This window comes from Zingiber officinale, chromosome 4A, assembly GCF_018446385.1.
Source record: "Zingiber officinale cultivar Zhangliang chromosome 4A, Zo_v1.1, whole genome shotgun sequence".
Classification (NCBI taxonomy): Eukaryota; Viridiplantae; Streptophyta; class Magnoliopsida; order Zingiberales; family Zingiberaceae; genus Zingiber; species Zingiber officinale.
The window spans coordinates 131,623,823-131,694,599 of NC_055992.1; the positions used below are offsets into that span (position 1 = coordinate 131,623,823).

General features: G+C 41.3%; 8 protein-coding genes across 10 annotated transcripts in view; 6 read left to right on the forward strand and 2 right to left on the reverse strand.

Annotated features, from left to right (window-relative positions):
* LOC121971259 (50S ribosomal protein L19-1, chloroplastic-like) overlaps positions 1–1,037 on the forward strand; it is a 3,709-nt gene extending 2,672 nt beyond the window's left edge. The window contains exons 4-5 of one of the 3 annotated variants that reach the window (XR_006109095.1): positions 523–694; positions 766–1,037. Coding sequence is in view for 1 of the 3 variants with exons in the window: in XM_042522435.1 (XP_042378369.1) it covers positions 523–631 (109 nt within the window). In the remaining 2 variants the exon portion in view is untranslated. Of the gene's footprint in view, positions 1–522 lie in introns of all 3 variants that reach the window. The other 2 variants (XR_006109094.1, XM_042522435.1) reach the window with 2 other exon arrangements.
* A 1,902-nt stretch (positions 1,038–2,939) lies between these two features.
* Positions 2,940–5,961, forward strand: LOC121971260 (vesicle-associated protein 2-1-like). Its single transcript, XM_042522436.1, has 8 exons — positions 2,940–3,201; positions 3,274–3,344; positions 3,483–3,564; positions 3,634–3,749; positions 3,821–3,952; positions 4,046–4,072; positions 4,526–4,594; positions 5,166–5,961. Exons 1-8 carry the CDS (start codon positions 3,147–3,149, stop codon positions 5,298–5,300), a joined length of 687 nt encoding a protein of 228 aa, XP_042378370.1. The 5' UTR covers positions 2,940–3,146; the 3' UTR covers positions 5,301–5,961.
* Positions 5,824–7,274, reverse strand: LOC121971261 (nucleoside diphosphate kinase B). The gene is made up of 4 exons (XM_042522437.1): positions 7,118–7,274; positions 6,909–6,957; positions 6,576–6,807; positions 5,824–6,139 (listed from the first exon to the last, which is right to left on the reverse strand). The coding sequence occupies exons 1-4, from the start codon at positions 7,166–7,168 to the stop codon at positions 6,025–6,027; spliced, it is 447 nt and encodes a 148-aa protein (XP_042378371.1). The 5' UTR covers positions 7,169–7,274; the 3' UTR covers positions 5,824–6,024.
* A 15,244-nt stretch (positions 7,275–22,518) lies between these two features.
* LOC121971262 (GATA transcription factor 26-like) lies at positions 22,519–27,976 on the forward strand. The gene is made up of 8 exons (XM_042522438.1): positions 22,519–22,968; positions 24,589–24,945; positions 25,425–25,851; positions 25,962–26,034; positions 26,366–26,469; positions 26,551–26,737; positions 26,819–26,936; positions 27,383–27,976. The coding sequence occupies exons 1-8, from the start codon at positions 22,929–22,931 to the stop codon at positions 27,760–27,762; spliced, it is 1,686 nt and encodes a 561-aa protein (XP_042378372.1). The 5' UTR covers positions 22,519–22,928; the 3' UTR covers positions 27,763–27,976.
* Positions 27,977–30,438: 2,462 nt separating this feature from the next.
* On the forward strand, positions 30,439–31,421 carry LOC121973682. The gene has a single exon (XM_042525069.1). The coding sequence runs from the start codon at positions 30,506–30,508 to the stop codon at positions 31,085–31,087; it is 582 nt and encodes a 193-aa protein (XP_042381003.1). The 5' UTR covers positions 30,439–30,505; the 3' UTR covers positions 31,088–31,421.
* Positions 31,422–38,111: 6,690 nt separating this feature from the next.
* LOC121973683 (FCS-Like Zinc finger 3-like) lies at positions 38,112–38,840 on the reverse strand. The gene is made up of 2 exons (XM_042525070.1): positions 38,550–38,840; positions 38,112–38,467 (listed from the first exon to the last, which is right to left on the reverse strand). The coding sequence occupies exons 1-2, from the start codon at positions 38,786–38,788 to the stop codon at positions 38,290–38,292; spliced, it is 417 nt and encodes a 138-aa protein (XP_042381004.1). The 5' UTR covers positions 38,789–38,840; the 3' UTR covers positions 38,112–38,289.
* A 6,854-nt stretch (positions 38,841–45,694) lies between these two features.
* On the forward strand, positions 45,695–46,252 carry LOC121972798 (pectinesterase inhibitor-like). The gene has a single exon (XM_042524428.1). It carries the CDS (start codon positions 45,695–45,697, stop codon positions 46,250–46,252), a length of 558 nt encoding a protein of 185 aa, XP_042380362.1.
* Positions 46,253–47,031: 779 nt separating this feature from the next.
* LOC121973685 (putative invertase inhibitor) lies at positions 47,032–47,941 on the forward strand. Its single transcript, XM_042525071.1, has 2 exons — positions 47,032–47,484; positions 47,564–47,941. The coding sequence occupies exons 1-2, from the start codon at positions 47,218–47,220 to the stop codon at positions 47,819–47,821; spliced, it is 525 nt and encodes a 174-aa protein (XP_042381005.1). The 5' UTR covers positions 47,032–47,217; the 3' UTR covers positions 47,822–47,941.
* Positions 47,942–70,777: the final 22,836 nt, after the last annotated feature.

A 70,777-nucleotide genomic window follows, 5' to 3' on the forward strand; every position in this document is an offset into this window, starting at 1 on the left:
AATTTTTCTTATCAAGAAAAGCTCCGCGCTTCAGTTACTTCTTGTTATATCATACTTTAAAATTGTTGTTTCTTTGCCATTACCCAACCCCATATAGTTCTGATAAATAAGATAGTAATGTGTATGCTCGAGTTGTTTCTTTGTCATTGGCTCACCCGAAGAATTAAGGTCATCGCGTTTCTCAGAGTTTAATCATACTCAACCACCCTTTGCTCCTTTTAATTTATGCTAATGAATTGTGATTTCTCTTGCCCACTTTCATTATAATTGTACTCCAACATGTAACCATATATTCCTCCAACTGTCAGCGATTGGCTACTGGGATCTTTTACTGCTCTTTGTGTCGAACCCTAGAAAAATCTATCTAGCCTCAATCTGTATATTTAAAATCTATTCTTATAACTCCATTATAATCTTTAGCTTGGTCATCAAGGAAACTGAATGGTGTTTTATTTGGAATTCTTCAAATTATATCTTGGAAGCAACTCAGACAAGTGGAATTAATTGTTGCTCATGTTGCAGGTACTCACCTAACATTAAGGAGATAAAAGTTGTAAGCCATAGGAAGGTACGCAGGGCGAGGCTGTACTACTTGAGGGACAAGCTTCCTCGGCTCTCAACCTTCAAGTGACTAATTGCCTTCAAAATTGTATTGCCATCACTCAGCAAATTCTCATATCTGCCTCTGGACCAGGTAAACAGTATTAATCCCGGACAAAAATTACATCTATATTATATTATTTATTTATTCTGATGTGGAACTAGAGTTTTTGTGACGTTAGATGCTGCTGCATCACTGGATTGCATAGGCTTTTTGGCACAAATGGATGATGTGAGAAACTTGAGCTTGATGAGACATTGTTGTGATGAACTCATTTTTTCTAGCTCAGTTCATGTTGTTATTAAAAAAATGTGGTGTTGATTATTATTTTAATCGATGGTGATTGAGATATTATTGGTATTTCTGGAAAAATAGCAACATTTGTAAGAATGTATAATATCAAAGCTTTTTTAGATTTATATGTTGATGTATAATATTTAACGGGGGCAAATGCATGCTTATCTTTTAAATTTACAATTCCAAAAGTTAGTATTGCTCGTGGGGCATCCTTCAGCTCCCGCCTCCCAGCGAGCTCTTTGTGGATTACATGGCAAATAAAAATTGGGAGCACTAACGTTTTTTTTTTAAGAAAAAAAAAATAAAATTATTTATGTGGCCAGGAAAAACCTCCCTTATCCACTGTCGGAAATATTTTTATGTTAATGATATTATATTTGAGTAAAATTCATCTTAAATATATTATATTAAAGTAAAAAGTAAAATCATTATTTTATGACCTCTTTAAAGCAGTCCCATATTTTTCTATTACAAGAGATAAATAAAGATATTTGTTTTGACATAATGACCATTTGCATGGAGAGGTCAAGTACCTAACAAGGTATTTTATATTAGTTGGGAATTGATCTCAAAGTTTATTATTTTATATTAGTTGGGAATTGATCTCAAAGTTTATTGGAGCAATTATTCATGTAGATACTAACTGTATTAGCCTGTGGGGGTCATCCTAAACACATTGTAGCAGGTAATTTCTACCTAATGTCAATTTTAAATTCTCCTTAAATACATGATAGCAGCTAACAAGTAATTTTTATATATTGCATTCTGTAAAAGGTGAAATTCGTTATCCAAACGGTCTCTTCACGACTTTTTCACATCATTGAAAGAGAATAAATCAGGAAATCGAAGCTAACCATCATATGAGAAAATAATTTCTTGGTCTTTGTTGGAATTCGACTCTTCCTCAATTATGTAAATATGTTAGGTGATAAGCAACTTGGCTATGTCCTAGGGACTATTTTTACATATTGTATCGCCACCCCAGCTACCTTACACACAGTCAACCTCATGACCATCTGTGAAGAAGTAAATCAGGAAGATGTAGTTGGTCAATGTAGGGAGGGTTTTTTTTCCTCAACTTTATTGGAATTCGAATCTTTATCCTACGATAATAACTCTGCCATGTACTAACCAACTCAATCCTACTCTGGGGTGATTTTTAAAATCTCAGTTAGTCTCATTGATTATTCTTGGGGGTAACTGGTCCCACCACACGAATGTTTTCCACTGACTATCAGGGTAAATCGAGAAGTGCATGCGATGACCAGCCTAGAAGCCCAGCATCCTTTGGTTGCGCCCTTCATTTGGAGGAAAAATTACTATAAATACGTTATAGTTGGGGATTGAACCGAGAGTATTTGAATGATAATTAAGATATTCTACAATAGTACTATAGTCCCGGGATGATTTTTATATATCATAGTGGCAAAAGGCGAATATATTCACCTCCAGCACCCCCGTCAACTCGTCCTAGGGTCAACACGAATGATGTAAATCACGAGCGGCTATTAGTTTTTGGAATAGTGACTAACACATAAGGGAGGTATTTATCTCAGTTTTGCCGAGATTCGAACCCCAGATCTTATGATAGTAATATTTCATGCGCTAACCACTAGATCCATCCAAGGAGATAATTTTATATATCATAGTAGTTATGGATAGTTGTTAAAATAGTATTGGGTGGGTATTTTTAGGATAAAATTATTGGAGGGGCATGTTTTTTATTTTGTTTTTTTTAATGCGTCCTTGTTTGTTTTCATTTTCGCCCTTAATCATTAGCACTAAAAAAAATGGTGTGACATAATTATATTATTATTCTGTAATCGTTATGACCATTATTACGCTGACAAAAACAAGGTGTTGTGATATAATTAAATTATTATTCTGCTAAATAAATTAATTGCATTAATTATTAATTCTTAGGTAATACAATTATTTTTTTCAAAAAAAAATATATATCCGAGGGCATTTTAATTTTTAAAATTACGATTAAAAAAAGTGGCCCGATAAAAACGTGCCTTATATTAAAACCAATGTCACTCCGTCGTCGTCGCCCTGAACTGGGCTCCAAGCCATTCCATTCCTCCTCCCAAATCGATCGCCCGAGACTTCGGCTTCCTTACTCCTGCTAATCTCGTCTCTTACCGAGATTCCTCGCCTTCTTCGACTTCCTTTACATCCCCACCTCCGCCTCCTACTGAGATTTCACCTTTCTTCTTCTGCTACACCTCCAAAGTCCAATCCACCGATGCGCGTCGGCGGCCAAATGATCTCCGTTTACCCGGAAGAGCTCAGCTTCGAAGGTAAGCTAACAGTTTCTGCTTTGTTTTCCTCACCTTTATGTTTCCCTAAATACCAGATTTCGTGATGAATAGTTGAGTTGGAGAAGCCATCGCCCTGCAATATCAAGGTCGTCAACAACACGGAGCATCATGTCGCCTTCAAGGTATTCAAAACAGTTGACTGAGTTTTTCCATTTAAGCTTTTCGGGTGCTGCATCTTCGATGTGGGAGGAAGGGGTTTCGATTTTGTCTCACATTGAGCTCTGTGACAATCGGATCTGATTCTTTGGCTCGATGCATAGGTGAAAACGACGTCTCCTAAGAAGTATTTTGTTCGACCTAATGCAAGCGTGGTACAACCTTGGGACTCATGTACCGTGACAGGTATCTGTGCGATTGGTATTTTGATTGAATGTATTAGGCAAGTTTACTCATTTATGTTTACTTTTGAAGTCACCCTCCAAGCTCAGAAGGAGCTCCCTCCGGATATGCAATGCAAGGATAAATTCCTCATTCAGAGTGCTAAGGTTCCCCCGACTAACGATATCGATGAAATCCCTAAAGACACAGTGAGTTTATAATCTAACATTAAGAATGTGTTTTGTTCTTGGAGTATATAATCTAGTTTCAATTTATGCAGTTCAATAAAGATGGTGAAAAGGTGATAGAGGAACTCAAACTTAGGGTTGTTTATAACCCCCCCTCGCAAAACGGATATGAAAATTTGGAAGAAGAATCTGGTCTTACTTCTTATAAGAGCAGAGCATCTAATGTAAAACTCACCAGTCCCCATGTTTGTTTTCAAATGTTTGCTTGTACTTTCTTTTATTGCTTATGTTATATGATTCATTTCTTTATGCCTCAGGTGTTGAAAAATTCAAGTTCTGATGAGGTGAGCTACATTTGTCAATGTTCCTTGTCCTTATGGCTTGCTACTCCAATAATTATCGACAAATTCAAGTTTCTCAGCTAGTATTCTTGATTCCGTCTAATGAGACTAAATCTTATATAGTCACCTTATTTGCACGTTATTGAATTCCATGAATATATAAATGAAAATTGAGAATGAGACGTCTATGTTGATCTTGGAATAACACATGAATTTTTTTCTTGGAATATTTTTGGATCAACATGTCCTTGTATATTTGTCTAGAGAAAACTAAATTGAATGGGTACCTCACATGGAAATTGTGTCGAGATGTATGATCCAGCTGGTTTATCAGGTAGGATTAAATGAAAGGGAGATCATGTGGCATCTAAGTGGGTATTTATAGCACAATGTTGTGGTAAGTCTCTTTTATTCAAGTTTCATCTAATATATATACTATTGAATGCTCAAATGCAGGCATTGCAACAGTTGAAGGAAGAACGTGATTTTATTGTTCATCAAAATCATCAGTTCAAAAGGGAATTGGTTCGTCATATCCTTTCATTTTTATCACTTCACCTTTTACCAAAATATTTTTTATTTCCTTTCTGTTAAGCACATCCGATACTGCTACTCATCTATAGCTTATAAATGATTTCAGAATTTGTGAAAGTAGATGTAAACTGCTACTCGCCAAGCTAGGCCTGTCTAAAACAGAATCAAAGAATAGAGAAACACTTACCCTAGATATCTCTCTCCAATTGAAGAAGGTGCATAGATGATTCTAGACAAAGATTAATTCAAAAGGTTGCTGCTGGAATTAAATCTCAAAACACCCTAATTTCTGCTTGTAGAACCCCAATTTAAATGAGTTCAGGTTCAGCACTAACCCAATCAAACTGATTCAACTTATAAACCACAACTAATCCCCCTTATGTTCAGTCTTGCCTTTTCTTTTAGTATGTTAGTAAGAAATTTGATTCCTGATGGCTCCTATAGGTTTCTCTCTTTGATTCATAATATTTTTGTATTTGTTTGCCAACATTTTTGGTAATTTATATTTTCAGGAAATGTTGTTTGTAACTTTTTTTTTTTTTTTTGCAATTCATGTTTTCAGGAAATGTTGAACAAACGCCGAAGTCGCAAAACTGATGCTGGTTTTTCCATGACGTTTGCTGCATTTGCCGGCCTCGTCGGCATAACATTTGGGTTCATCCTAAACCTTCTATTCACTGCATCACCAACTTCATGAACTGTTACCAGACCTTGAGAGCTTAATCAAGTTTGCTTATATCCACGACCACCTCACTCTTCTGTTTCATTAACCATGTCTTTTCTCCCTCGTTTGCTGCACTAAAAAAGGTGCGTTGAAATTTCATTAGTTTCGACATTCTCCTGTTCAATTCAGTGGCTTGTGTGTTTGATCTAAACCCGTGGGAAAGAAGGAACCCTAGAAGATCATTGATTTGTATACATTGTGATTTTACTCCGTTCTTAGAATGTGTATCATGTTTCTTGATTTTGATTAAGACTGTACTATAACATTCCAGATTATGTTTGAGGTAAATGCATTTAACTCAAATGATAACGCATGATCCATTTGACATTTAAATAAACAATAATCTCAGCCAAAACAAAATTATAATCCACATTATTTATCATGCAAACTGTAAATTAATTTGACTAGCACGATATTGGCAATCCATGGCAGTTAATTTAAAATAAAACTAGAAAACCGTTTCTTAGCTTTCTCGGTTGGACTTTAAAGAACCTGATTTAACCAAACCATGTATCATAGATTCACCAAACATTAAATAGCACTGAAGATGATAATGCAGTTCGTGGAGATCCACAACTACAGTCATAAAGCACAACATGAAATCTCAAATGACCAAGACACTAGGGTTCTTAGGAAAAGCTGAAACAGGTCATGCCCTTGAATCTTACAAGGTGGGAAGTCCTTCCATCTCTATTCTCTACTCGTAAATCCAGGGGTGGAGGTTGCTCTGCCACTCAGAGATGCCTTCGGGGAACCACAGAGCAATCTCTTTCCTCGCACTCTCGACAGAGTCACTTCCATGAATCACATTCCTGCACGTAGAATTGAAATCATGACCAACTTAACTTTCGGATTCTGCACAATAATTCTCTTAAGGCCAACTTAACTTTTAAAAAACACTAAAACTAGTAGCATCAATCATTAACCACCTTGTTTAGGCCTTTTAGAAAGTTCATTTGGAGTTGCCAGAAAAGTGATGCAAAAGGTTACATGCACATTCGAATCTTTTCGTAAGAATAGCTTTACAGTTGAACCACCAAGTTTAACATTTGCATTGTACTTTCATACTCAAATTATCATATCAATTAATCATATGTATCTTAGGTCAAGTACGTGATTCCTTAGATTGATCATATTTACAGAGATGATAGTTGTAGTGACGTATCGTTATTACGTAACAAACCTCTGTCAGGATTCATATCGAGAAGAAGAAGAAAAAAAGAAGATAGTTGGGAAAGAAATCATCACCTGCCGATGTCAATTGCATAGTCTCCACGAATGGTTCCGGGGGCAGATTCAGCTGGGTTGGTTGCCCCAATGATCTTGCGTCCAGTAACCACAACATTCTTTCCCTCCCACACCATGGCTACCACTGGACCAGAGATGATGTACTCCACCAGGGAACCAAAGAAGGGCTTAGCAGAGAGGTCAGCGTAGTGCTTCTCCGCAAAGGAGCGTTCCACGCTCACCTGCTTCAACCCTGATGAAGCCACAAAATTACCCATAAAAATTTCAGCTTTCTTCTCTACAATATAAAATATAAAGGATCGTAGTTTATATTTATGTTTTTCTTTCTTTTACCTTTCAAGTAGAATCCCTTTTTCTCAAACCTGCTAATGATTTCTCCAATCTGATGGGCAAACGGAGAGCAAACAAAAATCGATTAAAAATTGGGGCTTGGCGAATCCAATAACACATGCCCGGAAAAAAAATACACGATAAAACAATGGAGAAAAGGGAAAATCAAGCGAAAAAAAGATAACGCAAAGGGAAGGGTGAATTTAACATACCAAGCCGCGTTGGACGCCGTCGGGCTTGATCATGATGAAGGTCAGCTCCATCTCTGAACTCGCTTACTTTCTGTCGCCCGCCGACGCCGTGAAAGAGGAGGATGAGAGATGACAAAAGCCAGAGCTTTTATAGAGTGGGAATGGAACTCATCCGGAAACCCTAATCAAAATTAGGATTTGAGCAATTTACCACAGCACCCTCTTTTTAAATGAAAATTACTAACACTTATCAGTTGTTTTAATATATATATATTTTAAGGGGCTGAAATCATATTCATCAATTTTTTTTTAAAATTTATTTTAAGGTATATTATATGGATTTAAGGTTTAAAATTATAAGATTTAAAAATTATATTATAATATATTTGAGTTAATAAAATTTTTTATTTTTAGGATTCAGATTTTCTTTTTAATAATAATGTTTAAAATTAAAAAATTTATATGTTCACGATGTATATTATATGTATTTAGGATTTAAATTTTTAGAATTCAGATTTTTTTTTAGTATTTAAGATTAAAAAAATTAAATGTTAATAGGAATAATATATGTATTTAGGAGGTTTTAAAGAATTTTTTATTTTTAAAAATTAAAAAATTTAAAAAACATAGAGTCGAGGCGCTGAATTCACACAACCAAATTTTTTTCTTTCACGGGTTTACTCGCTGAATTTTACAATTTGTGTAGGCCAAACTGCATACCTGTGCATGGTGCAAATAATAATGCATAAACTGAATAGATAAATTAAATTAAGAAATATAACTTAATTATTTTAAAGAAAAATCCACATTATTATGGTTAGATTCACTTTTAAACTCTTCATCCTTCCCCAATTTTTCAAATATATCTCTTTTATATTATTTAATTATTACCACTTAATGGATAAATAAATGTTCCAAATTTTTTTTATTTCAAATCAAATAGAAGCAAAAATAGAAAAACCTGAAAGGAGTGTAGTCCATTCTTGACCATTAATAGGAGTAAACAAATAATATGTCACCTCATCTCTCTTTCCTTTCTAAGTCAGATGGGAGCTAATCAAACTAAAAATTAAAATTTTAAATATTTAATGTGAACTAAAAAAATTTATCATAGTTGCGCAACGGATTAATTCCCGGCCGAAGTATATCCTAGAAGAAAAAAAATTCTTCCCACCCTTTAGTTAATTTGGCGGTCAATTATAATTTGACGGTCAATTATAATTTGACACCATGATTTACCTCATTTATATAATCTGGGAACGGGCTGTGAATGACGTCTAGGTGAATATAATCACTTTTTACTACAATATTATCATCATGGTTTATAATTTTTTACCGCGAGAATACTGGTCGCTTGGGGTGAGCGATATCAATTTTTCCTCGACGCAGTTGGTATCTACATGAGTATTTACTCCAATAGCTCGTGAGGTCAATTTCTATTAGGTGTAATTCGTTAGGTGTCTGACCTCCCTCATGCAAAAGTCGTTGTGTTAGAGCAAAATGCCCCATGATATACCTGTATTTTGTCATAAGGTCGGCGATACTGGGTCACTTAGGGTGAGTGATATCACCTTTTAGTCAAATATTATCATAATGGTTAGCTCCCACAGGATGTCGCAATTGGTACTGCAAGTATCCTGGGTGAGTTTTGATGTGATCAATCAAATTAAGTTAAGCTCTATGTTTTTGATACCTTGTTTCTAAGTGTGCAGGGACATAGGGACACAAGAAGTCAAGTGGAAGATGCAGTGGACGAGAAGGATGGTACGGGAAACGAGTCAACGGGATCGGTGTCTCTGATGGACGAAAAACTACGGAAGAGTACACTAGTGGAGCGAGAAGGACACGCGCAACACATCCGAGGAACGAGAAGCTGGAGCAGAAGATTGCTCAAGGAAAGAATGTCAGAGTTGGGTTTGGGTGAGCTCAACTATGGATGGTCGAAGAATCACCCAAACAACCGAAGCAATAGTCGGAAAAAGTTAACTCTATGTTGACTTTGTCCTAGCGCCTAAACCAAGTCTAGGTGCCCAGACCAGGTTTGGGCGCTCGAACCAAGTTTGGGCGCTCGAACCAAGTTTGGGCGCTCGGACAAGCCTGGTATTAAACAAGCACATCCTCTTCAAGGCGTTGCAACAAATAACTGTTGGAGTCCACGTCAGCACGCTCCAAGAGCCCCTACTAGTCCAGGCACCCGAGCAAGGATAAATTTTTTTCCTAAAACTGTTGAAGAGCCATTGCGAAGAAGATAGAATGCACCGTTGGGGGGGCACCCATACCCACTCCAAGTGCTTGGAGATGTCACATCAACCAATAGACATTTTTGACTAACAGACTATAAATAAAGCTCTGGTCTTTTTCATTTCAATAGAAAACTCAAAAATGAAACACTTACTTCTATTGTTTACTTCTTTCTATTTTCTGTACTTAATTATTGTAAGAGACTAGTTACTCCGCCAAAAGGAGATTTTTAGTAGAGCTTTCAAAGTTTTGGACTAACAATCTCTCAGGTTTTAACCAACTAAATCATTCTTGCCTCTTGCTATTATATTATGCATTTATTTCTATTTAATTAATTGTCTATCCTTGCTAGTTCAAAAGCAAGAGATTTTTTTTTACTCTTATTTCAGGGCAATTCAACCCCCTCTTGGCGACCGCATCGGAACCAACAAGTACTTGTATGAGGTGTTGCTATAATAGGTCATGGGGTTGATTCCCAACGTATGTGAAATGTATCATAGATCAACTGACCTCCATGCAAAGGGTAACTATGTTGGGCAAAGTCACCGTGATTTACCTCCTTCCAAATTATATGGGTAGTCCTAAAGAGGCCCCAGGATAAGGGTTATCATCTTTTGCTACAATATTATCATCATGGTTGCTAGGGGGGGGGATGTAAGAAATGTATGAGGTATACCAATAGAGGGTGAAAGAGAGACGAATAGGAGGCAACGACATGGTCGCTTCCCCTCAACATAAACACATACATTTCACCCCCTCAATATGAAATTTCGGGCTCCACCCCTGATTGGTTGCCCCCACGGGCTAGCACAGTTGGTACTTGTAGAATCGTAAAGCGCTAGAGGATGGAGAATAACGCTAGTTATTTTTTTCACTTTTTCGTAAAAACAAAGAATACATAGCGAAAAATAAAGAGAGAAAAGCAAATACTAACACAAGTTGGTTTTACTTAGTTGGGAGCTTTCGATGACTCTTACTCTAAGATCCGCACTTAGTGAGTGTTTTCATTAGACAATTCATTATAAGCTTGAATAATTATACAAAATTTAAATACAAATCAAATAAGTAAAATATACCAACAACAAGAAGAGTAGTAGCTTGAGCATTTGTTGTTGAAGCAGCTTTTCAGTGTCGTAAAGATCTTCTTGGAGCAGTGTGTGAGTAAAAAAGTTGGAGCAAATGTTGTACTAAGGCTGCTATTCAAGAGTCCTTTTATAGTCATTAATTTCCAAGTGCATGGACCACCCTTGGGGGCCTGAATTGAGGCATATCCGATCCTACTTCGTCGCTAAATTATCCACCTCGGGCACCTGACCACCTCTGAGCGCCTGGATCATTGACGTGACTTCACCTCAACAAAGCTCTATCCGGTAGCCTCTATCCACTCTCGAGCACCTGAACGTTAACATGTATTAGCCAGTTAAAGTGTGTCAACTCAACTACACGTGTGGCTAGATTTGGCCTAATACAGACACCTGGACCCACTTTGGGCGTTCAAACCTCCAGGTGCTTGGACCCCTTCTGGGACACTTGGACCCTTCAGGGGTGCCTGAAAAATCCCTTTTTCAACCAACTTGCAACTTCGATTTCCTACACAACACGTTAGTCCAACCAATAAAAAAATACACTACAAAATAGAGTTAGCACCTTAAAAACAAGATCAATCTATGACTTAGATCCTGTCTTATTATGATCAAGATTTAGTCATGGTCTCAACTTATATTTTTAAAATAGATCTAAGTTGAACCAACGCCTATAGCCCCACTAGGGCTCATCTTCACTGGATCACTTACCTCCAGTGCTTACCTCACTTAACATTTGCCAACTTATTCGACTCTTGACCCACCGGGTTTTCCTATCAGATACCCCATCTAGAATTCAATCAGTTGTCAGATCCCGCTGATCCAACTAGGATTTTTATTAGATATCAATCTATCTGGTCTTCTCGTGTCAGTTATCAACCTAACTAGATTTCAGTCTGGTGTAAGGTCTCATCAAGTTTTCCAATTCTGCACACTTGGTAAAACAAGTTAGAAAACACAACATCTGACTTTAATCTATTTGTCATTTATCAAAATCTGAGTTTAATCATTGGTACTAACTACACCAACAATACTTTCATGTGATGTTGTTGTAATAGGTCATGAGGTCGATTCATAGTGTATGTGAAATGTATTGCGGGTCACCAAATCCCCATGCAAAAGGTCATTGTGCTAGGCAAAGCCTCCCGTAAGTTACCTCCCTTCCAAATCATATGGGGCAGTCCTGGAGGGACTTTTCGGACGAGGGTTATCACCTTTGCCATAATATTATCTGTAGGACCGATGCGGCCGGGTAGAAGGGGGGGTTGAATAGCCCTGAAAAATCAAACACAACCTTTTCTCGTACGATTAAGCTAACACATAAAAAATAGATTAAACAGAAAATAAAGCATAAAAACGAAGCACCGAATTTGACTTGGTTACAACCGGGGAGGTTGTTAATCCAAGGATGAAGATCGCACTAAGAGCTCCTTCAAGCGGAGAAGCCTCGTTTACAGCAGTGTAAGCACAGAAAGACAGAAGTTAATCTAAACAGTGGAAGCACACAAGTGTTGTTTACAATTTCTGAACTGATGAAGAGCTTCTGGACCAAGGCTATATTTATAGCCTTGGTCGGGGCGCCTGGAAGGGTTCCGGGCGCCCTGGGGGGGATAAAGTTTTATCCCCCAATGTTCAGATCACGTAAATCGCGATCTTGGTCAAAATCAGGGTCCGGGCGCCCCGGTGTAAAAAGTCAACTGCGGTTGACTTTTTGTCCGGGACCACTTCTCCGTTAAGTCCCCGTCTCGGTCCGGGTCTTCTGCTCCGGATCCGCTTGATTGGGTGATCTCTGACATCCGGAATAGGGCTCACCCGAACCCATCTTCCGGTCTTCTCGAGCGTGCTTCCCTCCGGCTTCTCGTCCCTCGGAATTGCCGCGTGTCCCTTCTCGTCCACCAGCGTACTCATCCGCAGACTTCGTCCCTCGATCGCACCCCGTGCCGACCTTCGCGCTAGCTGCGTCTCTTGCACCCTGAGCAATCTTCCGCTCCGGCTTTCGTACCTCGGAACCATCGCGCGCACTTCCTTCTTGTCCGCCGGTGTACTCTTCCGCAGCGCCTCGTCCCTCGGACGCACCGCGTGCCGTCCTTCTCGCTAGCTGCGTCTTCCGCTCGAGTACCTGTGCTCCTAAGCTTCTGCACACTTAGACACGAGGTTAGAAAACAACAGAACCTAACTTAACTTGTTGATCACACCAAAACCAACCTTGGGGTTCCAACATTATCATCATGGTGCTTCAAGGGCGTAGTTAAGTTGGTACCCAAGTGGTAAACTTACATCAATAGGCAAGGGTTTGAGTCGTGGCTTTGACAAATAACCCTCCCACTTAGGGGGTCACTTAATACCTCATTTACCTCCCTTCATTTCACCATGGGGCTGATGATGAGGGGCGCTTGGCATGAGCGTTATCATATTTTTGCATCAATGTTATCATCATGGTGGTCCCCGGGCAATGTGTAGCAACAGGGCACCTTCTTAGTTTCCCAGGTATTTAAGGATCGAGTCCCAATTTCAATGAATTAACGGATATATTTCCTTTAATGGGCGGTTGACCTAAGAATACTAGGCTGATGAGTCATTTGTTGCGAGCACTTTCTGATTTTTCTTAGTGACTAGTGGGAAACTTTCGTGGGGTTAGGGCTGGTCACCCCATGATTAGTCAACGTAAGTTGGATCCTTGGTATCAATTAATAAATAATAATAATAAAATAAATAAAAATATATATTATCATCATGGTGACCCTGGAGCTACGAAGCAACAATTATGTTCTCTAAGCGATTAACTAGACATCTAAGGGTCGAATTCCAGCTGCCACAAACTATAGGGATTTTCCTCCAATGGTATGACAACTCTAAGAACGTTGACCATTTGGATGGGCCTCCACGAGCGCTTCCCATGGACGGTGGGAAACTTCCTTAGGACCAGACTGGTCACCCCTATTATTAATCAGTTCAAAGAGTCGGATACTTGAATTACAAAAAAATAATTATCATCATGGCGTCTCAGAGCGATGGTGCATCTACAAGCTACACATGCACTCGTGTAGCAAGTGCTAGGTTGCACTGGGCTCTAACTCAGCATTTTTAGGTTAATACCTAGTGTTATCCAACAATTTTTAGGGTTTAGGATTTATGTTTAATATATTAAGCCCAATTCACCCTCCAAATGCTGGTGACTGCCAATTGCCACTTCCACTGTCGACATTATTCTCGGGCACAAGTGACTGACTTCTTGTGTTCTCCAATAATAATACAATTAATGATGGGTGGATTCACCTCTTGTAATTTAGCCGAGGGCAGTTGAAGATCTTGGCAACACCATTATGTACATGTAGTTTCCTAAGCATTCATGGTTCAAGTCTCAGCTACGGCATATTGTAGGATATTTTCCTCTAATGGGATGATAAATCTAGGATGTTAGGCTACTGTGTTGTCTGTTATGAGCACATCCAAATTTACCTAATAGCATAGGCCGAGCTAGTCATCACTAGGATTAGTTGCCTCAAAAGGCTGAATACATGGTGTGTGTGTGTGCGTGTGCGCGTGTGATGGTAGCCCCTTGGAACTACATTGCAGTGGTTAGGTCGACCAAAAGGTTAACTAGGTATTTAAGGTTTGAATCTTAAATGTGGTGCAATGTAGGGATTTCTCTTCAGTGAGATGACAAACCTAAGAACATTGACTATTGGGAGGGGTTTCCATGAGCACTTTCTAATTTACCCTGACGATGGGCGGGAAACTTCCATTGAGGTTAGGTCAGTCACCTCCAGGATTAGTTAGTTTAAAGAGTTGGATACCTTGATTGCACACCAAAAAAAAAATATTGGCCCCCAGGTTAGCCCACACGATAAAAGCATTCCAGATGCACACAAAAGACCACAGTTTGATTCTCTATTGGGATATGAGCCAATGCTGAATTTTGATAGAAAACTTGTGCTGAGCGACCTCAGTCCGAAGTATTAATGTGAGTTCAATAGAGTAAACTCCTGAAGGTCATAAATTTTGACTCGAGTATCAAAACAAAACGTTGTTTGACTTGAATAGAAGTTGGTTTAGAGACCTAGATTTATTACCAGGTGAAACCGATAACCAGTAAAATTTTAGATCTAAAAAATATCATTTAGGGTCTTTTCGGAGGCTCCGAACATCTTTTTTACTATTTTAATAATTTTTATATTTTTGATATTTAACGTATTTTTGATGTTTTTATTAATTAATATATTGGGTCTATATAAGCATCATATTTAATATTTTGAAACAATTTTTTATTATTGCTATTTCTAGTCGTTGTCTCCTTCTTGGAACATCGAGTTTTTCCTATTTCTTAGTTCTCTTCGAATCAACAGATTATAGAAGATCACTTATAGTATTCATGCGTAAATTAATGGAATCGATAATTATCCATTATGTTACCCATGAGAAAAAAAATACTAGAAGTTTGTCTTCACAAGTAGAGTAATCATTTTAGTGTTGGAACAACCTTACAAGGACAATGAAGACTACGAAGATTGGCTGTGCTGACGTATTATTGTGAGCGTTTCTGGATGTACCTGTTGGGCGAACCAAGGGAGGGATGTCCACCTCCAGAATTAGTTAAGCAAAGCTTTGACACTTAGATTATTATAAAAAATATATTATGATCATGACTTACTCCCGGTTGGCACACATTGTAAAGGTGTTTCTGATACACATGAGAGACCACGGTTCGATTCTCTACTGGGGCACAAGCCGAGCGGCCTCGATATGAAGTACTCACATGCGGAAAAATACTGGGAGTTTGCTTTCGCAAACAGTGTACTTATTTTAGCATTGGAATGACCTTATAGGGGACGACAAAGACTGCGAAGATCTACTATTGACATATTACTATAAGTGTTTCCGGATGTACTCATTAACCGAGTTAAAGAAAGGACTGCTCATCTCTAGAGTTAAACCCTAAAACTTAGACACCTATATTATTAAAAATATATATTATCATCGCTACACCAAAACAAATGAAATTGAAATTTATAAATAAATCTCATGACCACATATTTTATTCATTATTCCAAAATATTAAAGGTATATATATATTGATCCGGCAGTACGGACGGGGGACCCCCTTTAAGGGAAGTCAATGCCACGTGGAGGTCAAAGGTCAAACGGCCGACCGGAAAAGGGGGGTCGACCGACCGAACGGGGACTAAGCGGAAGCAAAGAACCCGACGGGGAGTCGGGTCTCCGACGCTCATGGTGAACAGGGTCGCCGGGCCGAGCGGGTAGCCCGCTCGGCCGAGGCATAAAGCAGTAATGATGTGAACAGTTTCATCCGAGCACACGACTTGGAATCTCCCGAGCGGATCAGTACCTACATCCGATCGGACGTGATGGGACTGCCGAGCGGCCAGACACTCGGCGCGGGAACAGAAGAGACAAAAGGACAAGGGAAACATCGGGGGACATCTTCTGACAACAAGCGTGTTCGACGACTAACCCATACGCAGAAGCCTATGACGGAAGGTTCTGCTGTCACATCAGAGAGGTACTTATTTTAAACTATACCAGAGCGGTCGTTTGACCTTTGACCTCCTCATGGTGAACAGGGTCGCCGAACCGAGCGGGTAGCCCGCTCGGCCGAGGCATAAAGCAGTAATGCTGTGAACATTTTCATCCGAGCACACGACTTGGAATCTCCCGAGCGGATCAGTGCCTACGTCCGGTCGGACGTGATGGGACTGTCGAGCGGCCAGACACTCGGCGCGGGAATAGAAGAGACAAAAGGACAAGGGAAACATCGGGTGACAACTTCTAACAACAAGCGTGTTCGACGACTAACCCATACGCAGAAGCCTATGACGGAAGGTTCTGCTGTCACATCAGAAAGATACTTATTTTAAACTATACCAGAGCGGAAGCGTGGTGGGCCCATAACCCACAGGTCCGAGGATCGAAACCTCGCTCTGATACCAAATAAATTGTCACGCCCCGGAGGAGTCCCTGTCCGAAGAAATTTCGGCAGCACCTCCCCTGTACGGCGAACAATCTGAAACTTTCTATAATCACTATATACCTCAGCCATATGCGGCTGGAATAATAACAAAAATAAAACAATCACCACGCAGATAATATCAATTTCAGCCTCTGGCTGACACAACCACACAGTTTAACAGTAAACAAATAGAAAAGTAATACGATGACTCGAAAAACAACCCTACTCAACTACACTCGTAAAGCTCAAATCCGACAAACTCACCTCTTCTGCCGTCCAAGCAGGCATGGAGTAAAACATATCCAAATCATACCAAAATCCATCAACGATAAGAATCCATACAATATCCAAGTATCAAACAAACCAAGTCTAAACATAGTCAAAAGAGAAACTAAAACAACAACTCGTGATCAACAGAGGACTAGCACTACGTGCAATGGGGACTAGCGACTGGAACTGCTCCGGACAGCCTCAACTTGAAAATATAACAACAATGGAGGCGGGGTGAGTCCAACACTCAGCAGGTACAACTGATATGCAAAATAAAGTAAATAACAGACAACACAAATCATGCGTACAGTCTCCTGAATACGAGAAGGATAAATGCAACTGAAACAAAAACAGGAGAAAACTGTACTAACCAGGATCAAGGTAAAAAGGTAACAGGGTCGTCAGACCGAAGGTGTCATAATCCTGTATGTATGTCAATCATATGCATTCATACAAATACAGCAAGTAAATGCAGCAAACACAAAAAATAAATGCATCATGCATATGATACCAATGACATGGTCACCCCTGACGCAATCAGCCATCTCACACACAATAGTGAGTCCGAATGGGTAGAGCTGTGACAACCGTGCACTCTGACATCACTGCCCCTGATGAGTGACCGAGTGGACGGGATGCTGTCGGAGTACTCACATACTCCTACCCCGAAATAATAAATGGGGGAGCGCAATGCTCTCATCTCCCGATACACGATGACGGGAAGGACTCTCTGCCGGCTACCACGCTGAGTCACACTACCCATGAGCGGACCAACGGAGCAAAACAAAGTCCAACTGTCTGCCGGCTACAACGCTGCTACACTAAACCAATGGAGCCAAACAGAGCGGAACTGTCTGCCGGCTACCACGCTGAGTCACCAGACCAACGGAGCAAAACAGCTGAACTGCCACACACCTGTCTGATATACCACTAACCCATGAGTGAGGGTGTGTACAGATACATGTAACATGTTTTGCTCATTTCACCGAACTGACACGCATAACACGCGAGATTGCCGAAACCTTCCCCTGATCGCCCACCCCGCTCCCCGGAGGGGCCGTCATCGATCGCCATCGGCTGACAGGCGACAGCGACACCATGAAGTCGGTCGGCGTATATCCAGAGAGGCTCCCGAGCAGTATCATCTTTAGGGGCGCGAGGACAATCCCCTGATGTCTAAAGAACGGCGTAGGTCGTCCGCACGGGAAGAAGAAAATAGAAGCAATACGTCCCGGGGCGAAATCAACATCATTGCTGGGGGTCCGATCGGCGGAGATTCCAATAGGGCCAGAAAGACACACGCAAGGCAGTTGAGGATCCAAGCGGTCAGCTGCAGCCAGGAAAGGGCGAGCGGACCCGAGATCAGCTTCGGGCCCGGGGACCTCCAAGGAGTTGAAGTCCCTCACGATGACGCCCTGATCATCCGAGCGGTAATATCCAATTATACTATTCACCGCATTTTCATTGACACAGGCAGCTCAGTCAACATAATGTTCAAGAAGGTCTTCGACCAGTTGCAAATTGACCAAGCCGAACTACTGTCAATAACGACCCCCCTCTATGGATTCACGGGGAACGAAGTCTTGTCGGTCGGTCAAGTCCGGCTAGCTATTGCGTTGGGAGAGGAGCCGCTTAGAAGGACGAGGAGCACCACCTTCATCGTGGTTGATGCTCCTTCTGCGTACAGCGTTATCTTGGGGCGACCAGCGCTCAGTGAGTTCCGAGCGGCCGTCTCCACCTTCTACCAGAAAATTAAGTTCCCGGTTGAAGATAAAGTTGGAGAAGTGCGAGGAGACCAGCTGGCGGCTCGGCGATGCTACGTCGAAATGGTCCGAGCTGAAGCCAAGTTCGCTCGAAAAGTACTACGAGTCGAGCTTGACTCTTCCCGACCGGAGTCCACCGAAGCTTACTAAGAGGGTGAGGATCGACGAAGGCTAGATAGGCCATGGAACACAAATCATCTCCAGGCGTATCGAGCCGGGTGGGAGGTGCGTTGATATAATTCATTTTATGAATGTTTTGGTCGCCTATGTCCTTATAATGCAGGAAGCAAAGTGATGACGCATTTGCCATTATTCGCCGAACGACCGACTACACGAAGACCCCGTGCAGCTTGGCCGGGGGTATATTATCCAAGCCAAAGGCTCGACGGCGAAGTCCCCGTGCCGTTCGGCCGGGAGTATGTCATCCGAGCTTTAAGCTCATTATTGAAGACCGTCGAGCGACGACGTTAAACGCTAGAGTCGGACCGACGACTATAAACCCTCCGGCCGGAAGACCGTCGAGCGGCGACGTTAAACGCTAGAGTCGGACCGGCGACTATAAACCCTCCGGCCGGAAGACCGTCGAGCGGCGACGTTAAACGCTAGAGTCGGACCGGCGACTATAAACCCTCCGGCCGGAAGACCGTCGAGCGGCGACGTTAAACGCTAGAGTCAGACTGGCGACTATAAACCCTCCGGTTGGAAGACCGTCGAGCGGCGACGTTAAACGCTAGAGTCGCGTCGACGACTATAAACCCTCCGGCCGAAAGACCGTCGAGCTCCGACGTTAAATATCGAGAGTCGGACCGGCGACTATAAACCCTCCGGCCGGAAGACCGTCGAGCTTCAACGTTAAATATCGAGAGTCGGACCGGCGACTATAAACCCCCCGGACGGAAGACCGTCGAGCCCCGACATTAAATATCGAGAGTCGGACCGGCGACTATAAACCCCCCGAACGGAAGACCGTCGAGCTCCGACGTTAAATATCGAGAGTCAGACCGGCGACTATAAACCCCCCGGCCGGAAGACCGTCGAGCTCCGACGTTAAAAATCGAGAGTCGCGCCGGCGACTATAAACCCTCCGGCCGGAAGACCGTCGAGCTCCGATGTTAAAAATCGAGAGTCGCGCCGACGATTATAAACCCTCCGGCCGGAAGACCGTCGAGCTCCGACGTTAAAAATCGAGAGTCCCGCCGGCGACTATAAACTCTCCGGCCGGAAGACCGTCGAGCTCCGACGTTAAAAATCAAGAGTCACGCCGGCGACTATAAACCCTCCAGCCCGAAGAGGACAATAAAGAGGTCAGATTCTTAAGTCGTTTGGCCGATCGGCCAATTAACCAAAAGTACTTCGTGAACATCTGGCGAAAACTTCGAAAAGATACCGAGGAATGTTGGCGTTGACTAGCGTTTTAGCTGCCCCCGTGGGGGGTCGAGCGGAGGGTAGTTGTACATGGACGCCGCTCGGCGCAACTGATGGTCCAGTCAGTCGGACTAATCACCTCCTTCGACTAGACTTGAAGGGGAGGCAAGTGATCCGGTAGTAAGGACGGGGGACCCCCTTTAAGGGAAGTCAACGCCACATGGAGGTCAAAGGTCAAACGACCGACCGGAAAAGGGAGGGTCGACTAAGCGGAAGCAAAGAACCCGACGGGGAGTCGGGTCTCCGACGCTCATGGTGAACAGGGTCGCCGGGCCGAGCGGGTAGCCCGCTCGGCCGAGGCATAAAGCAGTAATGTTGTTAACAGTTTCATCCGAGGACACGACTTGGAATCTCCCGAGCGGATTAGTACCTACGTCCGGTCGGACGTGATGGGACTGCCGAGCGGCCAAATGCTCGGCGCGGGAACAGAAGAGATAAAAGGATAAGGGAAACATCGGGGGACATCTTCTGACAACAAGCGTGTTCGACGACTAACCCATACGCAGAAGCCTATGAAGGAAGGTTTTGCTGTCACATCAGAGAGGTGCTCGGGCTGTAGCAGTATGGTGTCAGGCAAACTCCTCTGACAAGCCCATACTGAGGTATGGTTAGAGGACACGTATTCACCTCGGTATGTGTGCATGAGCCTCTTCACAGCTCTATATAAAGGTCCTCACACTTCGGCGGAGGTACGCAATCACGCAATCTAGGATCTTTGGAGCCACTTCATAATTTCCTCTTGCTTGACTTGAGCGTCGGAGGGTCGTCGCCGGGAACCCCTTTCCGGCCCGACTTCCTTGCAGGTTCGCCGGAGATCCCTACGACCAGCTGGAGATCCACGTCATCAGTTCGGAGAGCGCCACGTGCCCAGCGTCCATTGATTCAACGTTCGGACATGATCATATATCTTTTTATATGTAGGTTTATATGCAAGGGAATATCATAATTTATCTAAAATTCAAAAGATTTTACTAGTCAATATTAACCTAAAAGTCAATTGAATAATATAATCATGATTACAATAGTTTTATCTTTTAAGATGTCATTTAGTGGAATAAAACAACATGATTACACTCATTTTCTATCTCCTAATTATATTAAAGAAAGCAAATTAAAGATTCAGTTTATAGTCAATTGTTAAGTAGTTAGGAGGTGGAAGAAATTTTTTATCAAGAGTATGCATCTATCGAGATTTAATTCTGTCTCATTGTAATAAATCTGTCATCCTCTAACTAACTAGGTACCTCGTAAAGACAAATTTAAATATGTTATTCATGATTCATATCATAGTTCCTAAGATCTTAATCCTATGCAAACTTGATTTAGAGTCACAAGATAAGATTTGTATGATTGGATAGTAGAATATCATATTAAAAATCTTTAAAATTTTATACTTGTATATTTTTTTTAGTGATACATAATTAATAATTAATATATATATATATATATATATATATATATATATATATATATATATATATATATATATATATACATTTATATTAACGAGCGACAATAACCGCAACCTCAATTATATTCTCTTAATTCACAAAATCAAATATCATAAATTTTTTAACAATCAATTTGTAGCACCAGCCAGCCATTCAACCCAACAAAATAATTAGGGGTGTCAATTCGGATGGATCGGGTTGTGTTGGGTCGGATTAAGTTTTTTTTTTTTTAACTCGACCCGAATCTGACCCGAACTCGAGTTCAACCCAAAACACCTCAACCCGAACCTGAACCCGATCAACCCGAACATAATCCATATAACCCGAAAATCCGATTCAAAATGATTTTTTTGGACTATTTTCCCTATAATTCTTCATTTTTATCTCAATACTCCATCATTATCATACCAACATGATATTAATATATATAAAAACATCTGAATTTTTAAAATAAAATTTGATTTAACCCCAAAAACCCTATATTTAAGTCAACTCTGGTCAACCCGGGTCAACCCGAACCCGACCCAACCCGAAACTTTTTTACTCTTCAACCGTCCAACTCAAACCAGACCCGAGCCCGAAAATATCCAACCCGAACATGATTTTTTTCAGATCGACTCAGATTGAATCGTCGAATCGGATTCATTTTTGACACTCCTAAAAATAATTCATATAAATACACATTCAATCAGAATAATCCATATAAATACATATTCAATCAACATATTATAATTTAAAAGCTAACAAAGTAGGCCCTAATAAAAAATAGGTAGAATCATTTATAACATAAGCGTATTAATTCTATAGATTCTAAATAATCCCAATGATTCTACTCTAATTCCACCGTAAAAGACGATTTGAAAATATCCAGCAGCGATTTGATATTTTTGGTTTTGGACAGTAGCATAATACGATTTTACTATTTGAATCGTGATTATGAACTATGATTCGTGTTAATCTCATAATCATTTTAAATAATAAAGCAAGTATTTAAAAAAAAAAGGTTTTAAATACCTAAACGTATACGTGAACGACCCAATGCTTTCCGAACCCAAAAACAAAGGGGAAAAGGTGGTACGAATAAGTAAACGAATAAAATTAGATAATAATAATAATAATAATAATTATTATTATTATTATTAGATGAATGAAACAAACAAAGAGAAGGAAAGGAGAGCCTCCTCTCACCTAGTCATCTCTTCTACTTTTCTCCCCCCATTTAATTTTGATTAGCCAGTGGACTCCTTCCTTCCATTGGATTTGCCCACTCTCCTCATCCGACCTTGCAAAATTCCTCCTTTTTGCCTCTCCATTCCTCCACGCTCTTTCTCTCTCTCTCTCTCCGCCTGTTTCCTCTTCCTTTCCCCCTTTCCTCTCCTTCTTTCTGTGGTCTGCTTGGACTAGAAACAATAATTCTAGAGCTTTTTTTGTTCAAAAGAGGGCTGTTCGTCTTACTGCTTTGTTTTCAGCTCTTTCAAACTGTTGGAACGTAGCAAAGATATTTTTTTCCCCTAATTTTAGCGGAATTCTGCACATAAAAATCAGATCTTTTATTTTATTTTTTTGCTCTTTTCTATTCTGCGTTGATTTCTATTGGTATTATTGGAGGGGAAGAGGGAAGGGGTGAGACAAATGGTAAAGGAAGGACCTTGCCGTCATTGTGGAGTTACAAGTGAGTTCCTTTGCACGTTTATGAGCGGTTCTGGATCTTGGACTTTCTTCCCTTATTTGTTCTTCCATTTGTTGTTAGTTTTCAATTGATTTGCTCTCTTTAAATTAACAAATACTTTTGTGGCCAGTGATATAAATATGTTCCTACGGTTCTTTCCTTATTGTTTTCATTAATTTCTCCGGAACAGCTGGTTGCTTGCCGTCAGATTTCATTGCTGAAACATGCTGAATGCATTATGGAATGCAAAGCAGTTCCTGAATTATTCAGCTGATGTTTGTTTCTTGTGTTGTGTTGCTCAGTTTGCGTAGTCGTCCAGGTCTAAGCTTTACTTAGTTGGATGGGAATCATCATGTGTAATATTATTAATTTAGTCTAATTGAATTGCATTCTCCATTCCATTAGGTTCAGCCTCTAATAATGATTTGAAACCCCCAAGTGGACTGCGAGTAGCTTCTCAGAAACATTATTACCTCTCTAGCAATCCATTAAGATGTAATTTCACAGGCTGCTTTAGAGAAATTCCTGTGATATGCATTTGTATTGGCAAAAGTGGAAGATTTTTGTTGCCTTCTCCCTGTTCCAATTGTCAGTTTAAAAACAAGCATCCACTGCTCGGGACTTGGACTCATTCTTTTTTGCTTCCAACTGCATAATTTGTGCTCCATATCCAGTTAGATGACTGTATTCATTTTGCACTTCTAAAAGGCTCTTTATTCTAGGTTCCAAATTCTGGTGTATCCCAAAATGCAATTTGCATTACATTGTTTTCACTTAACACTAAGCTTTGAGAAAGTGTGATAATGATGAGGGAACTTGTTATTACTTCTTATGAAGAGCTGATATATTTCTTGGTTTACATTGTTGTGTCCTGTCCATTCATCTTCAAATCCTTTTTTGATGTGATATACTAGGAACATGTCTGGACCTGAAGCTTATTTACTTGAGGCTTATTCTCCTGTCATTAAGAATACTTAGCGATGCTAATACTTTATCCTATTTTTATCGCTTTTTGTGATTCTTGTGTATTATTTACAAGCAAGTACTTCTTTCAGGCAAAAAATGATACCAATGATCAACAGTGATTCAATCATTGTTAACTTATCTAGAACTTTGAAGTGATGAACCTCCTTTGTTAATCTCCACTCAAACATAGACAACCTTATTCAGGAGTTCAGTTTCATTTACGACAATTCTACAGAAGACCTTTGATAGGAATGCCATTTATCGTGAGGAAAGAATTATATAGATGGTTTATCATGTCATGCCATCATTTAAATTGAATTGTGATGTTTTAATATCCATGGAACTAATAGACAATATTACATCCTACTGCTTCCAGAAAAGTTTAAATTCTTATACCCTAAGCTTTAGACTTCTCAGTTCCTACTAAAATTTCCCCAGAATTTGCATGTCTTTTCATTGAAAACCATTGTTCTTTTCATTGGTAGCATAATCATGTTATGTTTATCTCAACTTAAATGATTGCTGCTTGTCTTATTTGTTTTACTTGGCTTGAGTTACAGGCAAGTAGATTTCCGCCAGTTATCTCTTTCATTATATAAACTATTATTATTATATTTTTGGGCAATAGTATCATCACTTAACCTTGATGTGGAATAGGTACTCCTCTTTGGAGGAATGGGCCACCTGAAAAGCCAATTTTATGCAATGCATGTGGTTCCAGGTGGAGAACCAAGGGCTCATTGACAAATTATGTGCCTCTGCATGCTCGAGAAGCTTTCGATGCAACTGAAGTAAAAGTCCCCCAAAAGATTACTGTATTCTTCAAAGAGAAGAAACTGCAAAAGAAGAACGAAAGTTGTATATTGGAAGGTGATCGTGCAATGCCGCATTCAGACCAGTATTATCATAAGATTGTTGAGGGTGATACAAGCAATCGATCTAGTTCCGGATCAGCCATTTCAGGTTCAGATAGCTGTGTGCATTTTGGCACAACTGATGCGAGTGAGATAACAGGTTATCATCTTTTTTTATTTTCTTCTTAAATCAAAGATGTTTGGTCATGATCCTTGCTTGTGAAATCATGAATTGACAATCCTATGCTAGCAGCTTAAATTTTTGGGCTAATGATAGATCTTTTCTCTTTGATTCCAAGCTTGTGAAATTCTTATATAAAGATACTTATTTCTAAAATTTAAAAGAAAAAGGCTGAACTTTTGTACATAGATTAGCATCAAGTTTGAAACATTTAAGCTCAATGATTGAAACTAGCCTTCTTAGCACCACTTGTCTCCTCTGCTTTTTAGTAGTGCTTCATGAGGAATAGGTAAATATCAAAATGTTCTAATTTCAATGAGAATTCTGGAACGTTCAAATTTCATCACTTCAATTTTGACCATCAGCATCCAATATCCAGAACATCTTCCTTTTGCTAAGCTCTAACCTGTCACTACTGCTTACAAATTGTTCTTCAATTTTTTTAATCTACTTTTCAGGTTCGGTGCAGTCAAATGTATGGGACTCACTAGTACCTTCTAAGAAGAGAGCATTTTTGGCTTGCCCTAAACCTTCTTCTATTGAAAAACTCACAAAGGATCTATATTCCATTTTGCACGAAGAACAAGCCTCAAACATGTCCAGAACCTCAGAAGATGACAATCTGCTTTATGAAAGTGGAATTCCATTTGATTCTTCTGAGATTGGTTATGGAGGTCTACTCATTAAGCATCCATATCCAAAATCCATTGAGGAAGAATCAGAAGCTAGCTCATTTCCAGTAGAAAAACTTAAAACCATTAAGGAAGGATATTCAAGCTCAATATCCGCACCTGTAAATAGCGATAACAAAGGAACCAGTTGTACTAAATCCAGTGCGGACACAATGAAGTCAGCAGCGCAAGTATATCGAGATACCATCTACAGGTACTATCTTGAGGCTTCATTTATTGGCATGAAAAGATTACTCCAGTAACATACTAATAGATTTAAAATTAGCTTGATTTGGAATTTGAACTTCCATCCATCCTTTGCAGGGACACAATTTCTCATGAACAAATGATCATGTTGCAAGATAGAGATTCTCCCTTGGGTTATGCAGATTTAAGTGTAAGAATCTAATTTTTGTTTACATCAATAGAGTGTAGTTTTGTATGTCAGTTAATGTTATATAATTGTCTTCCGTGTGCCATGTAGAAGAACAGAATAATCTCTTCCCTTATCAGCTTAAGTTTATGGGATAAATGTATTCAATCAAATTTAGCATGGTAGAAGAGCAGGAGAAGGAACCTTTTTTAGTGTTTGAATCTCGTCAAGATCACAAATTCAACATATGAAAATATAACAGCTTGAGCATTTGGATATGTGATCTGTCATTCGAATTTAATAGTCCTGTAATACACAATAACCATGGTTTGTGTTGCTCATTCTTGCTTCATAGGCTTTGATTGACTTTGAGGGTTTCACAAAATATTTGACATTTGAGGAACGACAGAGATTGATGAAATATCTACCATTGATTGACATTGCCAAACCTCCTGAAAGGTTAGTTAGTTGCATCTCTATAGTTGTATTCTTCTAGTCAGAGAAACTTTCTAGCTCTTATGCTGATTGTTTATTTGGCAGTCTCAAGGCAATGTTCTCCAGCTCCCAATTTATGGAGACATTGTCTTACTTCCAACTACTGCTTCAGGACGGAGTTTTTGATCTGTCATTGTCCGAAGCAAATGCTGAGGAGTGTAAAACTTTAAAGAGGCTCGTATTACGAAATTGCAAAAGAATCGAATGGTCAGAATTCTACCAAAAATTAAAGGTACAAAGAACTTGTATACACAAAGCATAAATATATGACATGTGCCAGGTTTTGACTGATAAGTTGCCTCAATTCCTATAGGATGCATCCTCTAAGAAGATCAGAGAAGGAGATGGAACACTGAGCAAACCCACATTTCCTCAGACTTCCAATTTAGCATCCCTGAAAAGGCAGCGGGACAAGCAACATAACTGTTCAGGTTTGTTTCCTGGATTCAATTAAATGAAGGAAAACATGGATATGAGCAAACCACTCATTCTTGCACAGTATGTATTTCGAAGCTTGTGTTACTTTGATCATTCTTCCCCAAATGAAGGTCAAATGTATATTCTCTTGATTATTTATGGCTTCCATGGTTTTCTCAACCACAAGTAGACATATTAAGTGCCCATTTCTGAGAAGAAACAATGGTTGAGGATTTTGGCTAGATAGCCACGGTTAAAGTTGTGTAATCTATGAACATAAATCTAAATCCTATTTTTCATAAGACTAGGTCATAACAGGAAGTGACACGAGGAGTTCAACGAAGAGTTACGATGATTCATGTAGCTTACACAAACTAGTTAAAACCAACACTGAGTTAATCATGATATGCTGATGTAGGTATGTCTCCTAATTCAATTGGTGGTATGCTGTTTCTTTCAGATATCAAAACCCCTGTGAAAAGTACTAAAAGAGTATGCAGGCCTGAGCTGATGAATCCTCCTCCTTCACTATCTGCAAATCAGCTGGAATCTAGTGCCATTTCAAAAGTAACTGATGACGCAAACAAGTTTCTTGACGATGAAGATTGTTGCTTCAGTCCGAGAAGGCTTTTTGCTTCTCTTCCTGATAGAAATTCAATGTTGTTCATCGTCGACAGTACTGAAGACAATCTGCTTCTCAACATGCCATCGTCGAGCGCATCATTTCCTGAAGCACAACTACTGTGCCATCATCCATGGGAGCAGAAGATGAACCGAAATAGTTCGACAAAAGAGGGTGGAGTCAAAGAGCAACCATCTTCGAGTTTCAGTAATAGATAATTAAGGGTTTGATACCATTGTAGTAGCGTAGACAAATAGTTGAAGAGTTCAGTCTATGCTGTAGCACTGACATTATATAGAAACTATGGACTGGCTCGGGCTGGTTTTTCTTCTTGTATGATCAACCATGGTGAAATAATTTGTAAACTAATTGAAAAATAGAAAAGAGTGTAACCTATTGACCTTGGAAATTTTTTCTTACAGGTGATGACAACTCCATATTTAAACTAGAAATATTTTCTTCTTTGTTTTTTATTCTGTGTTTATGGTTTCTTTTTCACTTGCTCGGGTTCCTCTTCTCATTCTTTCTCAACTGCAACGGTGATGGTTGTCCTCTTGCGACTCTACTTTCAAGGTCCTACGGATCAAAACACGTCAGTCGGGGGTCGGAGCTGGAGTTATTAGTGTGGCCCCTCTTACGGTCAAGTTGCTGAAAGGAGGAAGGCTCGCTTGCACGAGAGATCATTGAGAGCCCAAAAAATGAAAGCGGAGAAGATTAGCCTTTGCGTGTGAGAAGAAAACCACACCTTTACTTACCTTCACAAATCCTTATATAGCCGTGGAGGTGGAAGGTGTAGGGCCAATGCACGTGAAAGAGGGGGAATCAATCATGTGATTTTAAAAAATTATCTTTTTCTATTTTGAAACTGAGTACGTAACAGAAAGATAATTAAAAAAATGAGACAAAATAGAAACACAAGCACAAGAGTATTTATTTGATTTGAAGCCTTCAGTGACTCCTACTCCAAGACCCAGGTCCCTCAGACCTATCGATGAACAACCTACTAAATTCTCTTCTGGAACTACCAGAAAAGTAATTCGAATACACAAAACGAAGAAAAGTGTAACAACTCTTATATGTTTCTTTTTGCAAGTATATACACGAAAATGTACAAAATTGTTACAACACTTGGAAGAATTAATTTTGGCTAAGCTCGTGTGTTGGAGTCGGTTTGCAGCAACAATAGGGCATAGTAGAGTCGTAGCAAATGGAAAATGTAATGACAAAATGATCGAAATTGATTATTTGGAAGTTGTGTTTTCTAAGCTTCGAGCACCCTCTATTAAAGCCAACTCGAACCTGATCCAATCCACTGATCTCAGGATCACTTTTCGAGACTTGACTTTTATCGGTCGATCGATCCTCACCATTCGGTCAACCGAACCTCTGATCCACTCTCAGTTTATCTGGTCTCAATTGCTTGCTAGTTATCCACCATTCAGTCGATCGGACCTCACCATTAGGTCGATCGATCCCTCCGGTCGAAATCCAATCCTGAGATGAATTCTGATCTGATCTTTTGGGGTTCGGTCAACTGATCCCTGACATTCAATCGATCAATCAAGTCACCTACAAAATGTTAATTTTCTTGTAACATAGAGTTAGAAAAACAACTATAAATACCTAAATGTAGTATGACTTAGACCCAGTCTAGGTCTAGTCAAATCTCAACCTTAGACTCCTAGGTTGGAGCTGGGCTGGATCAGGGCCTAAGTCTCAATGGGACTCACCCTCACTAGATTAATCTCCTCTAGTGATTTACCTCACTTACTATTTACAATCACTTGACTTGCCTTTTGACCTACCAGGTCTTCCTATTAGTTGTCAGGTCTGTAGACCAAATTAAATTTTAGCTAGCTGTCAGGTCCCGCAGATCTAACTGAACTTCCTATCAGATATTAAGTCATACCTTGACTTATCTAGACTTCATGTCAGTTATCAGGTCCTAAGACCTAACTAGGCTTCATCCTAATGTCAGGTCCTTTAGACGTGTCAATTCTTGTACACTCAGTAAAAAAATTAGACAAACATAACACTAACTTTAAATCATTTATCATTCATCAAAATTTGACTTTGACCATTGATGCTAATTGCACCAACAAAAGGTCCATATAGATTATGCAAGCCCAAGGCCGGTTACATGGATGATCACGCGAGTGAGGTGTCACCCATAGGCCAACCACATGAGCAAGCTGTTGCGACCGGGACAACAATCACTCATCTGTACTACTGTGTTGTCTGGTCCCTTGCTTGAGCTGTGACCTGTCTTGCCAAGGTCAGTTGTATGCCAGGGACTATCGGAGGTAGAACTAGCTTGACTATAAGATTCCTTCTCCTTCTGAAACCACTATGGGTATGAGAAGAACGTTGAGTGAGTGTATGAGATTCTACTAGGATGAAGAGAGCTGCGTAAGTGTTAAATCTAGATGAAACAAAAAATAATAATTATAATTTTGTTCACTCCAAGGTAAATCATGTAATGAGTGGCCTATGGCGGGGTGTTAAAACTTAAAACTATAATATGGATGGCGTGCTTGGAGATATAGAAAGTCAACTGTCAACGTTGGATCCAACAATGGATTTGACCCGATGACTTTGACCTGATCAGCCCAATTTTACGCGTGAATCGGCGGTTCGAACCGGAATATTTCTATATACGCCCCTTTTCTTTTCTTTTTCATTTTACGCAACGTTCTCTTACAGAAATGACCATCTTTGAATGAAAGGACCATTTTGCGCGTGATTAGTAGCTAAGCTGGTTGGATGAAAGGATGTAATTTGAGAATATTGAAACCGAGCGGCATGCTTTTGATAGAAGACAAAGTACCTAACTCGGTTACGAACTCCCACGTTTTTCGGATATTTATGTATAACGGGACAATATAACAGTAGCTGCTATATTATTCGTGTCTGTGCATTGCCCTTGCCTCCGTCTTTTCTTCTCCTCCAGATCGGAGCGCGATGGCGAGCTACGGCGGCGTTCTCCGGCGCTCCGCCTCCGTAGTGCAGCGCGCCCGAGATGGAGTTCGATCCACCCGCAAGGCTCTGGCTCGCTTCGCCAGGCCTCAGTCCTTCGCCGCGCCGCCCGACGCCGAAGCTGCTGCTGTCCGCGCCGTCCGCAACGTCCGATCCTTCCGCTTCCATTATGCGCTTCTATTCTGGATCCTGATCCTCGCCTCCCTCTTCCCCCACCGCCGCCCCACCATGCTCTTCCTCATGGCCGCCTCCAAGCTCGCCCTCTTCTTCGGCGCACTCCTCAAGGTCTTCCCCAATTCTGCCATTGTCCAGCGCATCGTCGATCGAAGAGTTATGGCAGCGCTTGTGATCTTCGTGATCGGGACCGAGATCGTGGTGACGAACGCTGTGCTGGAGTTTCTGCTAGCGGTGGCCGTCGGCGTGCCCTTGGTGCTGCTCCACGCCGTGTTCCGCGTGCGGGACGACTTAACGGCTGTAGTCGAAGAGACAGCGGCGGTTGTAAACGGTGGAGAATTCAGGCAGATCGTGGAGAAGGAGAAAAAGGAAGATCTTGAACTGGGTTCGTGATTCTGTACGATTACCAATCCCTTCCCTCTTTTTCCACACATCATGATTAATGTGTTTACATCCTAGTGCTTAGCTATACTTGTTTCATGTATACTGATACAAAGATTATAGCTTTCCAAGCAAAGTTAACCCATAAAACTGGAGAGAATGCAGCAATGAGTGATGTCCAATCTTGAGAAGAAAAAAAAAGAGAGAACTTTCTCTCAGATGTTTTTTTTTTTATTTTATTGGTATTTTGTGATCTATCGTGTAGGATTTCTTAATTTCTTTAATTATGTAAGCAAAGTTTAAGCTGTGAAATTGGAAAGCATTGAGCAAGCGGTGTTCTTGATTAGAATTTATGCCTAAATTTCTCCTCTTCAGTCAGATTTGAAAAGAAAAACTTTTCCGATTTCCTTCGGATCTGTATTAGGATTAAAACTGATTGCTTTAGATATTAGAGTATTGCTGCAGATGGCCAGTGTTTGTTTCTCATTCAGCTCCAGTTTAATCATGGATGGGAATTAAGATTAACTGACCCTGTTTGTGTAGGTTTGTCTTTGGTTCTAATTCTTTGAGCCTGTAAACTTCAATGGAAAATTGAAATCTACCCTTTGTTTTGAGTTCAAGAGTGCCTAACTGTAATGTAATAATAGTAACCTAATTATGGACAGCCAACACCATGACTAGATCAGTGAAAGCTATTTAGATTGGATCTGATATCAGCAAAGTTTTTTTCTCCAAGTCTGTGAGATTACTTTATTTTTCAAGCTTTGTATCTAGAATCATTGCCTTCAACATGGCTTTAGAATATATTTCTGGTCGAAACTTTTATCTAAAGCAGGTGGAGGATGTTCCAATTATTAATTTGGGTTTCTTAACACATTTTTCTGTGATTTTTTGATTTTTTTTCCCACCCAAAAAGTTAATTGTTAGTTGTGCTTTCCATCTACCAGCCCAATGCTGAAAAATCCAGTTGAACCACTTTTAAGTTTTTCTTGGTAGAATTAATGCCAACATTAGCTGACAGATATAATTGTAAGTATAGAAAAAAGAATGATATGTGCTAACTAAGGATTCTTCATCTACTTATCCAATAAACTCACTAGTGTTGAACTTTTAACAGTATTTTACTGAACCGTATAAATAAGTTTTGATATTATCCAAATTACATACCCAACTTTCATAATATCCAAATTACGTACCATATTATTGTCAATCCGCAAGTGCACGGAAAGTCGCTAAGTAATAAAAAAATATTGATCATCAAGGACTGCTGATCAAGCGCTTGTGACTTCGCAAAGCGAATTATCTAAACGATTGAATTTTTGTTTGAAAGTTCAAGGTGACAAAAAGGTGAATACGCTCACCTCCATCGCTCCCGCCAATCCGTCCTAGGGCCAACACGAAGGAAGTAAATCACGGGCAACTACTAGCATTTGGAATAATGACGAGCACATAAGAGAGACATTTATCTCGGTTTTGTTGAAATTTAAACCTCGGATCTCATGGTGACAACACCTCATGTGCTAGCCATTAGACCATCCCGAGAGGACTTTATTTGAAAGCTCGAGAACTAAAGACTAAGAGAGAGAGAGAGAGAGAGAGAGAAAGCTGGAGAAAGAACAAGAGAGTAAGAAAGTGAGAATAGTTGACTTGGGAAGACAAGTATAGGAGTTCGGTTTCATTTTAATACTCATTGATATACTATGAATAGCTAATCTCTTATCCTCTATATTTATGCTTCATAGGGTGTCTAGCTAAATACTGGTGCTACCTTGCTACAGTCACACCGGAGTATCTATCCCATTGACATTCAATGCTATTAAGTAGAAGAGGTAACATAGAGAGTCTGGTTAAAGGGATACCCTCTATCACCAAGAGTCTCCAGTCATACAGACTAAATTATATAGATCAATTCCTAACACGAAATTGGGGAACCCCATTAAGCACTAATTAGATCATCCCTTATAGAGAATTGACCACCATTCTAAGGCAATGTACAAGATGTCTAGTTAAGGGATACTCTCTATTACTGAGCCCCCCTGGTCATATGATCTCGAGCATTCTCTCTACGTGGCGTTCAATCTATACATTCGTTCAATCAAACAATACATATAAGCAATTAAACTTCACATACACATTTTATCAAACAAGAACAAGACGTGCACATGTCATTGAAATAGGAAATTGACATATCTATGGAGTTTACATTAAATATACATCACAATTACTCCTTATGTCCTAGAACACAATAGATCTACTCCATGAACAAAGAAAAAGGACATGAAGACATGAATGGAAGCAAACTATAACTCAAAACATAAAGAAGAGAGTAGAAAGCTTAGCCAAGATGAAATCGATGTCTTCGGGAACTAATCCTTGTTTGGGAGATGGACGGATGATGGAAACGACCACGAATCATCGAGAAATCATCGGGGTGTGCTCTGGCACTGATCTCTTGGGTCTCCCCAAAAGGAAAACCCTCCTCCCGGGAAAAGGGGAGAAAAGTCCCTTTTTATTGGTAGGGAACACGATCGCTGCCTATCCGCCCACACAGCTATGCTTCAAGGCATGATCGGGGCGTGTATGTCGCGATAAAAATAAGCACGACCATGCCTCGAGAAATGGCCTGATCGTGCCTCAGGGCACGAACTAACTGTGTGAGGCACGGTCAAATCAAGCACAGTCGTGCCTTTAGGCACCGCCTTTCCGTGGGATCTCTGAGAAAACATGGCACGACCTGCCCGTGTGAACTTCTCAAAATAGGGCATGGGTCGGGTCAAAAGACACACCCCTGGCATTGGCTTTGCTGGAAGAAGGCATGATTGTGCCTTTTGTTGGTCCCTTGGAGGCCGGCTAGAGAGGTGAATAACTCTGCAAATAAAAACTGACATTTCTCGAACTTTAAAGCTTTATTAAAATAAACAATTGTATAAAAAGAAATAAGAAGCAACTAAAGACAAAGGCGCAAAAGGAGTTACTTGGTTTACAATTAGAGGATTGCTAATCAAAGTAATTAGAGCTCACTATCAAAGTATTCTTCAAGCAGAAAAGCCTCTTACAACATTGACAACTCAAACAGTAGTAGAACAGACAAAAGAATTGTTTACAAGTGTTAATTTCTAACTACTGGGATTAGAGCTATATTTATAGCCCTGATCGGGGTGCCTGGAAGGGTTCCTAGCGCTTGGGAGATAAAATTTTATCCTCGTCGCAATGAATCGCGCCACGTCGCGTTTCTATAAAGTTTTTGGTTTGAGCCTCCGGAAGAGTTCCGAGCGCCTAGACCGGGTTGAATTGCCATCTGCAAAGTCGTGGTGCCCCTGGGCTGTCTCGGGGGTTCGAGCGCCCATACCAAAAAGTCAACATTTTGTTGACTTTTGGTCTCGATCTTCCGCTCTGGTTCCTCTCGCATTGGTCCGAGTCTTCCGCTTCGGTTCCACTTGCTTGGGTGTTTTCGGCCATTCGGAATAACGCTCACCCGAACCCATTTTTCGGCTTTCTTGAGCAACCTTCCACTTCGGCTTCTCGTACCTCGAAAATGTCACGAACCTCCTTGTCCGTCTGTGTACTCTTTCGCAACACCTCATTTCTTGGACGCGCCAAGCTCATCAGCTCGATCTCATGTTGTCTTTCTTGCTAGCTGCGTCTTTCGCTCGACTTCCTGTGCTCCTAAGTTCCTGCACACTTAGACACAGGGGTTAAACCACAATAGAACTTAACTTAACTTGGTTGATCATATTAAAATTACCTCAGGGTACTTACACCTTTTGGATACAGTCTAGGCGTGGGAAAATCTGGATCAGGCTTTGGAAGACACGGTTGTGCCAAGGGGCACAGTCTTCTTAGCTAATTTTTCTTCGAAGTTGCTTCAAAGTTCGATTTTGCTTTATTTTAGCTCTAAATCATGCCTTGTCAAGGAAAACAGGCACAGAGCAGATATCTGGACAAAAAGAGTAATCATGCGGATAAAATTGGTGCGAAACGTAAATCATAATCGAGAAATACAAGTGAATGTGTGTTAATCAATATCTAAAAATAAATATAATCTGCGTGCATCATATATTCCCAAAATACCCCTCCTCTTTCTTAATAGGTCCATTAGTTAGTTTCCGACTAAACTGATTGATAGACTTAAAGAATTCCAAATTACTTCAAACGAAAATTAATGTACTCCTGAAAATCTTTTTAATATATTTATGTCATCGGATCTAAATTCGATAGCCTAAATTTAGAATAATGAATTTTTAAACATACAAAAATTTGATAAAATTTATCACAAATTTATTATTAAGGCCTAGGATAATTATACTCATCAACACTACCATTGAATTCCTAAAACTCATTCAAAAAATATCAAACTTTTTAAATTTTTGAATGGTGTAGGTTCATCAACTAGTTTCGTAAGTTTTGAATTTTCGAATGAACCTAGAGAATTCCAAATCACTTCAAATAAAAATCAATATACTTTTGAAACCCTTCTTAATATATCTATTATTGATATTTGAATTCAATAGCATATAAATTGACCAATGAATTTTTCATTTGATAGATAAAAAATTTAGAGATGGGCTCTCAATTTAATTCATTATTTTAAATTTATGTTATAAATATATTTTAGAGGTTTCGAGAGTATATTAGTTTTGATTTAAAGGAAGTTTTTTTTTTTTTTAAGATCTATCAACGTAGTTAATGGACATATAACAAAAGAGGAGGGATATTTCTAAATCATTTGGATAATATGGAAAACTTGCTTACACGGTAAGTAAAATGCCGAACTTTCAAAGATAGTGATAGTGCCTCTAGCTCAATTAGGATAAGTAAATGGCTTTATTTTATCATCCTTAGCTTTGTCTTAATATGAATGAGAAGGATAGATGCTCCTTCATCAAAAAATGGAATGAACTAGGCATGAGATTTGGTCAAAAACACTTAAGAGAGCTAATGGATTATCTGTTGATTTATGATCTTAAGAATGAACTAGGCATCAAAAATTTCTTAAGGCTGTGCCTCTTGTTAAAGACCCTCTGCAGTCCTAAAACTTATCAAAATACTCGACTACAACTATTAACTATTTATAATATTTGTTATTAATTTATGAATAAAAAAAATCATGTCAAATTCGGCCATGCCAAATGCCAAGTATGGTCGTTTGTTGGGCCGGAACAGTTCAATTTAGTTTCATCTGGGCCCGTGGGCTGCCATGCATTGAGTGGGTCCAATTTTTTTTTATTAATTCATAATATAATTAAAGTTGAAAAAGTAGGTATCCTGTTTTTTTTTATAATTTTATTTCAATTCAAATATTTGGTTTTTCGAATGAATTAATCTGAAAATGACTGATCTGACAGTCAAATGTTCTGGTTGGGAATTGATCCGGATGTTTCTTCGTCCCATTATTACCTTTTTCACTTGCGTTCGGGGAAGGGCACTGCTGCCCTCTTTCAGTGTTTCACATGGATGCATGTTGAATAATTAGAAGACTAATCATAAATAATTGGGAATTAAGATAGAAATTAATTACGTAAGAAAAAAATCTCAAAATAATATTTAGAAAGAAAGATAAATTTTATTAAAATTAATATTTTACGCAAGGTTTAAACAAAAATGGGCAAAGTCCAACATAAAAGAAAATTAAGTCAAAATTCTAAATGAATATGGGACTTTCATGATTTTTATGGGAGAATATAACATTTTCAAATTGTTTTCATATTTTGAAATCCACTTTGCATTCTCCATGATGATTAGTTGGAAAAATTTAGATATTTTATTTGCATTTTCATGAATTGTTTTTTTCTGTAATTGTTTGGTATCGTGTTGGATATTTTCGCAAACACCAGCTAGAAAATAAATCTTAAGGGTTTAATTAATGCATATCATTTTAGAAATACAATTAATCATTAATATATAAGATGATTTTTAAAAATTAATTATAAAAATATATATGAAAGGATATAATTGACTCCAAAAGAACAATATGGACATAAAATATGATAAAATAAATAAATAAATAATATATATATATATATATATATATATATATATATATATATATATATATATATATATATATATATATATATATATATATATATATATATATATATATATATATATATATATATATATATATTCTAACATGTTAGATTCTAGTCATTTAATCTAATCTAATTTTGATGTGTTTTTTTTTACTTAAAAGAGTGTTTTTAATTTGGAAATTTTATGTGTGTTCATTGCTTCACTTAAAAAATGTTTTATTAACATTGGTTTGCTAAGTGCTAACAAATAAAGTGGAAGTTAATTAATTAAGCACTTTTTTTTGGAAACTAATGAAGCACTTTTTTGCACTCTTCAAACTTTGATGTTGAAATTAATGCGTCAAAAAGTAAGAACATGATTCTTTGTTTTTTTTTTTTTTGGGTAATGCTAAATGGTCAGAATCTGGTCAGCTAGAATCAATACATGCAACTATACACATGGGTATTTTGGTAATATCATCTGTGTACATTAATTACATGCATATACATGCATGCATTTTAATTAGAGCATAGGTAATTCTAGCTGGCCAGATTCTGGTCAACAAGAATTATCGTTTTTTTTTTTTTGGCTTTTTTTTCCGAGCATGTATGTGGAAAAAAAAAATTCTCTCAATCTACAATAAACTGACCTTGTAATTTATAAAATTTATAATATTTTTTTATAATACACTGTAAAAGAAATTTCTTCTAGGATGTTAAATCTAAAAATGTTGACATGAAATAAGTGGATTGGTCGGTTTAGAAAAAACTTTGATAAAAAAAAACAAAAAGAAAAAAGAAAATTTGTAAATTATCGTGCAAGGCAAAAGGCCAGATTTAAACATTGTTCAACATCCAAACATCAACCAATCCCGCGAGTCAATTCCACGAAGGGGGAATTTCGTAAGTTGATCGCCAACCTTTTGAAATCACGGATCGACAATATAAAAAAAGGAAAAAAAAAATAGTAAAAAAGTTTGTTTTTCTCTTTAATTAAATCGATCATGAAAACCTTGAGATCAGGGTTCAGAGAACTCAGATTTATCTCATTTACTTCGAGATCGACATCGAAAAGAAGAGTGAAGGTAAAAAAAGTCGGGTTTTTCCTGCAATTACACAGTGCGTGATGTTTGGATCTCGCTACTCTTTGCTTAATTTCTTCCTCCGGCGTTAAATACGAGGAATCCCAAGCTCAATCGGCCGTCACATGGCGGCGGCGACGACGGTTTTGTGAGATTTGGGCGGGCTATCGCCGCCGTTGGACCCCACGGGCCGGAGAGAAGGCCTGCGAGCGAGCTTCCAGTTCTTCCTGACCTCCTTTCCCTCATCCATCTCGATCTGCTCCTGCCGGCACTCCACGCTGCAGAACGGCAAATCCCCTCTGCATCCATCGATCCATCAATCAATAGATCGATCGTGAAACAGACCAATTTATGCATTAGGAGGGGGCCGGATAAGCAAACCTGTACATGAAGATGTCTCGGTTTCCGGCGAGCGGCCGGCGGCAGCGGAAGCAAGCGTCGAGGAAGTGGATCGGCTGCTCGTCATCCAACCCGTCGCAGAAGAACCGGCCGAGCGGGGAGGAGGGCGGCTTCCGAGGCCTCAGAGCATATTGGGACGGCGGAGCGCGACGTGGACGGAGATCGTCGGGTGGAGGAGGGCACCCGGACTCGAGATCGGTAGAGGAGACGGAGGAATCCATGAGAATGAGAGAGGGCGAGCGACCAAACGGCGACGGCTCTGCTGTGGCTACGAGCGACGCTCGTATTTTATTTATATAGAGGAAAAAAAAAGGGAAAGTGCTCTCTCTTTATTATTATTTTATTCCCGGAAATGTTGCGAACCAAAACCATTGGCTCGATTTTGCAAATGGACCATTGGTACTAATAGTATTTGCACAACCGCCATTTGAAGCTTAAGAGTAAACATGTGAAAAGGCCTTGAATAATTAGATTTAAAAGAATACAGCACTTCTTAATTTTTATCCTAAAAATACACTTCTTTATCATATATTCATATCAGTCCTTTAATGTTCATCAAAATTAGTAATTAATATTGGTTAACATGGATTAAAGTACTAAAACACGAGTTAAATTATTTATGGGTTAAAATTACTCTAATAAAATTAAAATTAAAATTGTTCGTCAAATTTATTAGAAGTGGTCCCCCTTTTGTGATATAATTTATGAGTTAGTCTAAACGGTAGGATTGACCAGATGAAGGCCACCTTTTTCATAAAAAAGACCTTTGAATTTTCGATATTTCGAAAGGAATCTAGACTCCCATACAAGCATGCAAGCTAGGAAAAATAAATGCACGAATAGGTGGGATTAGTGGGACGTACTAGTAGTTAATTTTGAGTGGCAATAATCTATCCATTAATTGTCCCCTCCATGGAGGGCATCGTACTAAATACATTTTAGCACCAATCGACTAGGTCATATGACAATATTAATATATATGTCTGAGATTGATTTCTAATGAATATGTCATACTTGGTTGATTGTCTCAATCTCTATGTATATATATTATTATTGTTGATTGAAGTTTTTGTGATTTATCTTCATTCCAGATACTAATGCTTTGTTTACTTAATGAGTGGACCATATGAGTTGATGAAATAAATCTAGGTGCATTAGAAAAGAAATGAAAAAAAAAAAAACATCTTTCTTTCTTTAAGTGCTTATTTACCTTGATTTTTATCTTGAAAAGGAATATGAGTACATACAATATAATTTTTTAATTAAAAAAGAATACATGTTTCATTTTTTGATATATAATATAATTTTATAAGTTTAAAATAGTGTGTGTATTATTTTTTTTAATATATGTTATAATTCTATGAATGAAAAGGAGTATATGTGTCATTTTTTCTATCGGTTGCTTTTCATCTTATTTAATTCGATTCATTTTGGTTCTAAAATAATCTGTTGATGGATTATGTTTCCCTTTTTTCTTAAAATTTAAATAAAATAAATAATAAAAATATTTTTATTATATTTTTTTTTAAAGTTACTTTCTGCTCTACTAAATAAATATAGTATAAGAAATTATTTTAGAGGGACCGCGACAATTCCATCTTTTCTCCCAATAGAAAAGAAATTATATTTTGATATTGTTTTCTAAATATAATTCCGATGCTTCAGTTTTTCTCCAACGGCCTTTTCACAATCGATCAACTTGAGCCGCAAAATTGTCTCAATTTAACAATATTCTAGAATTTAAAAAAAAAAAAGAAAAAAAAATCGTAATAGCAATTGGACAATGGAAGGACAGGAAGGCAATTGAATTTCACAAAAAAAAAAAAGACATCTATTTAAAAAAAATGCCATCAAATATGTAAGGGGCTTAAAAACAAAATATCTTCTCTTATTCTAATTCAATTAAAAAATGTATTAGTTAATTAATACTAAACTGTGAATTTCGCATGGACCACAAAACAACGTACGCGAAGGGACTAAAAAAAGACAAGGCAATTAATTACTCGCCCAATCGCTATCAATTTCATTTTTAAAAAGGCAACAAATCATTAAAAAAAAAGAATATGATTTAGTTTGGGATCGACTTGTTGTTCACAGGTTCATCACTTGATTTAATTGGTCTAATTGAACCGCTGTCCAATTAGAGCACTCGTATTCGTATTAATGGATGTTATAATATTCATCATTTCATTACAAACAAAAGTATATATAACATCAATACTGACTAATTATAGGTCCATATATTATTTACATATTGTCTCTTCGGGGCGGTGCGATGATTAAAACATAAGATGTTACCATATGAAGTCTTAGAGTCGAAACTCGGCGTGATCGAGCATAACCTCCCCCATGTCTTGGTCATTTTACACTAATGGCTAGTAGCCACCCGTGATTTAACTTCTCCGTGTTGGCCTACGGACGGATTGGCGTGGGCACTGGGAACGAGCGAATCATCTTTTTGCTACATATATTATTTACATATTATATTAATATATTCATTTTCTTTTAACATTAAACTTTATTATTTATAATTCTTGCTACTTACTCATTCATCTTTATTCTTATTTTATATTAAATAAATATAATTTTATTTATAGAATTTAAATAACTATTATTTAAAATAAATAATAATAATATTTTTAAATATATTTATTACTCATTCATCTTTATTCTTATTTTATATTAAATAAATATAATTTTATTTATAGAATTTAAATAACTATTATTTAAAATAAATAATAATAATATTTTTAAATATATTTATTACATAAAATAATTTTCTCTTATTTTGTGAGTATCATTTATTTAAAATTAAAATATTATTATAAATTTAAAAGGGAGGAGTACACCATATAAAAAAAATCACACTTGCATAAAATTAAAAAATAATATATAAATTAAACATAAAGAAAAACTATAAATACTAATGATTGTTATTGTATTGTGACCAAATATGTTTAACTAAGTCGGTACGAAGTTGGTGATGTACATAACTGTCACGTAATTCAAAATTTATCTAGAGATAATCATGAAATTCTCGATTTGATCCCTGGACGTGTTATGCGGGTTCATCACTTTCATCATTATACCAAATTGTCACATGACCCTCCTTATCTTCAATAATCATGTTGTGCAAAATAATATTTCCTAACATAATATGTTTTAATTTTTTTCTATACAAATAACAAGTTGGACCTCTGACAATTGTTCATCAAGCTTGGAGCACCCTGCTGCCTCTTATCTTTCCTTAAACAATCTCCTATTGGGATTTTCCAGACAAGGAGAAGCCTTCACAAAAATAGCTCATTTCAATATATTTTATCGGTTAGATAATATCCCTTCTCATCTTGAGTCTCGTTAATCGAGAAATTAATCTCCAAAGTATTTCCTTGCAAGACGTTATTGAGTATGAAAGATTCATATAGCACATTAATATCATTATATGAACCTGCGACACTAAAGAATGCATGACATATCTATAAGTCTTGAGACGCAACCGCTTTAAGCATGATTGTTGATAATTCATTACCTCTTGCAAACTAGCCTTTCAAAGTAACTGGACAATTTTTCTATTCCCAATGCATACAATCAAGGTTATCCAACATTCCAAGGAAGTCATGTCTCTCATCATGCATTTAAAAAAGAAATTGAACATCATCAGCATTCGACCTTTTCAAGTATTGATCACCAAATATTTCAACCACACAATCGTAAAACTTGAAAAGACACTTGATGGCGATTGATTCATCCATGCGTAGGTAATCGCCAAGATGATCGACTAGGACTCCATAAACCAATTGACGAATCACATCCGTGCATTTTTGTGGTGGTGACAAGCCTTTTCTTCTCGCAGCATCGTCCCTCTACTGCAAATATGATGAATGAATATCAAGTGCATCCACTAAGCAACAAAATAAATATCTTCGCATGCGAAATCGTCTTCGAAATTTTTGATCTGGATACACTGGGTTTGTGGAGAAATAATCATTAAAGAACTTTGCATATCAGATTTCACTATTTCTTTGGATGAACCTTCTCCTTCACCATTCCCTGGATCATAATTTTCGTTAACTTCAACTTGGACTTCGTTTTCACTTGTCAAGTCAAAGATGATGCTACTTGAATATTGAGACATTTTGGAGGAATGTTCTTAGAATGAAGAATTGTAAAGCATAAGGTGTCTATTTATTTTTTTTTTATCAACGGGTATATTACAATGACTATATTCCAATGGATATTTTGCAACGGCTATATTAATTAACCAGGAATTACACATTAATTGAAAAAATATATAATAATAACAAATTACATTAATTGAAAAGTACAATAATTAAAAGTTATAATAAATAAAAATTACATATTTCATCTTCTCCTAATCTCTTGACATAGATGTTCGTGGATGACAAGTTGCTCCTCTATCATTTTGTGAAATATCTTTTGAAAGGATTAAGTATTCCTTTAGTTGAATTTTGGCTAAGACAACTTTTGCTTTAATCCCGGTAGTGTTTGTTTTCATCTCCTTAATTTTGATTGTTTTTATTTATTTCAATATTCAGTCATTTTTATGCTTGTACACTCAATAACCTTAACAAACATATTGTCTAAATTTGTTGTCATACTTTCAATGTCTGATGTCATTTTGCCTTTTCTCTTTATTTTTACTGTATTCTGACCCATTGGATGAGTTTTTTCTTGTTTATGGAGATTCACATCTTGGTTAGATGAGGTGTTGCTTGCCCCAACTCCGAAGTCCTTGCCTTCTTCATGCCAACAAGGCGATCAACGGACTGTGGAGTCAAGATTAGACAGTCTTTTATGATTCTCCATACATGCTCGAGATTAAATGCATTGCTATTATTTTCCTCGCAATATTTTTCATACGCAAGTCGCGATATGTGCTCATCGCTGTGACCACTACAATACATACTATAAACACTATTGTAATTTACGTTGAAGCATATAATTTTTTTATATGGTATTGTGCCAGTGTGATCGTATGACACTAGTAATTTTATTGGGTGTACCTGGAGGACGATTCTCATTATAATAACTTACAATACGTCCCCAGAAAGTATCCACCTTTTGATCATTGTCGATGATTGGATCATCACTGATAGTAACAAACGATTTCGCTAAAACCTCATCTTCAACCTTATTCCATGTTAACCACTTTCTTTTACTGGCAGCGTTAGAATCCGCCGTCTCCAAATTTGTGACTTCAATTGAAGATTCACGGTCAGACACTTGAGTCTTTGGAACAAAAGTCAAAGTAAACAGTTCATTTTCCATCAGAAATGTAAAAGACATATCAGTTACATGTGGATTAGATAGATAATTTTGTGGATATGGATTATATAGATAATTTAGTGGATATAGACCATATGGATTTGGTGGATATGAATTATATTGATAATTTGGTAGATATAGAAAATATAGATAATTTGGTGGAATTTGTGAATTTTGATAAGAAGTATTTTCTTTCAGTAATTTTTGATAATTCACAAAATTTAAAAAAAAATTTAATTATTTTTATTCATTTCGGAGAAAAATAGAAGAAGTTTTTTTAGAGGAATTTAGATGTTTGAAGGATTGAAATAAGATAATGAATACCTATAAATGAAATCTTCATTTTTTTAGTCGTAACGCGTTTATTGAAATGGTGGGCCAACCCTGTTCAAACTTTTCTTCACATCAATTTTAACCCTCAATGAATGTTATTAATTATTTAATTCCTTCAATGCAATGCATATGTTCTTACACCGGAAGTACCTTCATGAAGGAAATGACTGAACAATTAAGTTTGGGTATTACTTAAATCATGTACCCTTTTTTATAAAACTCAAATCACATATTATATTTCTAAAATACTTTTCTTTCTCTTTAAGTCCACGAGAGAGGATGAAATTGGATTAAAGAATTTTAAATTATTCTAAATTAAAATTAATATTTTTTAAAAAAAATCTCTTTACCATATCATGCTAGTGAGTTTTTAAGTTTATAAAACAAATATAAAAATGTACTTTTAATTTAATTCTCTCAATTTACGTTAAATTTGGGGGTATCAATTCACTAGGAGGTTTCTAGAAATAGATTTTGATTTGAAGTTATTAAGAGTTTTCTAAATTCATTTAGTCACGAAACTATTTGATAAATATAAAGAAAGGGAAAGAATATTTTAAAAATATGATATATGATTTAGATATTATAAAAATTGAATGCTTAATTTGGATAACATCAAAATTTTAGTAAAATATGGAATCATCCTACTAACGACCTCTTATAATAAATAAATATAGATCAGTTATATTAATGACCCTCTAATACTTATTTTATAGATACGGAGAGAGATAAATATAAATACATAAGCATTAGTAATATGATAAAGTAATCATTAATTTTTAAAAATCAATCTCTTATCATTAAAAAAATATCATATATTCACTATGACCGGACATTTCCTTCATCTTTCACTAATTTTTTCTATTTCTATTTTACTAAATATAAATTTAACTCATACGTTCGGTTAATAAAATTATTTGTATATCAATTTTATTATTTTATATAAAAATATTTTTTTTCACGACCCTTCAAAATTTAAAGCCGACCTTGGATGTATCCGGAAAGAATATCGTACGCTTACCGTGGCGTATCAAAACTAAGGCGGTTCAATAAAACGTCGGTGAATAGCAGAAGTTCCTTGTCGTCTTCGCGGGTCTGCGTACGCAATTGCTTCTTTTGTCGCATTTGGAGTGAACTATTTTTGCTATTTCATATGAAATTTGCGGCGTCAGCATTTTTAATTTTATTTAAAATTTAGCAAATACAGTTATATAGTGGTGTCCGCGTCAAAAATGAATTTTTTAGTGATCATTTTATATATATATATATATATATATATATATAAGATAATAATGAATAAAAAAGCAATAGTGATATATCGTAGTAGAAATAATAATTTATTATAATATGGCTTGGGCATCCAACGTTATTGACAGTGAAAATAATTTATACGGGCCGGGCCATAGTCGTAAATGGGCTTCCAATTCTTTATCTCCTATAAATAGTGGTGGCATTTCCCTTATGCATTTGAATTATTATTTTTTGGAGAAAAAATGGGAAAGGGTATAATGGGAGCTGCTGTTCTTCTTCTTCTCTGCAACGTCCTCTTCCACCCATCCTTCTCCTCTGCGACTGCAACCGAGCGGCCGCTGCTGGCGCCGGCGGTGAAGTCAACGACGATGGCGATGGAGAAAGCCTGCAACCTCACCCTGGACCCTAACTTCTGCCTGGTCTCACTCCAGGCCGACCCCCGCAGCCGCTCCGCGGACCTCTCCGGCCTCGCCGCCGTCGCCCTCGACCTCGCCGTCGCCAACGCAACCTCTACCATCGCCAAGCTGTCCGACCTGCGCGCCTCCGCTTCCGGTTCCTCCTCCGCCAAGCCCTCGACCAGGAACAAGCTCGAGGCATGCCTGATCCTCTACCGGAACGCGGTGCCGCCGCTGCGGCTGGCGGCGGAGTTCCTGGCGGAGGAGCACGTAGAGGTGGCAAGGGCCATGATGGAGGCGCCTGTTTTCGCACCGGGGAGCTGCGGGCAGCTGCTGGGGCGGGTGCTAGCCAAGGAAAACGACGATCTCTTCAATCTCATGCTCATCTCCAGAAGAATTGCAGAGGCTTTGACGCCATGAGAATTTAGTTTTGCTTGTTTAATTGAGCTTGATTAATTAATGGTAGCTCCTCTCCTGTTATCTACTTCCAGGAACATCAAAACTTGTTTTTCTCCCCCCATTTAAATGAACTATAACTCCTGGAACTATGACGAAATGTAGAAATAAATGTCTGTGATCCTGAAAGTTTTCACTTTGCTTGTTCTTACAGTTGTCTTATTACTGTCTTTTCTTCTTGTTAATCTAATTCAAAATAAATTAAAGAACTTTTCCTTTTAATTTCCATCTTGAAGATGAACTCTAAGTCCAACTGTTGCAATCTAAGAAAAAGGAGAGAAATTAAACAGAGACATCAATTGCATATTTTGTTTGTTTTCACTCTTTAAAATGATGAGTTCGATAGGGGAAAGCAAACTAATTGCATGATTTATTTTTTTTCGATCTTTCAAAAGGTCTACTACTCATGTAACTCTGAAGAATGAGAAAATGGTGAACTTGTTCATGCAAAAAAGTTTTCCTACCTTTCTACTGTTTGTCATCGTAAATCTGTAAAATGAGAAAATGGTGACCTTGTTCACGCAAAATAAGTGATCTAATAATCTTGGATTATTAATATCACCCCAAAATGAATTGCTGAAAAGGATTCATTTATGCATTTGTCTCATAAATTTAATTGGCACATTTATTATTTTTCAAGTTCTTTAATTCTCTCAACCACCCTCTGTTTCCTACACCGCCGAAGCCATTGATGCCATTTAAAGCTTCAAAGTAAGAAACTGGAAGTAGTATTTGTTGTTGAGAATTGAGATCGGAGACGGTGGAAGATTAATTGCCAAAATAAATGCGTTTGGAAAAGATGTTTCTTTCCCCGTCCAAAAAAATTATAAAAGTTTCCATTTTGTAGTTCATATATTTCTAGAAACAAAATATATATGTTTCTGCAGGCAATTAAATCTCTGCTCTTCTAGCTCAACAACAACAAGAAGATGATGAAGATGATGAAGCGCTCGTTGATGTCTTCTCTACTTCTCCTTTTCTTCCTGCAATCCATTTCTGGCTCCTCTTCGAATTCTTCTCCACATATAGAAGCTGTTTGCGAAAATGTGCAAGACAGCTACGTTGACAAGAAGTACTGCATCAAAACTCTGTCCTCCGACGTCCGTAGCCGCGGCGCCGACGATCGAGGCCTCGGAGTCATCGCCGCCGAGCTCACAGCTGCAAAGGCCGTCGCCATCAAGTCCCACATCGAGAAGGTCAGTCGATAGCGAAGTTTAAAGGATTGTAGTCGAGTTCGAGCCGTAACATTTACATCACATGATTACAAATGGGCAGGCGAGGAGGAAGGCGAGGGATGGGTACGGGCGGCGGCGGGCGGAGGCTGCGCTGCAGATATTCTCGGACGTGATACCGTCGGTGCAGTGGGCGGCGGAGTCGATAAAGGGGGAGTTCTACGCGAGCGCGGGGGCGGTGCTGTTCGTGGCGCTGGACGCGGCATCGGCGTGCGTGGGGGTGGTGGAGCTGGGAAAGGCCGCCGACGAGTACGTCAATCTGGCGCTCCTCGCTCAGGCCATCGCCGTCCACTTGCATTAGCTAACCGAACCGGCGGTGGCCGCCCCGCCTCTTTCATTGTATTTGGTTTACATTGTTGTTCCGATCTTTTGTTTGATCGAGTAGTCGACGCTGCTACCTAATTGTTTTTGCCAGTTTCAATCAACGCACACAAGGGGAACACAAGGGGAAAAAAATAATGGTGTCCTTTTTCGTCCTCTGACAGACTCTCCCTCTCCCTTGGCTTTTGGGGGTGGAAACTTCATTTTTCCTATGGTGTGCTTCCGGCATGAGTCAAAGCACGTCAATGGAGGGCGGGCACGATTCAGCCTGAGCTAAAAGATAGAGCTTGTGGAAACGTGAGAGAAAAAGAAAATGTTCGAGAGAAAAAGATTATTAGCAGAAAAGAATGGTCTCATCTAAGATTGTCACCAATAAGTTATTGATGAGTTGGAGTGAATATTGACTTTGTCATTGTTCGATCTTGATATAGCAAAGATTTGTAGAGAGATCAGCCAAAGTCCAAGGAGAAAATACTAGGAAGAGACCCAATATAACCACTTCAACACTCAAGGAAGATAAGGAAATCTTCGACAGAGGACAATGAAGGAGAAGTTGAATAATAGTTTAGGATTTTTTAGATATATGTGCATATACTTACGTCCAGTAAGCGATGACAATGAATTGGGTTCGGATCAGATTCTATATCCTCCGTACATATATCCATTGGGTATAGGATCTCTAATGGATATACTCATATCCATTAAAAGATTTGATATTTTCTATAGTTATAATTTTTTCTTTCTATCTGATTATTATCATTCAATAAAAATATATTAAAATTAACATCCTATTAAAAAATATATATATTGATCCTGTCCGAACCAAGAGTCAGCGGACGCTGGGCACGTGGCGCTCTCTGCTGGATCCTCGAGTACTCCGGCGAACCTGCAACAAAACCGAGCCGGGAGGGGTGTCCCGGCGACGGTCCTCCGACGCTCAAGTCAAGCGAGGAATGACAAGAAGGTAGCCTCAAGATGAAGACGTGCATACCTCCGGTGAAGAAATGGAGGCCTTATATAGACCCCTCGAAGAAGCCTGGGCGCGCCAATCAAAGCAGCCACCTGCATTTGACCATGCCCAGGCATGGGTCTGTCAGAAGGGCCATGCCCAAATATGGACCCGTCAGAAAAGGCGTCCATGAGGCCATACTGCTACTGTATCAACCTTTCCATGATGTGACGGCAAGATCCTCCATCGTGCGATCTTATGTACGGCCTAATCATCAGACATGCTTCTGCCGATATTCCATATCCCGAGCCGAGCGCATAGGCCGCTCGGCCACCTTTTTCTCCCCTCGCCCTTATTTTGTCCGGGCGGGTTGCCCGCTCGGCTCTTTGGCCCCTGCCGTTCGGGCTCCCGGTCGGCCCTTCGATCCTCCTGCCTTGGCGTCGGAAACCCAAACCCATGGATGGGTTATCTAACTCCGCTCGGACATACCCGGATGATCGGCTCGGCCATTAACCGCTCAGTCAGCCCTTCATCGGTTCCCAAGCTGAGACCCTTCAGGAAGTGGGTCCCCCATTCTCACTGCCGGATCACTTGCCTTCCCTTCAAGTCTAGTCGAAGAAGGCCGTGAGTCCGACTGACTGGACTATATGTGTCCGAGCGGGCGGTCATCGCCTTACCGTCGCCTATAATATTCTTTGAGCCGTTCGGCCCTTATGGCGGATTCAGCCGCTCGGCTCTTCGTTTTGAATGCCTTGTCGTTCAATGTGGATGTTTGCTTGTCTAAATCTTCTCGAAAATTGCGCAAATCCTTCCCATTAAGTCGCAGCACGCGCGGTATGACGCGCATTAATTGCGCCTGGTGGCAAGGCGCCACGTGGCTCTTCCCACGTGGCGGCGATGCTTAGTACGATGGGACGCGATTGCTTTGAAATGGACGGGCGGATGTTGGCCTCGCCTTTCGTGACCTGCATCCGACGGCGGAGGCCGACCAGCCTCGGCAGTATAAAATCTTCTTCTCCTCCCTTCGCCGCATGCTTGCTTGCGCGTTGCCTTCTGCTTCGTTCTGTTGCTGCGGCCTCCGGCGATCTAGCGTTTGTTTTTAGGCGGCGATCACCTCATCGGTGATTCTTTCCACCCGTTTCCTTCCCAGTGAGTCTTCTTCCTTCACTTACTAGGTCTTCTCTGCTCATTTCGCCCCTTTTGTTTCCCTGCCTTTGATTTCTTGCTATTCTCTTGCCTCTCCGAGATGGCAAGTTCCTCTGAACCCGTCACTCACGTTCACGGTCCCTGGTATATGACCATGGAGAGTCGGTTTGATGAGGAGGGTGCCCGGCGCCTCGTTCGGACGTATGGGATCCCTGATGACCACGAAATAATTATAGCCAGCCCGTCCGATCGGCCCCATAACCCGCCGATCGGCACCATTTGCTTTTTTCTAGACCAATTCCAGGGCGGCCTTAGATTTCCTACCCATCCATTCATTTTGGAGGTTTGTAATTATTTCCGCATCCCGCTCGGCCAGCTTGTACCGAACTCCTTTAGGTTGCTGAGCGGGGTGGTTGTCCTCTTTAAGCTGCATAGTATCCCACTTGACCCCAAAATATTCCACTTCTTCTTCTACCCCAAACAATCCGAGTTGGGCACTTTCATTTTCCAGAGTAGAATAGGCTTTAAATTTTTTGATAATATGCCGACCTCCAATAAGCACTGGAAGGAATTTTTCTTCTATATCCGACTTCCCGAGCGGCCGGCATTTCGAACCAAATGGCAGACCGCTGTGCCGACTCAGCCGGAGCTCGGCAAGTTCAGAAGCAATCCAGCCTACCTTCATGCAGCGAATTGGTTGTCTGGTCAGCGATACAAGATCGACCAGTTGCTGCTCAAGGGGGTGTTATATATTTTTAGGTTATCTCCCGTTCGGGCCAATCTTCCCTACCGTATGGGTAAGAGACTCTTTACTCCCTTTACCCTTTTTTATCTAACTGATTTTAATTTCTCCTATTGCAGCTGAAGTCATGTGGCGCTCCAAAGCTACCGCTCATCTGAAACTGAAGGCCGTGGAGATCGAGGCGGCCACCAAAAAGGAGCTCGCCGAGCGGGGTCTCATCCCCAGCCGCCCGGCGCAGTCCGCCCCTGAAACAGATGCTGCCCCATCCGCTTCAACGGAGGTTGAGGCGGATCTTGTTTCCTCGGCTCTCGCCGAGCTGGGAATTCCCCCGTCCGGGGATCCCCCGCTAGAACTTCGGCGAAAACGTCGAAGAGACTCCGGTCCTCCGCCACCCCAAGAGGGGGAACCACACGAGCCGATCGGCGTTACTTCGTCCGATCGCACGCCGTCGCAGATCGGGACTCCTGTGACATCGCCTCTTGCGCAGCCCACCGACTCTCCTCCCCTGCCGCTTACATCGGTTGGGCGAAACTTCCACCATAGGGGAGTCCTCTGGCCAGGCGACTGCAGCTGAAGAAGCGCCGACCGGCCACCCAACCATCAAGACCACCCTCCGATTCCCATCGGAGGAATATTTACTGTCCGCCGATCGGCCATCAAGTCCCGTTCACGAAATAACCTTGACGGGTCCGCTTGCCAAGCTTTTTGAGGACGCGCAGATTCAAGCGGCCCTCATGACGCCCAAGCAGCTCGGCGACAACAACATGCAACAGGCCACTCAGGTATTCATTTTTCTTCCTGTTCCATGCCACTATTTGATTCCTGATTTCGTTATTTCTTTTACAGCGCTGGGCTGAGCAAATCGCCACTAGCCGTCGGCTAGCCGAGCTGGAGGGTCTCCTGGAAAAACTTCAATTGTCGGGGGGTCCGTCGGCCGAGCGGGGGAAACAAACCCTCGAGGCCGAACAGAAGAAGGCTGCCGATCTGGCTACGGAGGTGGCCCGACTCGAAGACTTGGTGAAGAAACGGGACGGGGACGTGAAGCGCGCCAGTGGCCGGAAGAGGCGAGCGATTGCTGATCTGGATAAAATGAAAGTCGAAGTCCGGGCCCTAGATCAGCAATCTAAGAAACTAGAGGCCGAGCTGAATGCCGAGCGGGAGATCCGTTCGGCAGAGCGCACAAAGGCCGAGGTGGACTTGAAGGCTGTACAAGACACCTTAACCACTCCCCGAGCGGCCCTCAGAAAATATAAAGAGGGAGAGCTGAGTCGCCTAGCTGCAGCGCGCCAAGAATACCTCCACTCGGAGAGGTTCGGCGTAAAATTCGGCGACAACGTCTCTTCCACCTTCGCCGAAGCGGTCAAAGTCACGATGACATACTTGAAGAAAGGGGGCTACCTTCCCGAGGGAATGCATATTCCCGCCTCCGACCTGGCGGCCATGATTGATGATATTCCGGACGCCTTCTTCAACTTTGAAGACCCTGAGTGAGGCGGGTTATTTCAAGTACCTTCTATATTTTATCCGCTCGGCGGATGTAAAATTTTTGTACCTGCCGTTCGGCATAATTCTTCTAATGAAACTGTTCCTTTGCTTGTTTTCCTACTCATCGTCCCTGATGTTCTTTGGTTTACTTATCGTTGATACTTAGAGTCAGTCCTGCTCGTAAGAGTTCTCCTTCACGCGTCCGATCGGCTTGGCATATTGCATAGAGCCCGAGCGAGGTGGCCTAATCTCTTTGCATGTATCCTGCCTTTGTGAAGTCCACAAACGCCGAGTATCGAAGGACTAACTCCCAATCGGGCCTGAACGTTTTAATATTTGTAGTTTCCACGATTTCTTACTCTGGCATTCGTTATTCCGCTCGGGATGTTTATAGCCGATCGGCGCGGCTCTCGATTTTTGACGGTGCTCGTCGGCGCGGATATTTATAGCCGGTCGGCGCGGCTCTCGATCTTTAACGACGGTGCTAGTTGGCGCGGATATTTATAGCCGGTCGGCGCGGCTCTCGATCTTTAACGACGGTGCTCGTCGGCGCGGATATTTATAGCCGGTCGGCGCGGCTCTCGATCTTTAACGACGGTGCTCGTCGGTCTTCCGCTCGGAGGGTTTATAGACGCCGGCTCGTCTCTTGATCTTTAACGACGGTGCTCGTCGGCGCGGATATTTATAGCCGGTCGGCACGGCTCTCGATCTTTAACGACGGTGCTCGGCGCTCCGCTCGGAGGGTTTATAGACGCCGGCTCGTCTCTTGATCTTTAACGACGGTGCTCGTCGCGGATATTTATACCCGGTCGGCGCGGCTCTCGATGTTTAACTACGGTGCTGGTCCGGCTTCCGCCGGGGGATTTATAGACGCCGGCTCGTCTCTTGATCTTTAACGACGGTGCTCGTCGGCGCGGATATTTATAGCCGGTCGGCGCGGCTCTCGATCTTTAACGACGGTGCTCGTTGGCCTTCCGCTCGGAGGGTTTATAGACGCCGGCTCGTCTCTTGATCTTTAACGACGGTGCTCGTCGGCGCGGATATTTATAGCCGGTCGGCGCGGCTTTACGGTTTAACGTCTGGGCTAGACGGCCGTTAAGGCTAATTTTGACACTTCCGTTCGGCGTAGCTCTTTGCCTTTCACCCAGCTTGGATAATGCCCTCCTGGCCGAACGGCTCAGGATCTACTTCGTCGAGTATTTTGGCTCGGATAATATACCTCCGACCGAATGGTACGGGGCCTTCGTTCCTCGAGCGCTTGGCTCGACCAACTTACTTCCGGCCGAACGGCACGGGTTATTTGCTTACAAGTCTTAACCATATAAACCTCCCGGCCGATCGGCTCGGGGGCCTTCGCCACGATGATAATGCCTTATATTCGCTCCTTTGACTTTTCATCTCTGCATTTCAAGTATTTAGTCGAAAAATGAAATACACAGGGTGATTTACGATGATACACCTTTCACCCCGCCGGTAAGGTGGAGGTGGTTCGCACTCCCCGGCCTATCTTCCAGATAATACGCGCCCGAGCGGAGCCTTTCGATGATTTTGAAAGGGCCCGCCCATGGCGCTTCAAGCTTGTCGACGTAACCGGCTTGACTTTCTTCCGCAAGATCGCCGACTTGGAGCGATCTAGGAATTCTACGCCGGTTGTAGTTTTGCTTCATCCGACGGTATGCCATCAACCGAACGGACGCCTTTGCCCTCTCCTCTTCTACAAGTCAGCTCCATGTTTCTTCGTTCGGTGTTGTCATCATCATAGCTCTGGATCTGGCAATGCCGACTTGACCGGTATGACGACCTCACCGCCATATACCAAATGGAGCGGTGACTCCGTCCCTTCTTTTGGCGTCGTTCGGATAGCCCACAAGACGCCCGGCACTTCATCAGCCAACTCCTCCCAAATGGTCGAGCCGAGCGCAGAATATGAAGAATCTCCCGGTTGGCGACTTCAGCTTGACCGTTGCTCTGAGGATAGGCTACGGACGTGAAATGTTGCTCAATGCCGTAGCTTTTGCACCAATCCTCTAACATCTTCCCTGTAAACTGCCGCCCGTTGTCGGACACTAGTCGGCGAGGGATGCCGAACCGACAAATGATGTGTTGCCAAATGAATTTTTTAACCATCTGTTCAGTGATCTTTGCCAGCGGCTCGGCCTCCACCCACTTGGAGAAATAATCTACCGCCACTAGTAAAAATTTCCTCTGCCCGGTCGCCATCGGAAATGGACCCACAATATCCATTCCCCATTGATCGAACGGACATGAGATGGTTGATGCCTTCATCTCCTCTGCCGGTCGGTGGGAGAAGTTGTGATATTTCTGGCATGAAAGGCACGTAGATACTGTCTGAGCGGCATCTGTTTGTAAAGTTGGCCAAAAGTATCCGGCCAAGAGGATCTTCTTGGCCAATGAGCGTCCGCCCGGATGACCCCCGCATGATCCTTGATGTACTTCTTGGAGGATGTAAGCTGAGTCCTCCGAGCTTACACATTTCAGCAAAGGGCGCGAGAAAGCTTTCTTGTAAAGCTGATCTCCGATGAGTGTGAACCGACCGGCTCTTCTTCTGAGGAGCCGGGCTGCATATTCATCGGATGGTGTGGTGCTCGAACGGAGGAATTCTATAATGGGTGTCCTCCAGTCACTTGGAAATGTGAGGCCTTGCATCCGATCGACATGCGCCACCAGTAGCGTTTTTTCAATTGGTTGCTGAACGGCGACCGGCGTTATTGAGCTCGCTAGTTTGGCTAACTCATCGGCTGCCTGGTTCTCCGTTCGGGGGATCTTCTGAATAAGCACCTCTTGGAAAGTAGCTTTGAGTTTTTCAAAGGCCTCAGCGTAGAGTTTGAGCCGAACACAGTTGATTTCAAAGGTGCCGGAAAGTTGCTGAGTGGCCAACTGTGAATCAGAATAGAGTGTCACCCGAGCTGCTCCCACATGCCGTGCTGCCTGTAATCCGGCTATGAGGGCCTCATACTCTGCTTCGTTGTTAGTAGCTTTGTAATCTAGCCGGACGGATAGGTGCATCTTTTCTTCCTGAGGTGAGAGTAGTAATATCCCGATCCCACTTCCAAGCCGAGTGGAGGATCCATCCACATATATTCTCCACATAGCTTCAGGCTCTGGCCTTTGCACTTCGGTCACAAAATCAGCCAAGGATTGGGCTTTAATCGCCGAGCGGGGCTGATATTGGATGTCAAATTCACTCAATTCTGTCGTCCACTTGATAAGCCGTCCAGACGCTTCCGGATTCAACAGCACTCTTCCAAGTGGACTGTTCGTCCGGACAATAATGGTATGGGCCAAGAAATACGGTCGCAGGCGCCGAGCGGCAAGAACCAAAGCGAAAGCCAACTTCTCGAGCCCGGTGTAACGAGATTCAGCGTCTTTTAAAATATGGCTTAGAAAATACACCGGCTGCTCTTCGCCGTTCGGCCGAGCCCACAGCATGCTCGATTGACGACAGATACATATAAAGTGACTCACCCCCGATCGGCTTGGCTAACACTGGCGGAGAATTAAGATATATCTTCAACTCTTCAAATGCTCGGTCACATTCTTCATCCCACTGGAACTTAGCAGCCTTGCGCAGAACTTCGGTCGGCGGTTCGGAGATGAATCTGGATAAGCAGTTATCCGACCGGTCAACCTCTGCACTTCTCTAGTATTTCTAGGGGACGGCATGTCTTGCAGTGCTTTCACCTTTCTAGGGCTTCTATTCCCCGCTCGGTCACTATGTACCCCAAGAAACGCCCTCCTTTAGCTCCGAACAGGCACTTCTGTGGATTTAGCTTGACTCCATATTTGCACAGTGTTCGGAAGGTTTCTTCCATATCCTTGAAGAGATCAGCCGCTCGGACGGATTTGATAAGAATGTCGTCAACATAAACTTCCAGATTTCGCCCGATCTGCTCCTTGAAAACCTTGTTCATCAAGCGTTGATAGGTGGCTCCGGCATTCTTCAATCCGAACGGCATCACATTGTAACAATATGTGCCGTCAGCCGTTACGAAGCTTACTTTTTCTTGGTCTTCCCGGGCGAGCGGTACTTGATGATATCCTTGGTAAGCATCAAGCATGCAAATTAGTTCGCAGCCGGCTGTGGAGTCCACCAACTGATCTATCCGGGGCAGAGGATAAAAATCCTTGGGGCATGCCTTGTTTAAATCTCGAAAGTCGATGCAGACCCTCCACTTGCCGCCCGGCTTGGAGACCAAGACTACGTTGGCCAGCCAGCTCGGGAACTGCACCTCGCGTATGTGGCCGGCCTTCAGAAGTTTTTCTACTTCCGTCCGGATGATGGCATTCTGCTCGGCGCTGAAGTCCCTTTTTCTCTGCTTCACTGGCCGAGCGTCCGGTCGGACATGCAATTCATGTTGCGCTAGGCTCGGCGAAATCCCAGGTAACTCATGTGTCGACCAGACGAAGACATCATGATTTCGTTGGAGGCATTGGATCAGCTTCTCCTTCTGTTCTTCCGCCAGATCAGAGGCGATAAAAGTCGTGGCCTCCGATCGGGTCGGATGGATCTGGACTTCCTCCTTTTCATCATAAATTAAAGCAGGAGGTTTCTCGGTTATGGCATGTACCTCAATTCGGGGAGCCTTCCGAGCGGAACAAGCCTCTGCTCGGATCATCTCTATATAGCACCGCCGAGCTGCTAGCTGATCTCCCCGCACTTCTCCTACTTTGTCCTCCACGGGGAACTTTATCTTCTGATGGAAGGTTGAGACAACTGTTCGGAATTCGCCGAGCGCCGGTCGTCCCAAAATGACGTTGTAGGATGAGGGAGAGTCGACCACCACGAAGTTAACTGTCCTGGTCCTCCTAAGCGGCTCTTCTCCCAACGAGGTGGCCAGCCGGATTTGTCCGACCGGCTGAACTTCGTTACCCGTAAACCCGTAGAGCGGGGTTGTCATGGGCAGCAGCTCGACTCGATCAATTTGTAACTGATCGAACGCCTTCTTGAATATGATGTTGACCGAACTTCCTGTGTCAATAAATACGCGGTGAATGGTGTAATTTGCTATTACCGCTTTAATGAGCAGCGCGTCGTCGTGGGGCACTTCTACTCCTTCTAAGTCCTCGGGTTCGAAAGTGATTTCCGGTCCACTCGCCCGCTCCTGGCTGCAACCGACCGCGTGGATCTGAAGTTGCCGGACGCCCGCCTTTCTGGCTCGGTTGGAGTCTCCTCCGGTCGGCCCGCCAGCAATAACGTTGATCTCGCCCCGGGAAGTATTGCTCCTATTTTCCTCCTCCCGAGCGGACGGTCGTGACCGTTCTCTGAACGTCCGGCGATTCTCCTGCCTCGGGGATCGGTGCCGATCGGGTGTCTGCTGATGTCGCCTCTCGGTGCGGGTTCGGTCAGCTTCATGAGTCCTAAGTCTCCTGTCGGTGGGAGGAGACCGTCGCTCGGCTTTCCTGGGAACAGGATTGGACACAAAGGGAAGGCTTCGGCAATCCCTCGTGTTATGCGTATCCGTCTGGTGGTAGGAGCAGAACATAGGGGTCCACCTCTTCTTTGGCTTGGGCCGAGTGGCAGCCACCTCTTGTACGTGAGATCTGGCGTGTGGGGATCGGATTGCTTCGGCCCTCGGTCCTCTAGGCGGCTGCTGAGCGGCTTGCTGTTTCCGCTCGGCATGAATAGGTGCCCGCTCGGCTGGAGCTTCCTTTTTCCGAGCGGCTTGCGCTTCTTCCACATTTATGTATTCGTTGGCCCGATGCAGCATGTGATCATAATCTCGGGGCGGCTTTCGGATGAGCGATCGGAAGAAGTCCCCATCCACAAGGCCTTGCGTGAAGGCATTCATCATTGTCTCCGATGTGGCCGTTGGGATATCCATCGCCACTTGGTTGAACCGCTGAATGTAAGCTCGAAGCGATTCTCTCGGCTCTTGCTTGATGGCAAACAAGCTGACACTTGTCTTTTGGTAACGCCGACTGCTGGCAAAGTGGTGGAGGAAGGCCGTTCGGAATTCCTTGAAGCTCGTGATGGATCCGTCCGGCAACCTTCGAAACCACCGTTGAGCCGATCCCGAGAGGGTGGTAAGGAAAACTCTACACTTTACTCCATCTGTGTACTGATGGAGCGTGGCTGTATTATCGAACTTACCCAGATGATCATCCGGGTCCGTTGTTCCATTGTATTCGCCGATCGTCGGAGGCACGTAGTGCTTGGGCAAAGGGTCTCGTAGGATAACCTCCGAAAATTGACGATTGATCCGCTCGGGGGAGTAGTCCGCTCGGGGAGCTTTTCCCTTCCTTTCATCCCGCCTTGGCATTTCATCTGAGGAAGATCCTCTATCTCTTCGGGCTGGTATGGCTTCAGGAGTGCGAAACAAGGCCCGATGGAATGCGACGGTGGTTGGAGGTGCTTCCGCTCGGCCATGAGACGCAGATGTTGCTTGCTGCTCCACCCGCTCGGCGGATGCTTTTTGTTTTTGCTCCATGAGTTTAGCGGCCCTTATCTCGACCAGAGCCTCGAGTTCTTCTGTTGAAAGCGTCACCGTGTGTTGTCGTCCAGCCTCGTCCATTGTCTCCGATCGGATGCAGGAGCGTTCCCACAGACGACGCCAATTTGATCCTGTCCGAACCAAGAGTCAGCGGACGCTGGGCACGTGGCGCTCTCTGCTGGATCCTCGAGTACTCCGGCGAACCTGCAACAAAACCGAGCCGGGAGGGGTGTCCCGGCGACGGTCCTCCGACGCTCAAGTCAAGCGAGGAATGACAAGAAGGTAGCCTCAAGATGAAGATGTGCATACCTCCGGTGAAGAAATGGAGGCCTTATATAGACCCCTCGAAGAAGCCTGGGCGCGCCAATCAAAGCAGCCACCTGCATTTGACCATGCCCAGGCATGGGTCTGTCAGAAGGGCCATGCCCAGATATGGACCCGTCAGAAAAGGCGTCCATGAGGCCATACTGCTACTGTATCAACCTTTCCATGATGTGACGGCAAGATCCTCCATCGTGCGATCTTATGTACGGCCTAATCATCAGACATGCTTCTGCCGATATTCCATATCCCGAGCCGAGCGCATAGGCCGCTCGGCCGCCTTTTTCTCCCCTCGCCCTTATTTTGTCCGGGCGGGTTGCCCGCTCGGCTCTTTGGTCCCTGCCGTTCGGGCTCCCGGTCGGCCCTTCGATCCTCCTGCCTTGGCGTCGGAAACCCAAACCCATGGATGGGTTATCTAACTCCGCTCGGACATACCCGGATGATCGGCTCGGCCATTAACCGCTTAGTCAGCCCTTCATCGGTTCTCAAGCTGAGACCTTTCAGGAAGTGGGTTCCCCATTCTTACTGCCGGATCATATATAATTTTAAAAAATAGATTAAACATCTATATAGTCTCCTCATAATATCAACAAAAATAGTAAGTTGATTTTGAAAAAAAAATTCTTCAATATATGTATATATATTATTTAATCGGGTATTCGGGTCGGATATCGGGTATTGATAATCCCTCTATACCCTCCTCCATTCGGGTCAGATATCGGATTCTCCATCGGGTTCGGATGAAATTGTCATCCCTAGGTCCACAGGAGCGGATGACGGGTGACCTTTTATAGGGTGGTAGTTATGTCCTCATATTCTCTACGTGTTCCAAGGTTCTCGCCAACATTACCTATATTTTCTGAAATAAATTGTCACGTTGCCCACCTCTTCCATATTAGATGGTCACGTTTCCCACGTTTTCGGGGGATAATGGATACATTGTTCGTATCTTCTGCGAGCCATAGCTTATCGTCTGGAATTGATGACGATTCGGATTTGGGAGTGGCCTGGAATCAGGAATGACGTGGAGCCAAGAATGGCTCAGGGAGTCGAGGCCAACGCGGAGTCGGAGTGGCACGAAATTGGGGACGGTCATGGTGCTGGGGATGACACTAAGCGTGTCGGGTGGTCTGGCTTAACTAGACTATTGACTTCTCATTAATTATGTGATACCCTTTGATCAACTCTTGTATCACCAGTTTCACATTCAAGTCTAGTCGAAAGAGGCAGGAGTACAACTTGTTAGGACCAAAAGTAGCTAGAGGGGGGGTGAATAGCTCGTCGCGTTCACTCGTTGCTCGGCGTTGCTTGGCGTTGCTTGTTTCTTCAAGCATATGCAGCGGAAAATACAGAAACAAATGCAACAACGCTAACACGGTTGGTTTACTTGGTATCCACCTCACAAGAGGTGACTAGTCCAAGGATCCACACCACGCACGCACCCTCCACTATGAAAACACTCCTTTTCGGTAACTACCGAGGGCGGAGAAGCCCTACAAGACTCTCAGTACAAGAAGAAAGGAAAGGGAAACAAAATACAAGCGCAAAGCTTACAATGAGTATAGAAAACCCTAACCCTAGCTTCTCTTCTTGCCTTTGATCCGCCTCTTGACTTGGAAAGCTTCCAAGATCCTTCAAGAACTGGCGATCTGATCTTTGAGAGCGCTGTGGAGGAGCTGGCGAGTAATCTGGAGTGAATCGGAGAAGCGATGCCGCAGCCATCACACGCCTGCAGCTATAAACGACGCCAACGGTCGGATCCCGATCGATTCGAATGTTCCCAATCGATCGGGGAGGCTTTGGATCGATCCACGGATCGATCCAGAGCGCCTCTGTGCTCTGGAAACGCGCCTGGATCGATCCACGGATCGATCCAGCGCTTATCGCGCGAAGCAGCCGCGTCCCAATCGATCCACTGATCGATTGGGACCTCTGGATCGATCCACGGATCGATCCAGAGGCTCTCTGTTCGCTGGGACAGGTCTGGATCGATCCACTGATCGATCCAGAGCCTGGATCGATCCACTGATCGATCCAGCACTTGATTTTTGTCCAAAACCAAGTCCCAAACCTCCCAAACCAACATCCGGTCAACCTTGACCTGTTGGTATGTCATGCCTAGCATCTAGTCACTCCCTTGACCTGCTAGGACTCCCTTACCAAGTGTCCGGTCAATCCCTTTGACCCACTTGGACTTTTCTCTGTGCCAAGTATCCGGTCAATCCCTTTGACCTACTTGGACTTTTCTTTCATGCCAAGTATCCAGTCAATCCTTTGACCTACTTGGACTTCCCAGCACCAGATGTCCGATCATCCTTGATCCATCTGGATTTTCCCTTGCCTGGCTTCACTCACCAGGACTTTCACCTAGCTTCACTCACTAGGGTTTTCCATCTGCCTAGCTTCACTCACTAGGACTTTCACCTGGCTTTACTCACCAGGATTTCCATCTGCCTAGCTTCACTCACTAGGACTTTCACCTGGCTTCACTCACCAGGATTTCCATCTGCCTAGCTTCACTCACTAGGACTTCCTTCTGCCTGGCTTCACTCACCAGGACTTTTCTTCTGCCTGGCTTCACTCACCAGGACTTTCATACTGCCTAGCTTCACTCACTAGGTCTTTCATTTTGCCTAACATCCCAGTTAGGACTTCCCAGTCAAGTATCCAGTCAACCTTGACCTACTTGACTCTTCTTCAATCAATATCTTATTGTCAAACATCTAAACCCAAACCAAGACTCAGCTTGGTTACCCAAGTCAACCTTGACCTGAGGGATATTGCACCAACACAACTGACTGAACTATTATGTATTTAAATATGTCAGTTCTTTCTGCTACGACTGTAATAAAAAAGCCTTTTGAGATTTTTACTGGTTGAATTCCTACTCTAGCTTAGCATCTTGATAAAAGATCCACTCGTCGCTGATCGAATCGAAGGAACCCTTCTATCTAGGCTTGTTACAAGGCAGAGTCGAGAGATATAAATCTTGTCTATCGAAGAGGGAGTTGAGAGATAGATCCTTAAGAGACACTCTAAGTCTTGACCTCAACTATATCCGAGTCGGAGGGGTGTGGGTCATGAAAAAGACAGGAGACATGACATGTGCTCAATCCTTGTACGAATGGGAGGTTGATATCGTCGAGTGTTTAATCTCGACCTTGGCTATGTCCGATTCGGGGAGTTTAGACCCCAAAAAGGGTATTATTAATGGGGATACGCTATGCACTCAACCTTTGTATGAAGGAGAGGTTGTTATCGTCGAGCTTTAGATCTTGACGTTGGTTATGTTCAAGTCGAGAAAGTTTAGGCCATAAAAAGGATATTATCGATGGAGATACAATATGCGCTCGATCCTTATATGAAGGGGATGTTGATATCGTCGAGCTTTGGATCTCGACTCTAACTATGCCTGAGTCTGGAAATTTTAGCCTTTAAAAGGACATTATAGATAGAGATATGACATGTGCTCGACCGTTATACAAAGGGAAGGTTAATATTGACGAACCTTGAATTTTGATCTCGACTATGCCCGAGTGAGAGAGTTTGGGCCCTCAAAAGGACATTATCGATGGAGATACGATATACAGTTAACCCTTGTATAAAAGGGATGTTGATATCGTTGAGCCTTGGATCTCAACCTCGACTATTTATAAGTCAGGGGAGTTTGGGCCATAAAAAGGGCATTGTCAATGGAGATACAATATACCTTTGACCCTTATACAAATGAGAGGTTGATATTGTCAAGACTTGAATCTCAACTCCAACTACGTCTGAAGCTGGGAAGTTTGGTTCCTAAAATGGATATTATTTATGGATATACGATATGCGCTTAACTCTTGTACGAATTGGAGGTTGATATCATCGAGCATTGGATGATCTCAACCTTGACTTTGTCCGAGTCGAGAGAATTTGGGTCTTGAAAAGGAAATTATCGATGAACATACGATATGCATTCAAACCTTATATGAATGTGAGCTTGATATCGACCCTGACTATAATCGAGTTAGGGACGTTTATGCTTTGAAAAGGACATTATCGATGAAGATACGATATGTGCTCGACTCTTGTACGGAGGGGAGGTTGATATCGTCGAACCTTGAATATCGGCTCCGACTATATTTGATTCAGGGAAGTTTGGTTCATGAAAAGGACATTATTGATGGATATACGATATGCACTCAACCCTTGTATGTATAAGGAACTAGAGTGCTAAACATGCAGAAAGCACAGCGGAAAATAGCTAGTTCATTTCTAGAAGATCCATGCGAAAGAAATAACCACATATACTAAGTTAAATTAAAAGAAGTTATACCTTTGCTACGTGCTCTTCGAAATACCCGTAGCAACTTTTTCTTTGAATGCAGATCTCAGAGCGATCAACTGTTCGCGCCTTATACGGTATCCATACGAACAAACTTTTCATCTTTCTCATGAACCCAAGAAGTGGAGAAGAAAAACCTACCACGGTTGCGCTAGCAACCACAAGGAAGGTCTCGGTGGAGGAAAGAAGAAGAGAAGAAGACAAATAAACATACACTCCTTCAATGGTCAAAAATTACCTTTTGTACTCTCTTGGAATACCAAAAGTCCTTTGATCTTTTTATCTTCCTTCATGAATTGACTCTTAGTCCTCTTTCATGAAAAGCTTTTTCATCTTCTTCTTTTACATGATCAATTCATGTAAAAGACCTTTCCTCTTATTTGGTGAATTCGAGTTCACCCAATGAGTCTAACTCATTGACCCTCATCAATCCAAATTAACTTCATGAGTCTAATTCGAATTGAACTCAATCCAATAATTGAATCTAACTCAATGAGTCTAATTCAGTTTAGACTTAATCTAATGATCCATCATATAAACTCATCTTCAAAATAACTTATTTTTTATATGACCCAATAGACTCTCATAACGTTGGCAATGTATCTAAAATTATTTTAGATACATAAGCAATGAGTAACATCTAACAAGGTATCATTGTTACCCAAGTGATGAGAATGTCGAGATCCAACTTAACCTTTCAATGTCTATTATCTTGTATGACTCAATTCTTCTATCATTGATATTTAGATTGATCAATAAGGTATGAACTGTATCATCCTCTTATCAACCTTTGTGTTTCTTGATCTCTAAAGAGACACACTCAAACAAATAAGCTCAATATCTAATATTGACTTATTTGAGTATGGTCATATATTTTTGTATCCTACTAATCAAGGGGCTCACAAATATCACTTTCGTCAGATGAAAGGGATAGATTCTATCTACATCACTCATATCTTGCTGCATAGCTAATAACATATCCAATGATCGACTTTATAGTTCACCTTGTTACAGGTGACATTTACTAATACTAAAGTACACACCTCCTTATGTAAGGAACCGTACTGACTTCAGGTCTAAGGACTATTCATATCAATAATCACATGAGAATGTTAATGACACTCATATAATGATCCATGAACCATTCTCATGACAGGTAATTCAATACATATTCTTTAATATATACTCATGTGTCAACCTGATATCTCATATCCATGACTTCTGAGATTAAGTCATCCGTTGACCTACATGCTAGTCTCAACGTATTAATATTATCCTTGTATATTGATATTTGACTAGAAATAGTTAAGAGAGTGTTTATATATATATACATGCTCCCACTATTAATTTAACTAATTGATATGTTGTAGATTACAACCTACTACCCTATGTAATGCCCGAAAATTCTCAAAACTATTTTAGAAATATTCTATAATTATTCTGAAATTTTAGAATATTTTTACAGAATTGTTAGAGTAGCAGAAGTAGTAAAAATAAATAGAAAACGAAAACGGCCTAAGCGGGAATTGAACCCGAGACCTATGGTTTACGGATAATTCTAGTAACCAGTTGAACCTAGCAGGGCCGTGCTGAAAGGAAAGGGAATCAATTTTATTTAAGTTGGAGTTAGACCGGAATTATCACTTAATATAAATAGAAAATAATTAAGTGAGGGTGATATTTTTGGTTTCCACCGTGAACTTCTTCTCCTTACCCTAGCCTCACGCCGCCCCTCTCCTTTCCTCCTCCTTCTCTCGGCGCACCAAGCCAAGGGCCCTAGGAGCACCTCCTGGCAACATCAAAGGCACGAGGACGCTCCCCTCCGCGAGAGGAACACATAGACGCGAGAAGATCGTTGAAGAGATCTCTCCTCCGTGAAACCTAGCGATTATAATCGTAAGAAATTACGAACAGGAGGTAAGAAACCCCTCACCTGCAGTATAAGTAGCTTCCGTGTGAATTCCATGTCTTAGTTTAGTAATATGTAGACTATCGACACAAAGGATGCGAATTAGCGCATACTAAGTGTTCGATTAAATTATTTAGCACAGAACAATACAACTTAGGCATTTTAATAGCTCAGTAAATGTAATAGAAGCATTTAAATAGTTTAGTTAGCCTTGCCACAGCATATATGGGACTACGGTCCAATGGGTGGGCACCCATAGTCGCCTCTAGGTTCAGATAACCTAGTAGAAGCAAGGTAAATTAACTAGCTATGATTCAGTATTTTATTTTCAGTAGTGGCACTGTACAGGATTAGATATCCATTGGGCTGGGCTCCCATAGTCGGTCCCTAGGTTTAGATAATCTAGTAAACCTTGCTAAATTCGGGATTTGCAACCCCGGGTTTAGTTGAGGAAGCGCGCATAGCATGTACAGTTGCCGGGCCCATTAGCAGTATGATTATGTATTTTAATCTATTATATTATAGTTTTTCAAAACTCACAAAGATCAGTTATGTTAGTTGAGTTTGAATTCAGTTCCAGACTAGTTTAATTCATGTTCAGCTCAGTTTTCTTTATTGTTACACAAGATAGTTATGGTTAGCTTAGTATGCCATGCTTTAGTGTTCATGTTCAGCTTTTATTACACATGTTTAGATGATAGTATGCCATGACTAGCTTTGATTTCTATGTATGATAACATGCCATGTTTCAGTCTAATCAGTGCACTCTCAAACAGCATGTTTTAAAAACATATTGCATCGAATGCATGTTTTAGTGAGGTAGATGGTTTCTTACTAAGCGAAAGCTTATAGATACTTTCTTTTCCTTATACTGCAGATAAAGGTAAAGGAAAGATGGACTAGCGGAGGCTGGAGGACAATGCTACGAAGATGTGTGTGGGCAGGAACTTGGAAAGAAGATCTTAGGAAACTCTAGCAAGTTGTTTAAACATTTGAACTTTTCAGTGTTTTAGTATTTTGCACTTCAGTATGTTAATTGCCATGAATTAGTTAACCATGCACCTGATCATGCTTAGAACACTTCTGTTATGATGTTAGAATGTTATTTGTTAGTGTTAGAGTGTTTCCTAGCCATCTTAGAACATGTAATGTGATTGAGGCACGAATTAGTGCTGAAATCAGGGGTTCTGGTTCGAAATCAGAAACCCAGATCGATCTACAGATCGATCAGAGTTGGGTGGTGCCACTGGATCGGTCAGCTGACCGATCCAGTCGCGAACAGAGAGTTAGCGCCTGTTATGGATCGGTCAGCCGACCGATCCAGATGCGAACAGTGAGTACCGAAGCTCACTGATCGGTCAGCCGACCGATCAGTGAGCCACTGGATCGGTCTGCCGACCGATCAGTGTACTCCTGGATCGGTCGGTAGACCGATCCAGCCGCATACAGAAGCGATATAGCTTATGGATCGGTCAGCCGACCGATCCAGAGTTTTTCTCCGTGCCAGTATCAAGCTGGATCGATCACTGGATCGATCCGACAACCCAATCGATTCATGGATCGATTGAAATGCCTGATTACAGCTAGCAGGACATCCGAGAGGCATAGATTATCTTCCCTAGCATGTGTACAACTCCTCGGTACACCTAGAATATTAAGTTCAGATTTTACAGTAATCAGATTAGTAAAATTTTAATCAATCCAGATTTCCGCAATAGTAATTTAGCACAGCATAATGTAGCGATCGGCCTCACAGCCTAGTCAGTAGGAGGCGGGTCGTTACACCCTAGGATATTATTATACTTATTTATTTGACACTGAATTGAAATAAATATAATAATCAACTTTTTATTTTATTAATTAATAAAATATAATACAAAATTACCTTATCAATCATCTCATAATTGATACTAGGATTAATTATAACAGTATGAAGGGAAGTTTGATATCGTTAAGTCTTGAATCTTGACCTTGACTATGTCCGAGTTGGAGAGTTTGTGTTCTGAAAAGGACGTTATTGATGGAGATACGATATCGGCTCAACTCTTGTATGACGGGGAGATTCATATCGTCGAGTCTTGGATTGTTAGAGTGTATATTAAAAGCTTAGTTTTTTGTAAACATTTATAGAATCACATTGGTCAAATGTCTACATTATATGCTAAGTGCAGTTGTTCAATTAATTTATATTGTAGATAACATGATGTGTGGTGTCACATACAGAAGATCATGTTATCAATTCCTTATAAATTATAAACAATAGCTCACGACTAAGATGGAAAGCAACAAATCATTGGAATAGTCATAGTGTAATTTGGTATTAGTTTATCTTAACTATAAAATTACACTAGTGCACTCTGAGTGTATTGAGCAGGACCATTTAAGGTAAGTTCTTTTTATACTGACTGCATAAAAGAACAAGACCTTTGTTATTATGGAAGTATATGCTTTTAATCATGATATAATAACAAGCACATATACTCAATATTCATTTCTTTAATTTATCAAAGGGTCCGATTTAGTTTGATAAAGCAATAGGTCCGATAAGTTGGGAAATGATATTTTTTATATGGTGTGTTGTTGATTATAGAATGAAATTGTGTTCTAGGAATCTAGGTTGATGATGTTCCCAAGAGGAGCTCATTGTTGGTGCAACATCCCTCAGGTCAAGGTTGAACTGGTTGACCAAACTTGAGTCTTGGTTTGAGTTTCGATGTTTGACAATACAAGGTTGATTGAAGAAAAGTTAAGTAGGTCAAGGATGACCGGATACTTGACTGGGAAGTCCTAACTGGGATGTTAGGCAGAAGGAAAGACCTAGTGAGTGAAGCTAGGAGTGGTGAAAATCTTAGTGAGTGAAGCTAGGTGAAAGACCTGGTGAGTGAAGCCATGCAGAAGAGAAGTCCTAGTGAGTGAAGCTAGGCAGATTGGAAGTCCTAGTGAGTGAAGCTAGGCAGATTGGAAGTCCTGGTGAGTGAAGCTAGGCACGGGGAAATCCAGATGGGTCAAGGTTGACCAGACATCTGGTGAAAGTCCAAGTAGGTCAAAGGGATTGACCGGATACTTGGCACGAGGAAAAAAAGTCCAAGTAGGTCAAAGGGATTGACCGGATACTTGGCAAGAGGAGAAAAGTCCAAGTGAGTCAAAGGGATTGATCGGACACTTGGTGAGAGAGTCCTAGCTGGTCAAGGGTGACCGGATGCTAGGTCTTATGTACCAACAAGTCATGGTTGACTAGATGTTGGTTTAGGGGGTTTTGGACTTGGTTTTGGGCAAAAACCAAGAGTTGGATCGATCAGTGGATCGATCCAGGCCTTTCCCAGCGAACAGAGAGCCTCTGGATCGATCAGTGGATCGATTCAGAGGTCCCAATCGATCAGCCGATCGATTGGGACGCTGCTGGTTTGCGCGATAAACGCTGGATCGATCTGTGGATCGATCCAGGCGTTTTCCCAGAGCACAGAGGCGCTCTGGATTGATCCGTGGAAGGGCTAGGCCCAACAAGTGGTATCAGAGCTAGGCCGCTCTTCACCGGAATCATCGCCGGAAGGGTCAAGCATAACAAGAAGAGCTAGAGGGTGAAGAAGTTGAAGCAAAATTGTCAAAGTCAAAGAAGTTGAAGCAAAATTGTCAAAGTCAAAGAAATTCAAAAGCTCAACTTCTACAATGGAATTCCAAGATGGGCTCGGATTCGACACAAGGGTGGCTCCACCATACACTTGCACGAGTTTCGATTCTTGGAAATCAAGAATCGAAAATTTTCTTATGATGGAAATAGAGCAATGGTTTGCTCTTATGGAAGGCTTCAAGACTCCAACAAACTCAAAGGGCAAAGTTCTCAAGAGGAGCAAGTGGAGCCAAGAGCAAGTCCAAAGGTGCGAGGCCAATGACAAAGTGACTAAGCTTTTGGTCAATTTATTGCCAAGCACCATCCTTTGCAAAATTGGAGAATTTGAAGATGCAAAGGAATTATGGAGTAAATTGGCCAAGCTTCATGAAGAGATCCCCTCCACTATACAAGAGCAAGAAGAATCCAGAGAGGGTGACTCTTTGGAGCAAGATCAAGAGGAGGACTCCGAGGTTGAGAGATGCTCAACCTCTGAAGAAGAAGTCCAAGAAGAAGCTTCATCTTCAAGGGAGTGCAATGAAGAGAACAAGGAGGGAACATACTCCTTGTTCCATGTACAAGATGATGAAGCTTCCACCTCTAGGATTGAGGGGGAGTGTAGATCAATGAACCCGGAGCAAGAAGAGGCCTCCACATCCGGGTCAAGTGAAGAAGAAGAAGATGGCGCCACCTCCAAAATTCAAGAAATATCAAATGGAGGAGCAAGTGTCATCCCTACACAAGAAGGTATAAATGTTTCAATTAAAAATAAAAATCATATAATATGTTTTGAGTGTAGGGAAAGTGGGCACTACAAGAGCAAGTGTCCCAACTTGGCCAAGAAGAAGGGTCAAGTGACACAAAAGGGCAAGGAGAAGCCCAAGGAAACCACCCCCGGGACAAAGAAGAGCAAGGAGCACATTGTGTGCTTCTTGTGTCAACAAAAAGGGCATTACCGAAGTCAATGCCCCAAGGGGAAGAAGATGGTCAAGGCTCAAGGAGGCACTAGTCAAGGGGGAGCCTCCAAGGTAAAGAAGAAGGTAACATTTATTGAGCCTACCCCTTTACGTTATGGTAAAAAGCATGATAGTTCAAATTTTTATCATTTTAATGCAATTTACCATAAGAATAGAAAGCATGAGGGCATTAAGGAAAAACATGTGGCCCTACATGCCAAGACTACCCAACCTAAGGTTAGGAAGGTAGATAGTGTTGGGACCTTGACGTCCGCTAGAGGGGGGGTGAATAGCGTCTCACCCAAATCGTCACTTCCTACACTTGTTAGTACGCAGCGGAATACAAAAACAAACTAACAAATACGAAAGTTAACCTAAAACAAGAAGGAAGAAGACAACACACCAACCACAAACCCTAACACAAGGCGTTTACGTGGTTCGGAGATAAAGCTCCTACTCCACGGCTGTCCGTAAGGTGGAAGATCCCGATCCGTCGGTGGATGATTCCCCGGAGAACTTTCGGCTAGCTCACGTAGCTCCTTGTGGGTGGAGAAACCTCGCCACAACCTCGTACAAGCACGCTAGATCACTTGGGCACTTGGAGACTCTAATTAAGGTTAACCACCACTAATTTCGTCAACTCAAACCAAGCTCCCAAGCTTTGGTTTTATAGCCCGCGGGTTGAAAACCCCGCCTACCAGTCGACTGCTAAAACATGCAGTCGACTGCCCTCTGTGGAAATTCGACCGTTACACCCCAACGGCTCGATTTCACACATTCTGTTCGCTGCCAGTCGATCGACTGCTACAGTACTGCTACAGTAACGCTACAGTAACGCTACAGTACTGCTACAGTAAACCCTAATTCTTATATTTTACTCCGAGTACAATCTCTCAGCACTCGTCCCTGCCCGACCAACCTAGACCTAGCCTTCTAGCCTCCTCCATCAGCCTTGCGTCCCTCGGATGCCTCCCCATCCTTCACGTCTTGCCTTCTGGAGCTTCCATCGGCCTTGTCATTGTTGTCGGGTCTTCCTTTGCCAAGA

Bases quoted from the DNA above. Each gene is read 5' to 3' on its own strand.
- LOC121972798 (XM_042524428.1), top strand. From the start codon at position 45,695: ATGGGAGCTGCTGTTCTTCTTCTTCTCTGCAACGTCCTCTTCCACCCA.
- LOC121971260 (XM_042522436.1), top strand. From the start codon at position 3,147: ATGCGCGTCGGCGGCCAAATGATCTCCGTTTACCCGGAAGAGCTCAGC. The intron at 3,565-3,633 runs GTATCTGTGCGA...TTACTTTTGAAG, and splicing joins GGACTCATGTACCGTGACAG to TCACCCTCCAAGCTCAGAAG. The intron at 3,750-3,820 runs GTGAGTTTATAA...CAATTTATGCAG, and splicing joins ATGAAATCCCTAAAGACACA to TTCAATAAAGATGGTGAAAA.
- LOC121973683 (XM_042525070.1), bottom strand. From the start codon at position 38,788: ATGGATTCCTCCGTCTCCTCTACCGATCTCGAGTCCGGGTGCCCTCCT. The intron at 38,468-38,549 runs GTTTGCTTATCC...CGATGGATGCAG, and splicing joins CGAGACATCTTCATGTACAG to AGGGGATTTGCCGTTCTGCA.
- LOC121971262 (XM_042522438.1), top strand. From the start codon at position 22,929: ATGGTAAAGGAAGGACCTTGCCGTCATTGTGGAGTTACAA. The intron at 26,035-26,365 runs GTAAGAATCTAA...CTTGCTTCATAG, and splicing joins TGGGTTATGCAGATTTAAGT to GCTTTGATTGACTTTGAGGG. The intron at 26,937-27,382 runs GTTTGTTTCCTG...TGTTTCTTTCAG, and splicing joins CAAGCAACATAACTGTTCAG to ATATCAAAACCCCTGTGAAA.
- LOC121973685 (XM_042525071.1), top strand. From the start codon at position 47,218: ATGATGAAGATGATGAAGCGCTCGTTGATGTCTTCTCTACTTCTCCTT. The intron at 47,485-47,563 runs GTCAGTCGATAG...ACAAATGGGCAG, and splicing joins TCAAGTCCCACATCGAGAAG to GCGAGGAGGAAGGCGAGGGA.
- LOC121971261 (XM_042522437.1), bottom strand. From the start codon at position 7,168: ATGGAGCTGACCTTCATCATGATCAAGCCCGACGGCGTCCAACGCGGC. The intron at 6,958-7,117 runs GTATGTTAAATT...TTTGCCCATCAG, and splicing joins ACGGCGTCCAACGCGGCTTG to ATTGGAGAAATCATTAGCAG. The intron at 6,808-6,908 runs GTAAAAGAAAGA...TGGCTTCATCAG, and splicing joins AAAGGGATTCTACTTGAAAG to GGTTGAAGCAGGTGAGCGTG.
- LOC121973682 (XM_042525069.1), top strand. From the start codon at position 30,506: ATGGCGAGCTACGGCGGCGTTCTCCGGCGCTCCGCCTCCGTAGTGCAG.